This window comes from Papaver somniferum, chromosome 11, assembly GCF_003573695.1.
Source record: "Papaver somniferum cultivar HN1 chromosome 11, ASM357369v1, whole genome shotgun sequence".
Taxonomy (NCBI): Eukaryota; Viridiplantae; Streptophyta; class Magnoliopsida; order Ranunculales; family Papaveraceae; genus Papaver; species Papaver somniferum.
Genome location: NC_039368.1, coordinates 11,206,842 through 11,278,930, shown reverse-complemented (window position 1 = coordinate 11,278,930; position 72,089 = coordinate 11,206,842). Strand labels below are relative to the sequence as shown.

At 37.5% G+C, this 72,089-nt stretch overlaps 2 protein-coding genes and 1 pseudogene across 2 annotated transcripts; 1 reads left to right on the top strand and 2 right to left on the bottom strand.

Annotated features, from left to right (window-relative positions):
- Positions 1-36,370: 36,370 nt before the first annotated feature.
- On the top strand, positions 36,371-36,994 carry LOC113324084 (receptor-like protein 14). Its single transcript, XM_026572424.1, has one exon. The coding sequence runs from the start codon at positions 36,371-36,373 to the stop codon at positions 36,992-36,994; it is 624 nt and encodes a 207-aa protein (XP_026428209.1).
- Positions 36,995-43,420: 6,426 nt separating this feature from the next.
- Positions 43,421-45,672, bottom strand: LOC113324083 (annotated as a pseudogene).
- A 19,321-nt stretch (positions 45,673-64,993) lies between these two features.
- LOC113324082 (transcriptional regulator SUPERMAN-like) lies at positions 64,994-65,710 on the bottom strand. The gene has a single exon (XM_026572423.1). It carries the CDS (start codon positions 65,708-65,710, stop codon positions 64,994-64,996), a length of 717 nt encoding a protein of 238 aa, XP_026428208.1.
- Positions 65,711-72,089: the final 6,379 nt, after the last annotated feature.

Sequence of the window (72,089 nt, the reverse complement as noted above, 5' to 3'; positions counted from 1 at the left end):
GAAACAAGTATGGAATGGCCATTTCTTGGTTTAGGCCGGATTTGTACAGATTGATATCTCGAATCTGAAGTACTCCCTTCCAGTACATTGTTTAGGGTTTAAACTCATTTCTCACCCACACACCCGAAATTACCAAAATCAGCAGAAATCGTTTTCACCCTCAAACAATTGGCGACCACAGTGGGAGATTGATCTTTCGGTTAAAATGTCAACTTTCAATCCTCGATCTCATATTTCGACCCAAACGTTAGGACGGTAGAGTCCAAACGACCCACCCAGGGATCGACGACTCGTTTACCACACGACCGGGTTACCAGTCATGACACGACAAGGGATGACTGGGAACTTTCCACAGTCACGGCGGTGCTTCCCACAGAACTCGGTCTTACACACGGGAGATTCCTTTTCATCAGGAGATCCGAAAAACCGATTAAGTCTTGATAGACAAAATACATGGTCTATGATGTAGTTTTATAGTGGTAAATAAAGTCCGTTTAAAGACTTGTAAAGATTTGATTTCAGACTTAATTTTGGTTTCACTTAATGTTACGAGAGACTGGGACTCAGGATTCCACCAATAAATCTATTCATGCGATTCATATAGTTATTCTAGACAATTATAACTCAAATAGAATATTGACTTTGTTTCTTTGCCAAGGTAAATTTTTGAAAAGCAACGACTGTAAATCTAAAGCATGGGATATCAAAAGACTTAACCTAAGTATAACCCATCAATTGAAATCACAACCGTTCAATATAAACCATGAAACAATTAATAATCCATGCAAAAAGTCATGAAAGAATTAAATATAATTACCACACGCATGAAATATGGCTCATCCCAGTGTTGGGGTTTAGCTCCTCATATTCTTCACGTGCTCAAAATAGTTGTTCATAGCTCAAATAGGTGAAAAACAAGAGAAGACTAATAAAGCAGACAGTTTGCAACGCTGCAACGGTGTTACAAACAACTCTTACTACGGGTTGAACTGTTACAGAGAAAAGATGACAAGCGTAGGATATATGTTATCTATTATTGTTGAATGATACTTCTGTTATGCTGTTTGAAAAAGACTGCCTCTGCGACTGTCCTCGTCTGTCCAATGTTCTTCAGCTTCGTATTCTTCCTCCTTCTTCAGCAGCAGCAGAGAGCTTCTCTGCAAGTCTTCTTTCTTGGATTCTCTGGCCTCTGACCAGACCCCTAACTCTCTGTTACCCTGTTATGACTCCTTCTCAACCTATATATAGGAAACATGACCAAAAATACTCGATAAAATCTCCCCTTCCTTTCACCAAAAGTTACGGAGTTATCTTTTTTTATTTTCTGCCAAGTAACGATAATAACTCTGCCACCTCAGTTAACGCGTCTTTTGATGGTTATGAACTTCCCAAATCTGGAAGATATGAATCCATGAAGATTATACCTTCTCCCATTGCACGTAACTGCCAAAGATAAATCAGAAAAATGCCGAGAATATCTTTCCTGACTTGTCGACAACTCCTATTTTCTCTCAATTCTAGCACGCGTAGAAAGCATGTTGTGTTGTTACAACTAGTACCAAATCCCACAGTTAAGAAAATCCAAAAAAACATCGACCAAATCTTTCCATGTTTCCGTAAATAGTTTTCTCCCATGTTTTGTTTCAGATCGATACCTAGCCCAATTTAGTCGGAGGAAAGGGATATATCAGACCTTTTTAGCATTAACAGGCCTAAATAAATCGTAATCGATGGTTGAATCTCTCCGCAAAAGCTTCAAAACTCGAATCCAAACTGCCAGTAGCGTGTAATACTTTTCCGCCAAAACTTACGTTTCAAATGTTGAAGAATGGTTACCCCCTAACCAGAGTAGGGATGCGATTAGCGGCTACCTGAAAATGGGATGCCCCTTAGTAATTAGGTTACCGCTTATCCAAAGTGAGAGTCCGAATAGCAAATGTCCTCATACGAACGCAAAAACCACTTTTTGAGCCAATTTCTCCGCAAAATCGTATTTCTCCAAAAACACCTACAAAGATATAAAATAACCAAATAAGTACCAAATCGACCACTAAAAATATATAGAATTGAGATCAAAATAGACACATAAATGCGTCTATCAAACACCCCCAAACTTATTATTTGCTAGTCCCGAGCAAATCAAATCTGCAAAATAAAATCCTAACTCACTGTCGCAGGCATCGTCAGTTGCATTTAGCGTATGCAACAAGCCTTTAAACCCCTAGGTGTCCCTAGTGGCGGAGTGTTGTCTCCGGAGGGATTATAAGAGATATACCCACGAAATCTTTACTCCAGAACTTATCCATTTACGCAGAACCTTGGAAGGCACTAAAGAATCTCCTTGGTTGGCATACTTATTGACTACAGGAAGAAGTACCCTGATGCGAAATTCCAATTTTTGTACACGAGTTTGAAACTAAAATTCATATAAAGTGACAAATCTCTACTCAGATAGTCGCACTATGGACATCAATATCCGGAGTCAAAACTAATCACATGGATAGATCAAGAAGATGGATATAGAGAAAAACATAGATGGTTTTGATGTTTACTAGGTGAACGGTGTTTCTCATATTTGTATGAAGGCCTCCGCCAAAATGAACCTATCCTAATGGACTGAGATACTAGTCTGACTAATATAAACACATTGGCATATACAAGGGAACCAGTGAATTACAATCCTAACTCTAGGTCAACACACTAGCATATACAAGGGTACCAGTGGTCGACTTTATTGAATTTATTCCGGTTAGTTTGATGGTCTGGTCTCATAATCTTTTTTTTTCTTTTTTTTTTATAGTATCTCAATCACTCTAATTCACCCTAGCATTGGTAACAACTTGAATCGTGAGCCAAACCCAATCACTTAGAGAAACATAGTTTAAAAACAAAACAAAGTAAAAACAGAAGTGAAAAGGACTCAACGAGATATGGTGAAACTATCATGTTATTTCTAACACCTGAGATCCGTGCTTTTATGAATAGACTCTTTAGATGTTGCCATCTAGTCAGATTGGTTCCTCAACTCCTACAACCAAAATGCTTCCATCCACTTAGATTGGTTAGTTCCATCCTTAATAGGCATAAATTTCTAGGCTCTGGAGTTTAATTATACAACTAAAAAGTTTCTCCTATACCCCCAAACTTAAATCTAACATTGTCCTTAATGTTCTAAAGATCAAATTAAAAGCATGAACAAGGAGAAACGGTTACCATTTGAAGCAAAAGAGATAAGGAAAGATATTACCGTGTTGCATGAGAATGGGTTACCTCCCAAGAAGTGCTAAGTTTAACGTCTTCATCCAGAATAAGAAAGGATTAGTTACCTTATAAAATCATAAAGTAATAGATGAAATATTTGTGGGTCATCAAAACCAAATAGATCTATCACAAGTAAAAGGAATCCGCAACATGCCAAGAAAATGAACAAATAAAGCACACCCTTGTCTAGTTTCCGGTTTAAGACAACTACATCTAGTTGTGGTTCAGGTTCAGGATTTATAACTGGGTCCGAATAAAATATTTTCATGGGTTGCATTTCCTCATAGGTTAGATCCAAATGTTCAGGTTCTAGAGTCTGGAAAAACTCAATAAAAACTTAGAGGCACATAATAATAACATGAATAATTGAGGATCTTCTAAGTCAATCGGATTTGACTTACACAGCTGACCACAATGAGAGTGGTGATCTTCCTTAAAAAAGTATGTCGACCCTAATCTCCTAAATTAATTAGGTTTAGTCTCAAAACTTAATATTCGACACATTTGAAAATCAAACATTGCCACATTTGGAAGAAAAATATTTGGTGGGAAAACAAAGTCAATCTGGGTATCATAGCTTGGGTAAACCACATCAACCAGAGGATGGGTTTCTAATAACTGAAATTTCTTGTGGACATCACTAGGTTCAGGAAAACGTGTATGAAGATAATCTTGTAAAATGGTTGAGGAGCATATGTCAAGTCCCAAGTGAGGGACCTTTCTAAGAGTTAAATCACATGGAGAATGATAATCACCCCCAAACTTAGAGTTTTCAGTGTCTCTAGAAAGACTAGTCACAACTTCCCTAATTTCAAGGTCATCTAATTCATGAAAATGGTCAATTGATTCTTCTAAGTCAGGTACATCCTCACTCATCTCGACGAGTTCATTTTCTTTTTCTAAGTCTATTGTTTCTAAATCGCTAGACTCAAAATATACTCGTTCCTCTAAACCATTATTATCTTCGTAATCAAAAGAAAATACTACATCGTCTAAGACGGGGGTATCTCTAGTCAAATCCTCATCCTTTTAAATAGTTGAATAATTATTAAAATTATTTAGATTTGAACTAGAAATAATATTATTATTAAGCTCGGTTGGAGTAGCAAATTCCTGATCACTATGCCTATTTATTTCAAATTCTTCATTCACACTATCCTCATCATAATCATTATAATAACATGAAAATGGTTGAACCTCATCTAAACAACAAGTAGTGTTACCAATTATATCCTCGTCATCTTGATTATGCAAATAACTATACTCATTTCCAACGGTACTATTGGAAACACTATATTGGAAATTAAGACTATCTTGAGCAGTTCTTTCCTGGGCCTCTAACAACATTTTCTGAGTCGACTCACATGACTTCCTGATTTTATCTAGGAAAGAAGGTTCACACGTTGCATTGCTTTTATTCATAACTAAGTTATTCATCTCAGCTGAACTATGTGTCCACTCAAGTAACTTTTGTGTCGACTCAGCTAACTTACATGCGGACTCTAGTAGAGAAGAATCGTATGACCCGTGGGCGTATGGATAGTTATTGGGCTCACCATGGTATGGATCATAACCTTCAAAAGGCTGATGTTCCCAAACAATATTCACATTATGGTCAAAGTAGTAACGTCCATTTTGAAACTCAGTCGGATATTCGTTGTATTGGCTATTGTAATACCAGTTCGGCATTCTATTGCAGGGGTGTGAGTTGTCACACTAAATAAAACCCACTGACAGGGGATTCGTGGGTGGATAAAGTCTTACCTCCCGTACCAGACGGGCGATGAACCGTTGAAGTCGACTCAGGCCACCGACTCCGATGTCAGTGTACGAACCCGAGGGGCCGAGACAGTATCATAACTGTCGTCCTTCCCTGCAAATTTTTTTTTTTTAATTTTAAACCCTTCCTTAGGGTTTTAAAAATAATGATAATGTCCGGTCCAAAAATAAAGTCCAAAAATAAAAATGTCCAAAAAGGAAAAGAAAAATTACAAAAATAAAATCCTATTTACAGTTTCTAAAAATAAACAAAATAACTATATACAAAATCTTCTTCTTCACTCCTTTCAGATTCCTCTTTTCTTTCCTTCTTTGGCGATGCTTTCCTTTTATAGAAATTTTTCTTTCCTTGTAGCTTCGCTCCAAATCTGAAAAGAATCGAAAAATACCAAAACACGTAAAAAAGAACAAAAAATAATAAAAACAAAAATAAACCTAAAACAAATCTAAATACAAATCCGCGTCGGCGGCACCAAAAATTGATGTAGTTTTATAGTGGTAAATAAAGTTCGTTCAAAGACATGTAAAGATTCGATTTCAGACTTAATTTTGGTTTCACTTAATGTTACAAGAGACTGGGACTCAGGATTCCACCAATAAATCTATTCATGTGATTCATATAGTTATTCTAGACAATTATAGATCAAATAGAATATTGACTCTGTTTCTTTGCCAAGGTAAATTTTTGAAAAGCAACGACTGTAAATCTAAAGCATGGGATATCAAAAGACTTAATCTAAGTATAACCCATCAATTGAAATCACAACCGTCCAATAAAAACCATGAAACAATTAATAATCCATGCAAAAAGTCATGAAAGAATTAAATATAATTACCACACGCATGAAATATGGCTCATCCCAGTGTTGGGGTTTAGCTCCTCATATTATTCACGTGCTCAAAATAGTTGTTCAGAGCTCAAATAGGTGAAAAACAAGAGAAAACTAATAAAGCAGACAGTTTGCAACGCTGCAACGGTGTTACAAACAGCTGTTACAACGGATTGAACTGTTACAAATAAAAGATGACAAGCTTATGACATATGTTATCTATTATTGTTGAACATCGATACTTCTGTTATGTTGTTTGAAAAAGACTGCCTCTGGGACTGTCCTCGTCTGTCCAATGTTCTTCAGCTTCGTCTTCTTCCTCCTGCTTCAGCAGCAGCAGAGAGCTTCTCTGCAAGTCTTCTTTCTTGGATTCTCTGGCCTCTGACCAGACCCCTAACTCCCGATTACCCTGTTATGACTCCTTCTCAACCTATATATAGGAAACATGACCAAAAATACTCGATAAAATCTCCCCTTCCTTTCACCAAAAGTTACGGAGTTATTTTGTTTTATTTTCTGCCATGTAACGATAATAACTCTGCCACCTCAGTTAAGGCGTCTTTTGATGGTTATGAACTTCCCAAATCTGGAAGATACGAATCCATGAAGATTATACCTTCTCCCGTTGCATGTAACTGCCAAAGATAGATCAAACAATGCCGAGAATATCTTTCCTGACTTGTCGACAACTCCTATTTTCTCTCAATTCTAGCACGCGTAGAAATCCTTTTGTGTTGTTACAACTAGTACCAAATCCAACAGTTGAGAAAATCCAACAAAACATCGACCAAATCTTTCCATGTTTCCGTAAATAGTTTCTCCCCTGTTTTGTTTCTGATCGATACCTAGCCCAATTTAGTCGGAGTAAAGGGCTATACCAGACCTGTTTAGCATTAACATGCCTAAATAAATCGTAATCGATGGTTGAATCTCTCCGCAAAAGCTTCAAAAATCGAATCCAAACTGCCAGTAGCGTGTAATACTTTCCCGCCAAAACTTACGTTTCAAATGTTGAAGAATGGTTACCCCCTAACAAGAGTTGGGATGCGATTAACGGCTGCCTGGAAATGGATTACCCGTTATCCAAAGTGAGAGTCCGAATAGCAAATTTCCTCCTACGAACGCAAAAACTACTTTTCGAGCCAATTTCGCCGCAAAATCGTATTTCTCCAAAAATACCTACAAAGATATAAAATAACCAAATAAGTACCAAATCGAGCACTAACAATATATACAATTGAGATCAAAATAGACACATAAATGCGTCTATCAAACACCCCCAAAATTATTATTTGCTAGTCCCGAGCAAATCAAATCTGCAAAATAAAATCCTAACTCACTGTCGCAGGCATCGTCCGTTGCATTTAGCGTATGCAACAATCCTTTAAACCTCTAGCGTATGCATCGTCCGTTGCATTTAGCGTATGCAACAATCCTGCAAAATAAAATCCAAACTGCAAAATAAATTCCAATTGTTGTACACGATTTTGCACTCAAGCATACTAAAATTCATATAAAGTGACAAAGCTCTACTCAGATAGTCGCACTATGGACATCAATATCCGGAGTAAAAACTAATCACATGGATAAATCAAGAAGATGGATATATAGAAAAACATAGATGGTTTTGATGTTTACTAGGTGAACGGTGTTTCTTATATCTGTATGAAGGCCTCCGCCAAAATGAACCTATCCTAATGGACTGAGATACTAGTCTGACTAATATCTTCACACTGGCATATACAAGGGAACCAGTGAATTATAATCCTAACTCTAGGTCAACACACTAGCATATACAAGGTACCAGTGGTCGACTTTATTGAATTTATTCCGGTTGGTCTGATGGTCTGGTCTCAGATTTTTTTTTTTTCTCAATCACTCTAATTCACCTTAGCATTGGTAACAACTTGAATCGTGAGCCCAACCCAATCACTTAGAGAAACATAGTTTAAAAACAAAATAAAATAAAAACAAAAGCGAAAAGGACTCAACGAGATACGGTGAAACTATCATGTTATTTCTAACACCTGAGCTATGTGCTTTTATGAATAGACTCTTTAGATGTTGCCATCTAGTCAGATTGGTTCCTCAACTCCTACAATCAAAATGCTTCCATCCACTTAGATTGGTTAGTGCCATCCTTAATAGGCATAAATTTCTAGGCTCTGAAGTTTAATTATGCAACTAAAAAGTTTCTCCTACACCCCCAAACTTAAATCTAACATTGTCCTCAATGTTCTAAAGATCAAATTAAAAGCATGGATAAGGAGAAACTGTTACCATTTGAGGCAAAAGAGATAAGGAAAGATATTACCCTGTTGCATGAGAATGGGTTACCTCCCAAGAAGTGCTAAGTTTAACGTCTTTATCCAGACTAAGAAAGGATTAGTCACCTTATAAAATCATAAAGTAATAGCCAAAATATATGTGGGTCATCAAAACCAAATAGATCTATCACAAGTAAAAGGAATCCGCAACATGCCAAGAAAATGAACAAATAAAGCACACCCTTGTCTAGTTTCCTGTTTAAGACAACTACATCTAGTTGTGGTTCAGGTTCAAGATTTATAACTGGGTCCAAATAAAATATTTTCATGGGTTACATTTCCTCATAGGTAGATCCAAATGTTCAAGTTCTAGAGTCTGGAAAAACATTCACAACATTTAATTCCAAATTTTCATGGGTTGCATTTCCCGTGTTTCATGATTTTTACTATCGCAGAACATTCACAATTCCATGACTTCCCTGGGGTACTCATGCCAGTTATATTCATAACCAAAAACATCAATATTCTAAAACAGTTCATTCCAAATAATAATCCAAAACCCTTAGGGGTAATACTTGTCTATCAACCCTAAATTCCAGAAAATCAAAACCATAAACCAAGCGCTTTGTTTGCCTGTCAAAAAAAAAAACTGTCACCTACCCGTACGTGCCTACTTTGCATAATAATGATTGCCCGTCACTATTCATGAGGTAACAGACGTTACTACGGTGATATTCGAAGAGGAATTGTTTATGACGAAGTGTTTCTACAAGTTTATGATAGGCATACCCACGGCTAGGGTTTACACCAGTTCAGAAGAACAATATTTCTACATATTTATGGAAGGTATACCTATGGCTAGGGTTTGCACCAACAAAAGAAAACAAGAAAACAAATTGAAAGAGAAACGCTGGAGTACATAGCTGGAATATGCTTGCCCACTTTATTGCTACTGCGCTATCGCTAACACCAGGACGTGAGAACAAAGATACGAGATAAAAAGGAGAGCCAACCCCTTTCACATGCATAACAATTTTGGAATTTGAATAAAGAAATTATTTCCTATTTTAGATACGTATGGAAAGAGGCAACTGGACCCGCAAGAACAAGTCCGCGCCATGCCTAGCCAGCACCGTGCCAAGCCAACAGTCTGCGCTATGCCCAGCCGACAGTCCGCGCCATACCAAATCCAAGCCAGTGTCCATGCCAAGCCAGCGTCCTCGCCAAGACAGCGCCCAATCCAAGCCGATCCAGCGCTAACAACTTGCATCTTTCCAGCGCCAGCAGCTTGCATCCTTCCAGCGCTAACAACTTGCATCTTTACAGCATCTTGCATCTTTCCAGCGCCAGCAGCTTGCATCCTTTCCAGCGCTAACAACTTGCATCTTCCCTACGCCAGCATCTTGCATCCTTCCAGCGTTTCTCTTGAACGCTCAGTAGAAGGGAATCAGCAATCTAATTTCATTACACGAAAAGATCAGGAACGACTTCACCAAAATCGAAGCAAAGAAAAATCAGCAACCCCCCTGAGTTCACAAAGACTCTTTTCACTGTCAGGAGATGCATGATTTCTGGGGACTTCACACGCAAAATCGTGCATCCTATGATGAAACATTTATGTGAGATTCTATATTTTCAAAAGGCGCAATGTCAAGGAATATTTGCAGCCCTCAGCCGCACTACATCAGGGAAGCAGCTGTTTCCAACTAGAGAAGCCGTTCCCAAACCCCAACCTCTCCTGGAAAGCACGATTGATAGATGGAACTGGGGAATCCTAACCATTGTTCGCTTGAAGGGTGTCCAGTTTGACATCACACTGATTAACGCAGCCGCTCCGCTTCAACATCCTCCAGCAGCGACTCCGCTTCAACGATCACTCCGACAGCCGCTCCGCTTCAACGCTCGCTCCAGCAGCCGCTCCGTTTCAGTGTTCTCTCCATAAGCTTCTCCAACATCCGAAGACGAGGCTTCAGCATTCGGATTCTTAAGTTTCAACATCTTCTCCAAGAGACGAAGTTGCTTCAACGACGCTTATTCCTGCAAAGGGTCGTACCACCACGCACCCCATGTCAAGGATCATGATCACAGCCAACCAATCTTCGTAGTCATAAACAATTTGCTCGCTTACGCATCCAGCCAATCCTTTTACTTCCACGGATGCCCGTACAACTCCAGCCAATCCTTTTACTTCCACTGATGCCCATACAATTCCAGCCAATCCTTTTACCACGACAATGTAGTCTCTTCTGATTACATCTGCTACCAAGAATTGTTGTCGCTCATTTGTTGATACCAGCCAGGGCTTCACCACAGCAGCAATCACTACAAAGATGGAAACATGTAAACCATACTTGAGGACTGAGGATATACACGGAATCCCTTCACTGTCAAAGCTCAGAATACACAGTCAAACAAAAGGCCATAGCCGCAACAAGGTCATATACTCTTCAAGGGTGCAGCGCAAGAATATCATCACCTCTCTGTATAGAAGATGCCTTCAACACTTTACGAGGCCGCGGAGGATCCCAAGCCTGCTCAGAGGAAAACAACTTCAGAAACTGAAGAAAAATACGACTGGGGACTTCAATTCGCAGTCCTCGACGACCATCAAAGACTCATGAGATAACTCCAGAGACGCGGCTAAAACATTTTCTTGAAGAAACAGAGGGAGCCATGTTAAACAACATAACTCTCTTATTCCTACATCTTCGCTATCCAGAATATTTCGTCCATGCGATATCCTGAGCATGCCACATCCATAAGAGTACGATAAGCTTGTATCAAATCACATGGACGTGGATTCAAGGCGATGCAATGAAAATAGGATACACATGGGGCCTGCCAGCATGAGACGCTTTTACTCCCCTCAACCATGTTATTTCTGATTTCAACATCATCACTGTCGAAGTTTCACGAGCCGCAAGAATTTCTCAACACGAAGCCGTACATGTACACCGAAGACTTCAAGAGCACGCCACAAAGATACATTCACATATTCATCCATGCCATCGGATCAAACCGAAGTGTAACAGGGGACTTCTTACCACATCTTATTCCATACGATAGTCCAAGATTCAAAAGATGGTTCGAAGGATCTCGCTTGGAACAAAGTCCTGGAAGAATTGATAGCATCACATCGGCAACGGAACGTCTCCCTATTTCATCCGGGGGCGCCATAAGTTTTCGACCATACAAGCATTTACAGCACATCATCATCACGATCAGAAGGTCCAGGCACTGAACAACCTAAAGTCGAGGATGGACCGACACCGCAACCACAATCTCCAAGATTAACCCTGACATGATCGTTGCCGAGCATATATTCCATCCATCCGTCCCAAGAATGCAATGAAGTTTGGTAAATTTTGGAATCCACTGGAGAGACACTGCAGACGAAAGCGCGGATACAAACGAGCAACAAAAAACAGAAGAAGGTCAATACCTCTTTTCATACAGAAGAAGTTTCTAGAGTTTTGCACAGAATAAAGTTCCCTTCTTACTCCATGAACGGGAACAGATGACTCGGCGCGACTATGCTACCCTGGGCCCGCAACATCTCTCTTGAATTCTTCTTGAGTTTCACTGTCGGTCCGTTTACACCTCCTAAACGAGCTCAAAAACTAAATATTCCCGCGAAAGGAGATATGCAATTCTTTTCTGGTCATATGGAGGGGCGGACCGTAAAAATCCGAGTTCGTACGAGAATTCTACAACGATTTTAATAAGGAGCGCTAATTAGGGTTTCGGCATCCCAAACCCAGATTTCGACAAAGTTTTCGGGCGCCATCACTACCATTTGATAACCGAAGTTCCAGCGTCATCACCATCGTTTGGTAGCCGAAGTTCTGAAACCAGTTTACACCATTCGGCGGACTGAAGACAGTTTCCACCATTCCGCTGACCGAAGCCAGTTTCCTCCATTCCAAGCCGACCAACGCCTGCCGCTCCCATTCCAAGCCGACCAACGCCTGCGGATTCCATTCCAAGCCGACAATCAACATCTCACCACCTCACGGTCTAGCCAACAACACCACAAGTAGAATCTATGCGAGGCCGCCAACACGAGAATCATGAACTCTCCTTACCTCTCGAAAAAGGTTAGTCAGGTCTTCTTGACAATCTTTTCACGACTTGTCATTTTGATTTTATCCTCGCCTGTCACCATCTTATGCTTACCTCGTAACAGTGCTGCTGTTCCGAGCTAAGCAGGGGACTTAATATTGATGGTGTTTTTTAGCTTAGGGTCAAAATCGTAAAACCGAACATCTGACATGACGACACTATGAACATTAGCATATTTATTGAATCAATCAGCATGCCTACTTAAGAATTACCGGGGTACCCTTTTTTTTTACATGGGTCATGTTCCATGGCAGAACCCTTAACACTGACTGACATCATCTATGCCAAACCCTAATTCTCATGCTACCGCGCCAAGTTATGCCAACCATGCCATCCGCACCACTGTGCCAATGGCATACAATGACATCCACGTCACCGCTCCAAGGCATGCCAACCATGCCAGACACACCACTATGCCAATGGTATACCATGCCAGCCACATTTCCGCGCCAAGGCATGGAAACCATGCCAGCCACACCACTGCGCCAATGGCATGCCATGCCAGACGCACCTGCGCGCCAAGGCATGCCAACCATGCCATCCGCACCACTGCGCCAATGGAATGCCATGATAGATGCATCTCCGTGCAAAGGCATGTCAATCATGCCAGCCTCACCACATGTGCCAATGGAATGCCAACCACCTTGCTGCGTCATACCATGCCGGACTTCCCTATGCGGCTACCAAAACAAAGGCATGAGATGATCAACAGCCACCCTTTCATCTTAAATGCAAATCTTAGCCGTCCAAGGTCGCCAAAAAACGCATGGTAACCTTTGGCCCAAACCCTAGTTTTGGCCACGCCAAACCGCGCCAAGGCATGCCATGCCACATGTGCCAATGGCATGCCAACCACCTTGCCGCGCCATACCATGCCGTCCTTACCTATGCGTCTACCAAAACGAAGGCATGCTATGATCAACGGCCACCCTTTCATCTTAGATGCAAATCTTAGCCATCCAAGGTCGCCAAACAACACATGGTAACCTTTGGCCCAACGCCAAAACCCTAGTTTGGCCGCGTCTAAACCACGCCAAGTCATGCCGACCATGCCACATATGCCAATGGCATGTCGCGTCATCCACCTTGCCTCTCCTAAGCCATGCCATGCCGGCCTTCCCTTCAAAACTGCCAAAACGAAGGCGTGCGACAATCAACGGCCACCCTTCCATCTTAGATGCAAATCTCAGCCGTCCAAGGTCACCAACCAACGCATGGTAACATTTGGCCCAACGCCAAAACCCTAGTTTGTCCGCTCCTAAACCCCGCCAAGGCATGCCGACCATGCCACATGTGCCAATGGCATGTTGTGCCATCCACCTTGCCACACCTAAGCCACGCCATGTCGTCCTTCCCTTCACAGCTTCCAAAACGAAGGCGTGCGACAATCAATGACCACCCTTCCATTTTAAATGCAAATCTCAGCCGTCCAAGGTCACCAACCAACATATGGTAACCTTTGTCCCAACGCCAAAACCCTAGTTTTGGTTGCGTCAAGGCATACCGTCCATGCCACATGTTCCAGTGGCATACCATCCACCTTGCCGCGCCATACCATGCCGGCCTTCCCTATGCGGTTACCAAAACAAAGGTATGCGACAATCAACGACCACCCTTCCATCTTAGATACAAATCTCAGCCGTCCAAGGTCACCAACCAACACATGGTAACCTTTGGCCCAACGCCAAAACCCTAGTTTTGGTCACGCCCAAACCGCGCCAAGGCATGCCGTCCATGCCACATGTGTCAATGTCATGCAAGCCACCTTGTCGCGCCATACCATGTCGGCCTTCCCTATGCGGTTACCAAAACAAAGGCTGACGACGATCAACGACCATCCTTCCATCTAAGATGCAAATCTTAGCCGTCCAAGGTCGCAAACCGTAGCATGGTAACCTTTGACCCAACGCAAAAACCTTTGTTTTGGCCACACCCAAACCGCGCCAAGGCATTCCAGCCTTGCCACATGTGCCAATGGCATGCCAACCACCTTGTCGCGCCATACCATGCCGGCCTTCCTTATGTGATTACCAAAAAAAAGGCTTGCGAAGATTAACGGACACTTTTCCATCTAAGATGCAGATCTTAGCCGTACAATGTTACCAGCTAATGCATGACACCCTTTGGCCCGACGCCAAGCCCTAGTTTGGTCGCGCCCAAACAAAGCCAAAACCCTGACTTTTGGCCGTGGCTAAACTAGGCCATATTAAAGTTGTACGGGCCATGCTTTCATGCCACTGGATACCAAACGAAGGGTTGCAATAATCAACGACTACCCTTCCTCTCAAGATGTAAAATCCCGACCGTCGAAGGTCACCACCGAGACGGCAAGTCTCCCAAATTCAACTTGCCGAACAACAACATGCTACATGTTTTCCACGAAAACACTCGAGACATCAACACATGTCACAAACTGGGGGATGCCCATTGGGTATTGGTTTGGCGGTTTACAGCGTGGGGCATACACTATGCCCGTTATAAGAAAGTGTCATAAGGATGAGGCGGTTAGTAAATTCAGGGACTAATGGTGAAACGCTTTCTTTTATGGAACATCAATTCCAGGCATTACCGGTTACCACCTTCTCCCATTTACTCATCCGTTTTCCATTTCTTACGAGATCATAGTACGTTTCACTTCGACTTGTATAAATAGGTCTTACCTATTTCCACCGAACAACAAGTTCAGGTCAGGAGGATACAACACTCAGAAAATATTTGCTAGCTTTCCATCTGTTAGCTTCCCCCTTTCTGATACAAGTCGTGAAACAACTACCCTTCCAGAATCAACTATTCCGGTCTCAACATTCTCTTCGCTTCCCTCCCCAAAACCAACCCTTCTCCTTCACTTTGTCACCGAAGCAAGTCTGGAACAACCATTTCTTGGTTTAGGCCGGATTTGTACAGATTGATCTCTTGAATCTAAAGTACTCCCTTGCAGTACATTGTTTAGGGTTTAAACTCATTTCTTACCCACACACCTGAAATTACCAAAATCAACAGAAATTGTTTTTGCCCGCAAACAACCGCCAATATCAAAAATATTTGCCATCCATTTGATTGTAAGGTATATACTCATCTATCGCAGTAAGCATCGATTATTACAACTTTAAATAAGAGCATCTCCAATACTAAGGGTGGAAGTCATCTTATGTGGGGGTCTTATTAATATTTTTTTATTAGAGGTGATTCCTATGTGGCTAAAACAAATGAAAATTTTATATTTTACCTCAAGTTCATCTCCAATGCTAAAGTCTTCCTAACCTTAAAATCAATTTTGGAAAGGGTTCATAATAATGGGAAAAAACATCTTTAAAGTTATCACCCAATAACAATATTTTCTAATTAAAAGGAATCAATTTTAGAATAAAATATTGGTGATATGTCAATAGACCCAAGGTCATGAAGAAGGTGAAGATATGACCTTCTCCTTTACCCCGTCTTATGAGATGGCATCCTTGTCATGATTTTCATTAACCTTGATCTTAGCATTGGAGATTAATTTTTGGTTAAAAAACTGTTAAATCCTAGGTGTCATGTCTTTTTAAGACCTTCAACCCTAGCATTGGTGATGCTCTAATAATATTTAGAAATTCCGAAGCAAGAACTAGGTAATGTCATTATGTCAAAAGACTCAAAACACTCCGGCCATAGTGGTGGGTTTTGAAAGAAACCTACAAACTGACCTGCAAGTGCACAGGGTCAGTTGTAGCTAGTGATGGGAAGAAAGGGTTTGTCCACAGGGACTTGGAGGGGGCTATTGTTGTTTTCTAAGCTAAAGTTATCTAAGCAAGTAACTAAATGGCAGTGAGATAGTGACAATTACAATGGCAATGAGCCAAAGGCAGTGAAGTAAAGAATGAAGGTACTAGGGTTTTTGAATCTACTTCTTGATCCTAAACTAAGGCAGATCCTAATCAATCATGTTCTTGTTTCATCTCAGGGAAGATTGTAATGGATGATTTATCAACTAATTTTACTAGCATACCCCTAGCATCAGCTGTCTTTCTACAGCACAGCTGATCACAGGTTTACTTGCACAACCACTTAATCTATCAACTCTAAGGCATTTGGGCTCAATCCTTCTAATGTACTGAATTTTTAACCATTATCACTTACTTACCCCTAGCATCAGCTGTCTTTCTACAGCACAGCTGATCACAGGCTTGCTTGCTCAAATGGCTACTAGCAGTCCTAACTCATTTGTAGCACTCCAAGAACAATGACAAATTACTAACTATCTTAACATAAAATCAAGAGTTTCATCTAAACCCTAGCACATGAAATTAAAACATGATAAACATAATTAACATTTAAAATTGAATTTAACTGACTTCAAAACATGAACTGGAAAGAACTTGGAAGCACTGGCTATTCCAGGCCCCTTGGGTGAAGCTCTGGCTAATCCAGGCATGTCTTTAACACAACCCAACAATACATATTTATACCCACAGACCCAATTTCCCAAAACTACAAAATTAGGGTTCTTCCCCAAAAATCAGTTGAATTAGGGTTACCTAATTTTTTGAAATTGATCCTTGAAATCGTCGACCCATGCTTTGTAATTGCTCCCTGACCTCTTCTCATGCGCCAATTGCAACTCTAGGTTACCTAATTCATCAGTTTTTCACGCCTAGGGATTCAGGCAAAGAAGCGTGAAAAAGTGAGAAAATAGGGAACTAGAGGGCTAGGGGGGAGATGGGTTTTGGTTGTTGGTCGATAGGGTGATGATGGTGGCGGAACTAGGGTGGCTGTGGCAGGGAGAAGGTGGTGGCGACAGTTGCAGGGAGAGGTGGTTTTGCAGCAGGGTAAGGTGGAGAAGAAAGAGGTCGACTGAGTTTGGGGTAGGGGGAGTTTGGTAGAGGTGTAGGGTGTTTGGTACTGTAGTGTTGAGCGGTTTCAGCGAGGGATGACGTTTCGCGATCTGGTCTGTGGGATGTGACGATGGTAGGTGGATCCAACGGTGAGATGGGAGGCTGTGGGTAGCGATCGTCGGATGGAGGAATGCAACGAAAAGGACGGCCCAAGATGGAGATGGGCGTTGCGATGTAAAGCGGGAGCTTCGGAGTTTGATGTGCGATGATGGAGCGACCGTAGGATGCTGAAATGCTTCGATCTGACGGCTGAAATCCGAGACGGGCTTGGATAGTGGAAATGGGTTTGAGAAAGGGCTTTGGGCCTTGGGTATGCCAATCCCATATCTTCTTTAAGGACAATTCTTCTTCTTCAAGCCCATTCCTAGCCTCTTGGTCTTATGCACAACGTTCTTCGCGGCTTCCTTGCGTAACTCCTCCCGGCTTTTCACTACTTTTCTGCTCTATTCCGCTCCGCAATTCATCCATACTTTATTTATTACCTAAAAATGCAAAATTAAGTAAGAAAAATATTTATTCTTGAAAACAATGAAAATACAGAATATGGGATAAAATGTAGAATTAATGCACAAAAGATGAGTTAAATGCCAAGAAAAATATATAGAAATATGCACTTTTTAGGACTCATCAAATACCCCCAAACCTGAATTTTACTTGTCCTCAAGTAAAACAAAACTAAGGAAATCCTACCTATACCACTGTCGCTGGTCTCTCAAATGCATTTAGCGTATGCACTAAGCCTTTTAAACCACTAAGTGTCCCTAGTGGACGAGTTGAAGTCTCGTGAAGGTTTGCTTAGAACGTACCTACAAAGTTCTAGGTCAAAATATAAGCTCAGATTCCATCAAATGTGACATGTGCAAAACAGTTAAGCTCACAGCAAAATGGAGATGTCAATCTAGCTATCGAAGGCACAATCCTAGCACTGATAACAAATAAGGACATGTGATAAGAGTGTAAAGTGTATCTACACATGTGTAAAGAAAGATCTGAAGTCATGACTACTAATCACCAAGAGATAGTTTCTCAGGCTAAGAACTGAGGTCGAAATCTAGCTAGCTGTCCGGACTTTACGAGAATTGTGAATGAGTTGGAGGTATTTCACAATTACTCGCGTTGTACATCAATGGCATACACCCTCCTTGCTTATTACAAAAACAACAAAATAACTCTTTACATGACTCTTATTTACATTGACTATTCTCTTTTTATTTTTGGAACAAGAGATGATGGAATTGATAAATACTTGATTTTTTTGTATTTTTCTGATATTTTTTTCTGATATATACATCGTTTTTTTTTTTTTTTTGAAGAAGGAAACACATTTGATACATAACAACAAGAAACAAAAGATTACATGACACTTTGCAAGAGGTAGCCCTTTTTGATGCACCCAGTTAAATTCGATGGTTGTTTTTCTTAATGTAACCTCCACCTTCTATCCCAACCAACCAAAGAACAAGCTAGTCAAGTTTCGTTCAGTATTCTAAAGTGATTGGCAATCGTAACTTCCTATCAAACACCTTGAAGATCGAGGCCATACATGTATTGGTAGATCGTGCGCGTGCAAATTTCTTATCACTATGTGAATTGTGCTAGAATCAGGGTGCCTAAATATCTAGACTAAGACTCCTAATAAAAATACATATTTGCACAAGAGTCAACATTTCAAGGTAAATGAGCTCCATTTTTTATGTTTTTTTTTCATTTTTTAATTTTTTTTTTTTTTGAATTTTTCAATTTTTTTTCAAAAAGAAGAAGGAGTTCGTTTTCAATTATAGCATATTATCGTGGCATCTACTCTATACCCCCAAACCTAAACTAAACATTGTCCTCAATGTTTCAAAATATGGAAAGAATTAAAATGCAACATATGGAAAGGGACATGCTGAGTAGAGTAAAAGGAGAGAGAATACCCGATTTCGGCGAAAGCAGAATTAAAACTCCGTTATTCAAGGCAAAAATCCAACATATTTCAGCCGAGATCATATTGGATTAGCAAAATATATACAAATGGAAAAAAGGTTTTTTAAGAAATTTTATCTACTGGATTATATACAAAAATTTCACCATACACCAAAAGTCTAAAGAGTTGAGGATCAACCCAAAAGACAAAGTGTAAAGGTTTCAACAGCTTCACACAATAAAAATATGGTAGGCATGCAAGTGAAGCTGTGAAACAAAATGAGCTACCCCCAAACCTGGATTTTTCAACGGATAAAATTTTGGAAACAAAATCTCGCAGTTTTGGGGGTTCATCATGTACAAGGTCTAGCTCAAAGTGAACTGTGCTAGGGACGGGCAAACATGCTAATTCCAACTGTGGTTCCTCAAATGTATTATACTTAGAAGCAAAATAGTCCAAGAGGACTTGGGAGGCACACAGTTCCAATCCTAGATTAGGAATTTTCAGAAAAGTTGGTTTAAAATTTTTGTTACAAACCAAATCTAGGTTGGGTGGAAGGCCAACAGATTGTGACTCATGTAGGAGAATAGGTGCGTCATTATTAATCAAATCAAAATCTCCTAAATCATCTACACATGTCACATCATGCTCACAATCATCAATCAGTTTAGAAAGTTCACACTCAGAATCATCAACATCATCAACAAATTCATTCTCATGCATCGGCAAATCAGGAGAAATATCACAATGTGACCTAGGTAGAGAATCAGACACATCACTTATATTTTCATGCATAATAACATTAGTGTCTACAGAAGATTCAACTATTCCTATGTCATGTTCATCTTCACAGAATAATTGGACGAATCCCATGTCAATATCAAAATCATATGAATTACAATGAGTATTAGAAAAAACAACATTCATGAAGGTCGAGGGCGAGAAGCCATATGTTATTGAACTAACAGGTTCCACAATATTTTCATGTTCTTCTAACACATCATCATAATCATCATAATCATCATCATGGTAGCATGCATATTGGTCCTCATTAAAAGTGGTGGTGTCGTTAGTCGATTCATGTTCCTCTAAATTAGGTTCATATTCAACATCATTTACATGAATGGGACTAGACACTTCATTAGGGACAACATACATTTCCTCATGAATTTCCTCCTTTTGTAGGTGAAGCAAAATCTGATCTAAATATGCCTGAATTCGTGATGTAGATCTATCGAAGTTTTGCTCACTGAGTTTGAAAGCTTCTGTGGTGGAGTCTAAATTCATGGGAGTACAAATTCTTTATGTTCAAATTGTGGTGATTGGTACATGTGTGCATGGTCATTAGGGTTTATAAAAGATTGATCGCAACCCTCAAAGGATTGATTATGGTCCCAATGACTACCATTCTCACAATTTATGGGCATTTCATACCTTGGATTTTCTCTAGATTGCCTAAAATTATGCAAAATATGACAATTCTCAACAGGGTGGTCTAAACTACCACATGCGGGACATGCATAGATTTTAGGTTGCCTAAGAAAATTAGATGTGACAGATTCCTCATGTGATTGCATTTCTAAAGCTGCGATCCGAGCTTCTAATTGATCCACAAGAGATGATTGTGTGAGTGAGGCACTAGCAAAATGTTCATTTTCACGTTGTGGCAAACGATGCATGTGCGAATAGTCATTAGGGTCCATGTATTGAGGCTCGGGACTTTGAAAATGTCCATAATAATTCCTATAACTATTGACATCATGGTCTGTGGGAGGTTCATAACGTGAAGTTTGTCCATACGCAAGTTCTCTAAGGGATTCGTTGTATTCCCCAACTGTAGAAAAAGATCTAGACATGATTGGGCTCAAAGGCTAAGTAAAGAGTTTATAAAGCTCAAAATTTGGTTTTTAAGGGATTGGACTTTTTGGAAAAATTTGGTTTTGTTGGGAAAAATTTGGTTTTGGCGGGAGACATTTGGTTTTGATGGGAAAAAAAAAAATTTTGGTTTTTAATGTGGGAGCAGAATAAAATTTGGTTTTTTGAATTTGGGAGCAAGTAAATTTTTTTTTTTTTTTTTTTTAAAAATTATCCTATCATAAATTAGCACAACCAATAAAAACAACAATAATAATTACAAACCCATAAAAGAAAGAAAAAGAAGAAAAAGAAAAATTATTACAAGCCCAAATAAATAAAAAAAATAAAGAAAAACAAAAATTATTACAAGCCCACAAATTAAAAATGGAAGCCCACAGGTTGGGTTCTCTTAATGGGTTTAGGCTTACTTGCTTAAGCACAGCCCAGCTGCTCAGTTAGGTTGCAAAAGCCCAGTTGGGCTTTGGATCATCCTAAGCTTTGGCTTCAACACTCAAGGCCCAGTTGGGCTTGGTTCAATTTCCTCTCCTTCTGCAGCTTACAGCCCAGTTGGGCTTTTGTTTCTTTATTGCACAGCCCAGCAACAGAAATAGGCGAGCCCAGTTGACAGCTTCAGTTGGCAGCCCAGTTGGCAGCTTCAGTTGGCAGCCCAGTTGGCTAAGCACCAGCAGCAGCAACAGCAACAGCAGGTGGTTCAGTTCAGGGCTTGCAGGCAGGGCAGCAGCAACAAGGGTTAAGTTCTTACAACCCAGCAGCTAGGCAAAAGCAAGAGCAATAACAAGAGAAAGAAGCAAGACAATGCACTAAAGAGGTAAGACAATGCCTAACAGGAAGTGCAAGAACAGGGACTATGCTTACACTAAGTGCACAGAAGCAAGTGAGACTAAGATGCAGTTACACAGTGATGCTTATGCAAATGGATGCAGTGCAAGAAGATATGCAAGAATATAAGATGACAAGTATGCCAAGATGTTGTAAGATGCAATGCAGATGGCACAAGCTTCAGATGACAAATAAGAAAGTTACAGGACAATGGCTTCACTAAAATCTACAGCATGAGATGCAAGATGAGTTGATAACTGAATATGCAGGACAAAACTAGATGCAAGCTAAAGGTGATGATGCATCCATAAAGGCTAGATGGTGCAGTAAATGAAAGAATGCAAGAATGCAGTTGATCAGTAAATGCATTGAAGATGCAACAGGATGCACTAAGGATGCAACAACAAGGTTAGCAAAGGCTAGCCAGCAACAAGACCTGCAACAGCAAACAAATGCAGAGCAAAAAAACAACAACAGCGCCGCTAACCGAGTCCCCGGCAGCGGCGCCAAAAACTTGGTGGGTTTTGAAAGAAACCTACAAACTGACCTGCAAGTGCACAGGGTCAGTTGTAGCTAGTGATGGGAAGAAAGGGTTTGTCCACAGGGACTTGGAGGGGGCTATTGTTGTTTTCTAAGCTAAAGTTATCTAAGCAAGTAACTAAATGGCAGTGAGATAGTGACAGTTACAATGGCAATGAGCCAAAGGCAGTGAAGTAAAGAATGAAGGTACTAGGGTTTTTGAATCTACTTCTTGATCCTAAACTAAGGCAGATCCTAATCAATCATGTTCTTGTTTCATCTCAGGGAAGATTGTAATGGATGATTTATCAACTAATTTTACTAGCATACCCCTAGCATCAGCTGTCTTTCTACAGCACAGCTGATCACAGGTTTACTTGCACAACCACTTAATCTATCAACTCTAAGGCATTTGGGCTCAATCCTTCTAATGTACTGAATTTTTAACCATTATCACTTACTTACCCCTAGCATCAGCTGTCTTTCTACAGCACAGCTGATCACAGGCTTGCTTGCTCAAATGGCTACTAGCAGTCCTAACTCATTTGTAGCACTACAAGAACAATGACAAATTACTAACTATCTTAACATAAAATCAAGAGTTTCATCTAAACCCTAGCACATGAAATTAAAACATGATAAACATAATTAACATTTAAAATTGAATTAACTGACTTCAAAACATGAACTGAAAAGAACTTGGAAGCACTGGCTATTCCAGGCCCCTTGGGTGAAGCTCTGGCTAATCCAGGCATGTCTTTAACACAACCCAACAATACATATTTATACCCACAGACCCAATTTCCCAAAACTACAAAATTAGGGTTCTTCCCCAAAAATCAGTTGAATTAGGGTTACCTAATTTTTTGAAATTGATCCTTGAAATCGTCGACCCATGCTTTGTAATTGCTCCCTGACCTCTTCTCATGCGCCAATTGCAACTCTAGGTTACCTAATTCATCAGTTTTTCACGCCTAGGGATTCAGGCAAAGAAGCGTGAAAAAGTGAGAAAATAGGGAACTAGAGGGCTAGGGGGGAGATGGGTTTTGGTTGTTGGTCGATAGGGTGATGATGGTGGCGGAACTAGGGTGGCTGTGGCAGGGAGAAGGTGGTGGCGACAGTTGCAGGGAGAGGTGGTTTTGCAGCAGGGTAAGGTGGAAGAAAGAGGTCGACTGAGTTTGGGGTAGGGGGCGTTTGGTAGAGGTGTAGGGTGTTTGGTACTGTAGTGTTGAGCGGTTTCAGCGAGGGATGACGTTTCGCGATCTGGTCTGTGGGATGTGACGATGGTAGGTGGATCCAACGGTGAGATGGGAGGCTGTGGGTGGGTAGCGACCGTCGGATGGAGGAATGCAACGAAAAGGACGGCCCAAGATGGAGATGGGCGTTGCGATGTAAAGCGGGAGCTTCGGAGTTTGATGTGCGATGATGGAGCGACCGTAGGATGCTGAAATGCTTCGATCTGACGGCTGAAATCCGAGACGGGCTTGGATAGTGGAAATGGGTTTGAGAAAGGGCTTTGGGCCTTGGGTATGCCAATCCCATATCTTCTTTAAGGACAATTCTTCTTCTTCAAGCCCATTCCTAGCCTCTTGGTCTTATGCACAACGTTCTTCGCGGCTTCCTTGCGTAACTCCTCCCGGCTTTTCACTACTTTTCTGCTCTATTCCGCTCCGCAATTCATCCACTTTATTTATTACCTAAAAATGCAAAATTAAGTAAGAAAAATATTTATTCTTGAAAACAATGAAAATACAGAATATGGGATAAAATGTAGAATTAATGCACAAAAGATGAGTTAAATGCCAAGAAAAATATATAGAAATATGCACTTTTTAGGACTCATCAAATACCCCCAAACCTGAATTTTACTTGTCCTCAAGTAAAACAAAACTAAGGAAATCCTACTATACCACTGTCGCTGGTCTCTCGAATGCATTTAGCGTATGCACTAAGCCTTTTAAACCACTAAGTGTCCCTAGTGGACGAGTTGAAGTCTCGTGAAGGTTGCTTAGACGTACCTACAAAGTTCTAGGTCAAAATATAAGCTCAGATTCCATCAAATGTGACATGTGCAAAACAGTTTAAGCTCACATCAAAATGGAGATGTCAATCTAGCTATCGAAGGCACAATCCTAGCACTGATAACAAAAAAAGACATGTGATAAGAGTGTAAAGTGTATCTACACATGTGTAAAGAAAGATCTGAAGTTATGACTACTAATCACCAAGAGATAGTTTCTCAGGCTAAGAACTGAGGTCGAAATCTAGCTAGCTGTCCGGACTTTACGAGAATTGTGAATGAGTTGGAGGTATTTCACAATTACTCGCGTTGTACATCAATGGCATACACCCTCCTTGCTTATTACAAAAACAACAAAATAACTCTTTACATGACTCTTATTTACATTGACTATTCTTTTTATTTTTGGAACAAGAGATGATGGAATTGATAAATACTTGTTTTTTTTGTATTTTTCTGATATTTTTTTCTGAAATATACATCGTTTTTTTTTTTTTTTTTTTTTTTTTTGAAGAAACACTTTGATACATAACAACAAGAAACAAAAGATTACATGACACTTTGCAAGAGGTAGCCCTTTTTGATGCACCCAGTTAAATTCGATGGTTGTTTTCTTAATGTAACCTCCACCTTCTATCCCAACCAACCAAAGAACAAGCTAGTCAAGTTTCGTTCAGTATTCTAAAGTGATTGGCAATCGTAACTTCCTATCAAACACCTTGAAGATCGAGGCCATACATGTATTGGTAGATCGTGCGCGTGCAAATTTCTTATCACTATGTGAATTGTGCTAGAATCAGGGTGCCTAAATATCTAGACTAAGACTCCTAATAAAAATACATATTTGCACAAGAGTCAACATTTCAAGGTAAATGAGCTCCATTTTTATGTTTTTTTTTTTCATTTTTTAATTTTTTTTTTTTGAATTTTTCAATTTTTTTCAAAAAGAAGAAGGAGTTCGTTTTCAATTATAGCATATTATCGTGGCATCTACTCTATACCCCCAAACCTAAACTAAACATTGTCCTCAATGTTTCAAAATATGGAAAGAATTAAAATGCAACATATGGAAAGGGACATGCTGAGTAGAGTAAAAGGAGAGAGAATACCCGATTTCGGCGAAAGCAGAATTAAAACTCCGTTATTCAAGGCAAAAATCCAACATATTTCAGCCGAGATCATATTGGATTAGCAAAATATATACAAAGGAAAAAAGGTTTTTAAGAAATTTTATCTACTGGATTATATACAAAAATTCACCATACACCAAAAGTCTAAAGAGTTGAGGATCAACCCAAAAGACAAAGTGTAAGGTTTCAACAGCTTCACACAATAAAAATATGGTAGGCATGCAAGTGAAGCTGTGAAACAAAATGAGCTACCCCCAAACCTGGATTTTACGGATAAATTTTGAAACAAAATCTCGCAGTTTGGGGGTTCATCATGCAAGGTCTAGCTCAAAGTGAACTGTGCTAGGGACGGGCAAACATGCTAATTCCAACTGTGGTTCCTCAATGTATTATACTTAGAAGCAAAATAGTCCAAGAGGACTTGGGAGGCACACAGTTCCAACCTAGATTAGGCATTTCAGAAAATTGGTTTTAAATTTTACAAACCAAATCTAGGTTGGGTGGAAGGCCAACAGATTGTGACTCATGTAGGAATAGGCGTCATTAATCACATCAACATCTCCTAAGTCTTCTACAGGTGTCACAACATGCTCACAATCATCAAACAAATTGGCAAGATCACAATCAGAGTCATCAACATCATCAACAAATTCATTCTCATGCATCGGCAAATCAGGAGAAATATCACAATGTGACCTAGGTAGAGAATCAGACACATCAAATATATTTTCATGCATATTAGTGTCTACAGAAGATTCAACTATTCCTATGTCATGTTCATCTTCACAGAATAATTGTACGAATCCCATGTCAATATCAAAATCATATGAATTACAATGAGTATTAGAAAGAACAACATGCATGAAGGTCGAGGGCGAGAAGCCATATGTTATTGAACTAACAGGTTCCACAATATTTTCATGTTCTTCTAACACATCATCATAATCATCATAATCATCATCATGGTAGCATGCATATTGGTCCTCATTAAAAGTGGTGGTGTCGTTAGTCGATTCATGTTCCTCTAAATTAGGTTCATATTCAACATCATTTACATGAATGGGACTAGACACTTCATTAGGGACAACATACATTTCCTCATGAATTTCCTCCTTTTGTAGGTGAAGCAAAATCTGATCTAAATATGCCTGAATTCGTGATGTAGATCTATCGAAGTTTTGCTCACTGAGTCTGAAAGCTTCTGTGGTGGAGTCTAAATTCATGGGAGTACAAAATTCTTTATGTTCAAATTGTGGTGATTGGTACATGTGTGCATGGTCATTAGGGTTTATAAAAGATTGATCGCAACCCTCAAAGGATTGATTATGGTCCCAATGACTACCATTCTCACAATTTATGGGCATTTCATACCTTGGATTTTCTCTAGATTGCCTAAAATTATGCAAAATATGAAAATTCTCAACAGGGTGGTCTAAACTACCACATGCGGGACATGCATAGATTTTAGGTTGCCTAAGAAAATTAGATGTGACAGATTCCTCATGTGATTGCATTTCTAAAGCTGCGATCCGAGCTTCTAATTGATCCACAAGAGATGATTGTGTGAGTGAGGCACTAGCAAAATGTTCATTTTCACGTTGTGGCAAACGATGCATGTGCGAATAGTCATTAGGGTTCATGTATTGAGGCTCGGGACTTTGAAAATGTCCATAATAATTCCTATAACTATTGACATCATGGTCTGTGGGAGGTTCATAACGTGAAGTTTGTCCATACGCAAGTTCTCTAAGGGATTCGTTGTATTCCCCAACTGTAGAAAAAGATCTAGACATGATTGGGCTCAAAGGCTAAGTAAAGAGTTTACAAAGCTCAAAATTTGGTTTTTAAGGGATTGGACTTTTTGGAAAAATTTGGTTTTGTTGGGAAAAAATTTGGTTTTGGCGGGAGACATTTGGTTTTAATGGGAAAAAATTTTGGTTTTTAATGTGGGAGCAGAATAAAATTTGGTTTTTTGAATTTGGGAGCAAGTAATTTTTTTTTTTTTTTAAATTATCCTATCATAAATTAGCACAACCCATAAAAGAAAATAAAAACAACAATAATAATTACAAACCCATAAAAGAAAGAAAAAGAAGAAAAAGAAAAATTATTACAAGCCCAAATAAAAAAAATAAAGAAAAACAAAAATTATTACAAGCCCACAAATTAAAAATGGAAGCCCACAGGTTGGGTTCTCTTAATGGGTTTAGGCTTACCTTTGAAGCACAGCCCAGCTGTTCAGTTAGGTTGCAAAAGCCCAGTTGGGCTTTGGATCATCCTAAGCTTTGGCTTCAACACTCAAGGCCCAGTTGGGCTTGGTTCAATTTCCTCTCCTTCTGCAGCTTACAGCCCAGTTGGGCTTTTGTTTCTTTATTGCACAGCCCAGCAACAGAAATAGGCGAGCCCAGTTGACAGCTTCAGTTGGCAGCCCAGTTGGCAGCTTCAGTTGGCAGCCCAGTTGGCTAAGCACCAGCAGCAGCAACAGCAACAGCAGGTGGTTCAGTTCAGGGCTTGCAGGCAGGGCAGCAGCAACAAGGGTTAAGTTCTTACAACCCAGCAGCTAGGCAAAAGCAAGAGCAATAACAAGAGAAAGAAGCAAGACAATGCACTAAAGAGGTAAGACAATGCCTAACAGGAAGTGCAAGAACAGGGACTATGCTTACACTAAGTGCACAGAAGCAAGTGAGACTAAGATGCAGTTACACAGTGATGCTTATGCAAATGGATGCAGTGCAAGAAGATATGCAAGAATATAAGATGACAAGTATGCCAAGATGTTGTAAGATGCAATGCAGATGGCACAAGCTTCAGATGACAAATAAGAAAGTTACAGGACAATGGCTTCACTAAAATCTACAGCATGAGATGCAAGATGAGTTGATAACTGAATATGCAGGACAAAACTAGATGCAAGCTAAAGGTGATGATGCATCCATAAAGGCTAGATGGTGCAGTAAATGAAAGAATGCAAGAATGCAGTTGATCAGTAAATGCATTGAAGATGCAACAGGATGCAACAACAAGGTTAGCAAAGGCTAGCCAGCAACAAGACCTGCAACAGCAAACAAATGCAGAGCAAAAAAAACAACAACAGCGCCGCTAACCGAGTCCCCGGCAGCGGCGCCAAAAACTTGGTGGGTTTTGAAAGAAACCTACAAACTGACCTGCAAGTGCACAGGGTCAGTTGTATCTAGTGATGGGAAGAAAGGGTTTGTCCACAGGGACTTGGAGGGGGCTATTGTTGTTTTCTAAGCTAAAGTTATCTAAGCAAGTAACTAAATGGCAGTGAGATAGTGACAGTTACAATGGCAATGAGCCAAAGGCAGTGAAGTAAAGAATGAAGGTACTAGGGTTTTTGAATCTACTTCTTGATCCTAAACTAAGGCAGATCCTAATCAATCATGTTCTTGTTTCATCTCAGGGAAGATTGTAATGGATGATTTATCAACTAATTTTACTAGCATACCCCTAGCATCAGCTGTCTTTCTACAGCACAGCTGATCACAGGTTTACTTGCACAACCACTTAATCTATCAACTCTAAGGCATTTGGGCTCAATCCTTCTAATGTACTGAATTTTTAACCATTATCACTTACTTACCCCTAGCATCAGCTGTCTTTCTACAGCACAGCTGATCACAGGCTTGCTTGCTCAAATGGCTACTAGCAGTCCTAACTCATTTGTAGCACTCCAAGAACAATGACAAATTACTAACTATCTTAACATAAAATCAAGAGTTTCATCTAAACCCTAGCACATGAAATTAAAACATGATAAACATAATTAACATTTAAAATTGAATTTAACTGACTTCAAAACATGAACTGGAAAGAACTTGGAAGCACTGGCTATTCCAGGCCCCTTGGGTGAAGCTCTGGCTAATCCAGGCATGTCTTTAACACAACCCAACAATACATATTTATACCCACAGACCCAATTTCCCAAAACTACAAAATTAGGGTTCTTCCCCAAAAATCAGTTGAATTAGGGTTACCTAATTTTTTGAAATTGATCCTTGAAATCGTCGACCCATGCTTTGTAATTGCTCCCTGACCTCTTCTCATGCGCCAATTGCAACTCTAGGTTACCTAATTCATCAGTTTTTCACGCCTAGGGATTCAGGCAAAGAAGCGTGAAAAAGTGAGAAAATAGGGAACTAGAGGGCTAGGGGGGAGATGGGTTTTGGTTGTTGGTCGATAGGGTGATGATGGTGGCGGAACTAGGGTGGCTGTGGCAGGGAGAAGGTGGTGGCGACAGTTGCAGGGAGAGGTGGTTTTGCAGCAGGGTAAGGTGGAGAAGAAAGAGGTCGACTGAGTTTGGGGTAGGGGGCGTTTGGTAGAGGTGTAGGGTGTTTGGTACTGTAGTGTTGAGCGGTTTCAGCGAGGGATGACGTTTCACGATCTGGTCTGTGGGATGTGACGATGGTAGGTGGATCCAACGGTGAGATGGGAGGCTGTGGGTAGCGACCGTCGGATGGAGGAATGCAACGAAAAGGACGGCCCAAGATGGAGATGGGCGTTGCGATGTAAAGCGGGAGCTTCGGAGTTTGATGTGCGATGATGGAGCGACCGTAGGATGCTGAAATGCTTCGATCTGACGGCTGAAATCCGAGACGGGCTTGGATAGTGGAAATGGGTTTGAGAAAGGGCTTTGGGCCTTGGGTATGCCAATCCCATATCTTCTTTAAGGACAATTCTTCTTCTTCAAGCCCATTCCTAGCCTCTTGGTCTTATGCACAACGTTCTTCGCGGCTTCCTTACGTAACTCCTCCCGGCTTTTCACTACTTTTCTGCTCTATTCCGCTCCGCAATTCATCCATACTTTATTTATTACCTAAAAATGCAAAATTAAGTAAGAAAAATATTTATTCTTGAAAACAATGAAAATACAGAATATGGGATAAAATGTAGAATTAATGCACAAAAGATGAGTTAAATGCCAAGAAAAATATATAGAAATATGCACTTTTTAGGACTCATCACATAGCCTAGCTCACCAATCTCCCTTACGTGGATAACCCATCAGGTAAATGAGGATATATTTACCAAGGGCCCTTACTAAAGCAGAATATAACACGCCACCACCACTTTCATGGTGCATGCGAACTTGAGTATTGTTGGAACAATTGCCGAATTATGCCTGCACAATAAATAAAATCAAACATGAAACAAATAACGTTATGGCTGAGTCGCGGACTAGGTCGCTTTGTTTAACACGTTTCGCGGATCTACCCAAGATTGTGCAAGCAGTTCTTCAATTGCGCGTTGTCCAAAGGATAAAACAGCCGAGATCAATCTCTTACACAATCTCTCTTGCACGGTAAGAGGATGTGTAACTTCTACACTTTCATTCTTGCTTAGAATCACTCTTGTAGAAAATAAAAAGATGCTCACACTTTTGTTTTCTTTCCAAAAATTCATTTTTATTTTCCTAACTAAAAAATGTAAAGAGAAAAAACTCTCTCAACAGAAAAAAGGTTTCTACATCTCTCTTAATTATTTTCATCAAAAAACTTATTTATAATTGCCAAAGAATTAAATGAAATGCATTAATAAGATGTTAATTAGCATCATTAACCAATTCAACAAAAACGGTTTTTTGACATTAAAAATGAAATAAATTTATTCTTTAAAGGAAGAATATATGTCATAATAAAACCATTTAAATGAGATACTAATTTATTGAAAATAAATAATGTTTAAAAACATATAATCCCAACAATCCCCCACTTATATTTTTCAAAACATTGAGCAAGAACGTACAGAGTTGTGCATAAGGAAAGGTGTCTCGCGACTTGAACATTTACGTAGTGCTAATAGACTCTTAAAATCTGACCATAGAGTGAACATAAGTCTTGAATTCTATGAGATAAAAATATTCCTTAGCACACACGACTAAACTAGTGTAAAGTATAAAGCCAGCACATTACGGCCCTGTGCTTGTATCCCAGTTTTAATGAATGATCTAGAGAACTGCCCATATTCTCATAGAAAGCGGCCACACTTTCACATTCATATAGGTGAGTTTATAAAGAGTACTCCTGAAAGTACCCCACTCCAAATAGAGATATAAACATCATTAAGAGTTTAAAAATTAAAAATTAAAATTAAACTCAACCTCTACTCGATTCAGGATATCATGTTGTGGGATGAATTGTTCAAAAGCATGATTCTCGCATCTCCATATTATCTATGACTTTTTGTCCTATTTGAACCTATATTTTGGGATCTCACTCCAAAGGTAACGGTTACCCTTTTGAACCTACTTTTGATATCATGATTTATAGGTTGGTAACCGCATCATAAATAACTCAATCTCAATGATGCTGTCATCTATGACTTCGTCTAGTCCCTTTGAACCTATTTCTAGGTTGGATATCCATCACAAATGAATCAATATCGATGGACATCAACCTCATACCTAAGATGTATTCACATTTTTTTTATCAATCCTTTCGTCAAAGGACTGATGAAAACTGTTTTCAAACACTATGTAATCCATTCTCATAATATCAACTGTTATAGTTGTCGTTAGATTCTCAATTCTTGCAATAGCCGCGGTACTATCACATTGGATTAATAGATTTTTTCCTCTATCTTTTAGAGGATCGAATCACTCTATGCTTAAAGGATTGCGGTAACCATTTAGATAGTGTATTTCTAGGCGTAAGATGTGATTGAAACATCTCATAACCTTCTCAATATTTTACCAATTTTCCATTATAGGATTGGTAAATCTGAATATAAAACCCCCACTACAAAAACTATATATATAGTCAATCACGTAGCATAGAAACATACTAAGCTGCCATACTCATATCTAGTGCAATCACACTTATTCTCAAAAACATTGGCACTACATCAATTGAGTGAAAACTACTTTACAGTCAGAATATATATACTTCTATTTCTTTTAGAAATCTGTTTTCGTTGTAATGAAGTATATCTAAAGAATAAAAAATTCATTTCAAAAGCATACACCATCTTCACTCAACTCTTTCATGTCAAATAGTAAACTAAGCATGTTTTCAGTTTCATTTTCATCATATAAATTAGAAAACTTCAACATATCACTTATGCATACAAAACAAAGAGTATTGTGCATTTCACTGTCATCAATTCTGAAATAATTCTAATGAATCAATTAAACAATTTTTTTTAATTGTTTTAAAGTTGTTTTCAGAATATAAATGATAACTTATCTAACTTATATGTTTCCTTTTATTGTAGAAATTACATAGTTTTCCATGCTTGGTTTACATAGATTCTCATTTTAACTTACACAAAAATATATATTATACTTATGACTATAACAAATCATACATCGCAGAACCAGCATCAACAAAACAAGGTAAATTATCGTCAAGATGTACCACCACCCAATACGGTTTTCGTCAAGATGAATATATATTTATACTTATTTTCGTCAACATGTACCACCACCCAATACAACACTAGGAGTTAAATTATCTCCTTCTCTTTTCAAACTTACTCATCTGGAGTATCTTGATCTCGGTTTCAATGATTTCAGTGAATCCGATATCTCAAATGAGTTTTCTTACCTTACAGAACTAGCTCATCTTGATCTCTCCAACTCAAACTTTTCAGCATCCATTTCGACGCAATTTAGTAACCTGTCGCATTTACAGTATCTTGATTTTTCTTGCAACTTTTTATCGGAAAATAAAGTATTTTTTTCTGCTACCACTTGCGTAAGGTCATCGTCTACAAAAGGCATTAAAGGATTGGTGAATCTGAAGGTATTATGGTTGAGTGGTTTTGATCTATACGAAGTCGCTTATAAAGAGAATCTTGCGGAGCCAATTTTGTATTTTTCCAACCTTATACATCTTGATTTCTCTAATACCAATATCCCATTTTTTTCAGTCCACGAGTTTTACAATCTTTCGCATTTATTCTCCATTAAAATGAACTACAACTTTCACAACTCCAATCTTCTGATACCGGCACAACTTGCTAATTTAACTTCACTCTCTATTCTTGAATTATCTGGCTGTGGACTACAAGGTTCAGTTCCTTACATTCCACAACTCCAAACACTTGATGTCAGTAATAATTATGATCTTCATTTAGATCTACCTAACTTGTTCGAAAATCATTGGCCTAAACTGCGAATACTTGATATATCATTTAATAAGGTAACCGGATCATTTGCGAGTTCAATTTCAAATGCGCCAATGTTGGTCAGTCTTTCTGCGCCAGCGTGTTCCATTCAAGGATCTTTACCTCCTTCAATCTACAACCTCTCCCGGTTGCAGTATCTAGACCTCTCTGACAACAACATCACAAGTCCCATCCATTCTTCGATCTCCAATCTAAAAAATCTAAACTTTCTCGACTTGTCTGGGAATAATTTCCATGGGTCCATACGAAGTTCAATCTGCGAGATTGTTTCTCTTCGGCAACTTGTTTTAGAAAGTAATAATATTACAGGAAAGCTTCCAAGTTGCATTACAATGCTCACTAACCTTGTTGATTTTCGTATTTCTAAGAATTCTATTGAGGTCAATGTTTCATTGATCTCTTTGATCAACAAATTTCACTTATCCACCTTAGATCTTACCTCAAATAGGCTAACCTTCGATACAAATGAACACTTACATTTGGACTCGAAGTTTAAACTAGATATTTTATTGTTGGGATCATGCCATTTGAAAGTTTCTCCTACTTTTATTTGTAATTTGACTCAACTTAAGGTATTGAATTTGTCTCATAATAACCTCACAGGAGTTATTCCATCTTGCATCATCAAGCTTGAAAATCTCATTTACTTAGATTTGTCTAACGATAAACTTCGTAGTCCTCTGCCTCTTCCACCTCAAGGTGTGGATCATTTTGATTTATCACATAATAAACTCGGAGAAAAACTATCTAGTTCTACTATCATTATTTTAAATGACAATTAACTTTCAGGTTCAGTTCCTTCTTTAATAAATTATGGGTATCGAGGGTTCATAGATCGGAAAACAGAAATCAAAGAAGACAATGTTTAAAGTGGTTCGGCACTAACGCCTACGTCCACTGATAGAACCCCGATGGGTGAATTTGATTGATCTCCAGAGTTTGGTAATTCTGGGATAACTTTACATTTACATTCACGCTCTTAGTTATAGTGTGATATGACTAAACCTTAGAAGATAATACCTTAACTAAAAAATCTTGACTAGGTAAATATTTAGGAAAATATAAAGATTACATTTAATAATTTTGATCTTGTAATCTGTAATTATCTTCTAATATCTTCTCTTCATGGACATTGCACGGACACCTCAGTATCTTCTCTTCACGTACGGTTACCTTGATATCTTGTATATGGGGAATATATTTCAACACCCCCCCCCCCCTCAAGTTAAACACGGAAATGTTTTGAAGTGTTTAACTTGAACCATCTCAATAAAATGTCTTGTAGCTTGAACTTTGATTGTTGACCATGGTATTTGATCTTCGATGACAGACCACGATAGTTGAATAAAGGAAAGCTGCGGTAGCAGAAGCAGCAAAATGATAACTGCAGAGTATATATGTAGGTCTTTTACGGAGAATTGGCTTGATTGGCCAATGGACTTGATTGTTAGTTACTAACCATACGAGAAATTCATGTTGAGTCCATGTTGAGAAACATTAATGGACTTCGAAGATACTCCTATAAAGTGAACACAAAATGGTAAAACAACCCATTTGGAAAGATTCGGAATCTAAGATGAACCGATCTTGATTGGAGACGCATAATAATTTTGGAAACATCCCACCACAATAATTTTGGAGAGTAAATGAGTTTCTAAAAGACCAAAAAGAAAAAAAAAAAGGTCTCGACAGTGAAACAGAAAGATAATTGATTTCGATCTGCAAATAAAATCAATTGCCGAATATGCGACTTAATTGATTTGACAACAAGATAATTAACTTATCCACAGGGATATCCAACAGTGGAATTTGAATATCATTGGTTCTGAAAAAGTGTAAAGATGAACACAGTGATTGATATTTTGTTGATGTTAAAATAAGATCTTGGATAAAGATCTAAAAGAGATATATTATATCATCGACCAGACGATAGCGATTTCGATCTTGGTGTTAGATCCATATAGTGATTAATGGATTCTAAATTGTGACAAATATATCCCAAACGATATTGGTGAATATTTTCATAAGAAATAAGATATTCTCGAAAATGGAATGATATTTCGGAATCGGATGAATATTTCTCAGAAAATATGGAAAGAGTTGAGACGTGATACATACATCTTTTATTTAAGGAATATTGGCTCATAAACTCAGAGCAAGAAGCGAATTGTAAGATCTTGGAGATCCTGGATAATGATCAAAATGTAGATACATTAGATGAGTTTTCGTGACTGAAAACTGATTACGAAAGATTTTAAAGAAACCCATGATAAAGGATCGTGAGTTAATGAATCAACCCTTAATATATCCCAAAAAAATATGGGACAAGAGCATGAGTACCAGCCTCTATTGACATCTCCGACAACAAATTATCCGGGATCATACCTTCTAGTACTGCACTAATCTTTTTGATCTAAACCTCGGAAACAACAATGTCACTGGAAATGTTCCAGATGAGCTTGGACGAACAAAAAATATGATATATCTCCAGTTAAATGACAACAATTTCGATGGCGCTTTTCCTAAATTCATCTTAAAACTCAGGGATTTGACGGTTCTCAACTTAAGAAATAACAGCTTTGAAGGTGTTATACCCACTGGTCTTGGTTCACTCCATTGGCTTAATATTCTTTCTTTAAAGTCAAACAAGTTCAAAGGGTCCATTCCTGAAGATATTTCCCATTCCTATGATTTGCAAATACTAGACTTGTCGATTAACAATCTCTCGGGTCCAATTCCATCAAATATCGGAAAGCTGAGAAAGTTAGCAAGTAGACCTAGTCCTGGAAACTCACCGGGGAACTCTACTGCTGTGCAATTTCAATGCGGCAATTTGAGAAATTGTACGACTACAGTTCAGGAGTCGATCTATCATGTAACATTCTTGACGGAAACATTCCAAAAGAGATAGGTTTATTAAATGGACTTGTTATGCTTAATTTGTCGCATAATCATTTATCCAGTAATATCCCAGTGAGCGTTGGAAACATGTCTAGTCTAGATTCTTTGGATTTAAGTTCCAACAGACTGTGTGGACATATCCCACAATCTCTGACATCAATCGACTCCCTTGGATTTCTAGACTTATCTTACAATGATTTGAGCGACAAAGTTCCGAGAGGAGTTCACTTTGATACATTGGGTTTGGATGGTTCTGCTTTCTCTGGGAATGATTTATTGTGTGGATATCCTATGGGAAAAGATTGTGAAGGTGACCATGACATTAATAACAGCCATGGCAATGACCCTTCAAAAGAATTTGAAGAAAAAGACCAAGATGATGTAAAAGAAAAATTGTTGTTATATGCTATTGTCTCCTTGGGGTTTGCAGTTGGATTTTGGGGTTTGTTCATTGTTTTGCTTGTAAGGAAACAAAGATGGTGGTTTCCGTATTGGAAGTTTATTAACACTGTTGCCGTTGGAATAATAGAATTTATTCAAAACTAGTGATAGTAATAAGAGCCGTAAAGTACTTCTTTAAGTTGAGTATTTGCTAGTGTTTGATTAGTCGAATGTATTCAAAACAAAAAGAAGAAGAAGCAACTGATTGACAACATATACAGGAAAAATGTTGTGTACGTCAAGTCTCATTTTGTGTCCAATTAATTTCAGAGTTTCATTTATTGGACAAAGTAATCTTCATCAAGTGCACTGAAATCGTGAAATGTAAATAGCATGTGGAGCATGATTTACCTATTATTGATAACGAAGGTTATTCAGAACTTTTAAATCTTCGCACATAGCGTTGCTGCTACCTACAGAGCCCAGGTATCTAGGCAGAACAACAAAGAAAATCCCAATGCACGTCTAATTGGTTACAGCAGCTGAAATTTGCATTTTATTCTTATTGCTTTTGAGGGAAAAATGTGCACTTTGTTAACTAAGTGCCACTAGACTCTCTACATAAGTATGCATACGGGTCCATGCTCCTATGTGGTGATGCGTCTTGATAATTTTAATTTTCTGGTGCACAGAATCGTACACAACAAAATAAACGCTGTCGTATCCCGTTTTTCCTATGAATATAACCTCTCCCTTCTTCGATCCCCATAATAACTTCATGTAGAACAAGGGTCTTTCAAATGGGAGTTGCGTAATAAACAATTTAGTCAATGACTCCCCCGCGTCATAATCTTTCATTTTCCAAACTTGAACATGATAATCACCATATTGCACTAGGAAAAGCCCCCCTCCTAATTCAGCCAAACTACTCCTGTTATTTGTGTCGTGAACTAGCTCATCAACTTCTGGAGTCACCGGAACTTTCCTAAATTTCTTGTCACGTACATCAAAAGAAACAACTTCATCATGTCCCTAGGAATCCATCCGGCAAGGAGTTTGTTGTGCTATCCAGTGAAGAAATATTCCACCATTAGTACGTACTGCAGATTTAGGAGACACAATTTTGTAAGGAATCATGTCAGGTGATGTTCTCCATGAATCCGATCTTAATGCATACACTATAGAACCAACACAAAGTTCATAGCCAAGAGTCTCATTATGAAACAAGTGAAGACAATAATGTTAAAGACTTTTGCAACAAGGAATCCATCCAAGAAAAGAAGCTGCTTACGAACTATTGTCCGTCCCAATTCTTTTGGAAACATATCTTGAATGCTTTGTTTCTCCCGACCATACTATCTCAACTTCTCTGCTTAGAATATGTCTTCCACGTTTCTTGGTTTGGTTAAATCAAGAAAAGTATCTACTTCATTTTTCTACACCATCTCAAACATGAAGAATAATTTATGTAATGGATTCTAGAATGCATATAACAAATTGCTGTTGATGGCCAAGTAAAACAATAACGAATGCATTGTTCACTTGTATAAATAGCAGCATTTTGGATTTTTAGGGAAACATTAGGAGATGATATATATATATATATATATATATAAGGAGCACATCATAAGGAACATGGCATTAACAAGTGCTTCTTGTTTTCGAAACAAAAATAACATGAATGACTTCGAAGATGTGAGGTTATCAAGGAAAAATAAACATGCAAGGTGAATTCGAAAAATATGACTTCAAAAATTTGCATGAAAAACCTCTATTGCCAAATGCATTAGATGTTTGTATACAGTTAGGATTATATTAAAGTACTTCTGGTTTAATAATTATCCATGTGTATGTAATTAGTTTTTCAAGGAAAAAATAAACATTAATGCTATATCCCGTGAGAAAATTTCGGGACTTCCACCGTAACACACAGCTCGCAGGATCCACTTCCGCCAACTTATAATCCCAATGTTACAGAGCATTACCCTCGTTCGTCTGATCCCTTTGAAGGATTTTACCGGGTTCTTTTTATGCGCCAACCTAGCATCACTCAAAAGTAAATTAACCTGGATAATTTGCAATCATTAATAGGTTTTTGTTAACTTGTATACTCGTATACATGTTAAGGTTTAATAAAGAATTATTTTATTTCTTTGGAAATTGTGTTTTTTTATCTTATTCTAGAAATTGGTTTTTCTTGCACTAAAAACAACATTTTTTGTTCCCAATGCAAAGAATTACTGTTTTCAATGTAATAAAACAAACAAATCTTTTTTCCAATGCAAGAAATTGTTGTTTTAATGAACCTTAACATGTATACGAGTATACAAGTTAACAAGACCCTCATTAATATTATGTTAATTTAAATTTGACGGTTGTTGAGTAGCTCTAGCTTGAGATAAATTGTCACGGACACTTTCTGACATTATCTGAAGACATAATTCAATGCAGTATAGCAAATTAGCAATTAAGAAGGAATAAAGGTGTGAGACTTTTGAACATTGGAGTAGTCCTAATCTCCGACCTCCAGCTAACCTGGTAAAATCATCTTAACTCAAATTGTTCATGGTACCTTAGGAAATCATCAAATGTTTCTTTTTCGTATGGCGAAAAGGATTATTTATAGGATTGATTCTATAAGGAGATTTTGGTGAAACAAAAAAGATAAAATAAGAAAAGGAAAAAAAAAGGTTTATTCCCGATCAGTTGGGATATTTTCGCTGCTCCAAAACACAAAGGAGGTCTTAATGTTAGGAAATTTGGAATTTTTAATCTAGCTTTGCTAGCCAAATTAGCTTGGAGAATGTTCCAAGAAGCTATTTGTCTTGGAGAATGTTCCAGGAAGCTAATGCTCTTTGGGTACAGGTTTTAAAACATAATTAAATATTTTCTCACGTGTAATTAAGCCTTTGTGTGGTGAGATAATTTCCTAAGGATCTGGGTTTGGCGAGGGGTTCTAGAGGTTGTGGAAATAGTGAGAAACATCACTGAACAAAGTCCATACCCGGACTGATATTTGGGTACCATAAATTGGTACAACTCTTCCTAGGATTTGTATATCCACTTATATTAAGTCTGCTAGCCATTTAATTGATGAGGATACTAGATATTGGAACATTAATACTCTTAATGTTCTTTTTCCAAAGGAGGTAGTAAATATAAGATTTGTAAAATTAGGTTAGTATTACTAGGAATGACCAAATTAAATGGACCGGAACAGAAAATGGTATATTTATAGTTAAGTATGCTCAAGTATCTTGTTGGAAGAGTCTCAACTAAGAAATTTGACAGGAACAGAAAATGGTATATTCAACTTCCACCTAAAATTCATTATTTTCGCATAATTATGTTCCCACTAGAGATAAATTACCAAGTACTTGCATGTGGCAATAATGTTGAAACTATGCATCATCTTTGTACAAAGTGCCATTTTTCCTTTAGCATATGGAGTACTATAAATAGTAGTCTTACTGTCTCTTGTATAGATGGTAATTTACTGAATGGCTTCAAAATATTTTCAATTTTAATCTGTTATTTGTTACAGATAAGATGAAACAAATAAGATTGCTAAGCTTCATTCTTTGGCATATTGGGAAATTGAAATTCTCATTGGTCTTTGATAACTTTAAATAGTACTTATTATTATTAAATTGTTTATCTCTGATGGGGAAAGTTCTCCGAATGATACGCATAATTCTAACCAAGTGATGCAGAAACCCAAATGGACTCCTCCAAAGAAAAATGATTTAAAAGTGAATTTTGATGTATATATCCTTTATAAATGAAAGTTCTGCAATTAGCATAGGACAGATAATTCGTAATTCTGTAGGAAACTTCATGGGATTCAAAGGAGAAATCTGACAGCAATAAATGAAGAACAAGGTAAAGCAGTAGCATCACTTGAAGCTATTAAATTGGCAATTGTTAAAAGGAGTTCTTAGCTTATTTCATTCGAAAATTTGTATGGACTAAACTCCAATATAATTCCGAGAGCACCAACTTAAAAGTGAGACTCAATCGAGAAAGATATCAAAGAGCTTTATCTCTTTCTCAATAAAATAAGTAATCGTCAGGATAGACATCCGCGAACCTGATTGTTATGAGAATAACTTGGATGGTACAAAGAACCAATATCCAAGCGCCAATCAAGTCACTATCCAACAAGCAAGGTTGGACTTTACAACTGTGGTTGATCTTACGCACAACCTACGATATTCCAATTATATAAACAAAATATAATGCAGAATAGAAATAACATAGACAACATAAATTTTGTTAACAAGGAAACCGCAAATGCAGAAAAAACCCGGGACCTAGTCCATACTTGAACACCACACTGTATTAAAACGTTACAATCTGTTGCATACTACAAGTTAACTTCGTACTGGAATGTATTTGATCCTAACCTGGTCTCACACCGATTAAGGTATGGTCGCGTTCTGTACTTCTCTCGAATCTCGCAAGACCCTGCGCACTTGATTCCCCTAGCTGATCTCACCCACAACCAAGAGTTTCTCCGACCCAAAGTCGAAGACTTTATAAACAAATTTGTCTCCCACAAATAAGTCTATTGGTAATCAAATTTGTGTCCCATAGATAAGTTTATCATTTATTATTTTTGATTATAGATCAAGGTGAACAGGAACCAACTAATAATCCGGTCTTACAACACCGAGTGAAGCCTAGAATATTAGCCACCTTACAATAACTTAACTATATGGTGGAAGAACAAGTTATTGCGGAGCCACGAAGTCTAAGACAAAGAACTTTGTGATTTGTTGTATCTTCCCTATCAGAGATAAATCTCGAGAAAACCTTTGAGAAGATTAAACTCAAACACGATAGAAAAGTAAGATCAGGATACGCAATTACAGAGTAAAATAGTTGGACATGGCTTCACAAATCCCAAGCAAAGTCTTCAAGTCATTAACCCTACACTGGTTTATCAAGAAGATGAAAAACCTAGATTAATGGAGAATCGACTTTAATATACAATTAGTATACAAAAAAGTGAGGGGATTAGGTTTCCTAGTTTTTAAAGTTCTCCCTTATATAATCTTTCAAATCAGGGTTACTTAAAATCAAAGATAAGGTAGCTTAGTAACAAAGGAATTGATATTCACCATTAGATGAACTTCTAATTTAAGATTCAAGCTAAGTATGCTTATGAATTAATAAATCAATCTCCAACTTTAGATGTTCTTATAGATATCAGTAACCGTTCCTATACATGTATACCAAATTGGATCAATAATAGTCAACCGAAGTTAGCCATTTGAACAATTTTCAACTTAGCCATATTCATCTAACATTTCTAGATCAAACATGATGATCAATCAATCATGATAGACAATCAAATTAATCTAATTGCGTTTCAATAGAGTTGTTCGATTGTTCTAATCATGAACAAATTGAAACAAAATCTGTTTGATTCGTAATCGAACAAAATACTTATACAAGAACCAATTCATGAACGTTAAGCCACGATTTTCAAAGTTAATTCTCATCCCTTATATAATTAATGTTTTAGTTCATGAGTATGAGAATCATACATAACCGATTTCAGAACTTAACCATTGTGTTCGCAAACAGGGTGCGCGAACAACAGTTTTGGATTGTGGCCTTGACCAGCCGTTCGAAAACCCGGTTCGCGAACAACCGTTTTGTACCAAGCTCAGGTAAACTCGTTCGCATAATAGAGGTATGCATACAAGAGTTTCAGACCTTTCTAGGTGAATTCGTTCGCATACTAGGTAGACAAACAAGAGTTCCGGACCTGAACCTACACAATACAGTTAGCATGTTGGATGTGCATATCGTGTTGTATTTAGTCATGGTTAATAGTTCTAAACTCTCATTTCAATCGTTGAAACATCCCTAGAATAAGACAATGGTAATCTTACACATACCACTATCTTCAAGTAATTTTCAAATGATCGAGTGATCAATACGAAACTTTCCAAATTAACATCAAATGATTGTCTCACACAAATCATATGAGATGTTCAAGGTAATTTTCACATGATCATCCTGACTCAATATTTAGTTTTTAACAAATAATTTTTTTATCACTAATCTTGTCAAGTAGATGATGAACTTAAGCTACGCTATAAAAACTTCCAACTTGTATTTCGAGAAATAGATATACGAGTGAAACTCAAAATCCGTCCAATTTTATCCCAGTTATTTTTCAAATAATTTTTATTATCTTAATTTAAATTAGGATGCCACTAGTTTCATCCTTACTAATTTTTTATCAATTTTCTTTTTTGAATTTATTATCAACAATGGATCTTGTTTTATAGATCTTATTAAAATCACATATATTTTGAAAAGGATATAAGAAAAAATATGAGAGAGAAAATAATAAAAGGATGTAAGGGTATAATTGACTTTTCCATGTCCATTTTAACCAACCTTGATTTTTACTTGTCCATTACAACCATTTTAAGATTTTATGTCCATGTGACCCATTTTTTCAAAAGCAGTCGACCATAATAATAATAGTAACAAGAACTATCGAAGCAGGAACCCAGATAAAAGATAAATCGTAAACAAAAGTCGTAATTGTGAGCCTAAATATACTCGAGTCTACTTGTAGAGTTCTTTAAACCTTTTGGTGGCTTCTAAAACATTATCCCTGTGACTAAAGGAGCTAACCCTGACAAATCCTTGACCACCAGGTCCGAACCCACTTCCAGGAGTTGTAACGATATGGGTCTTGTCGAGAATCTCGGTAAAGACATCCCACGAACTCCGACCAGGGAAGTGAACCCAGACATACAGACTGGGTTGCACCAATACGCCCATTGGGTCGCCGTATCGTGTGTCCGGCCGTATGGACACAGCCACATACGGCAATACTCCAAAAATACGGCAGGATCTATTTGTTGTAACGATCACCTACTTTCAAGGGAGGTAAAACTTGGTAAAACGTGTATGTTAGCCCATATTACAGCTGTGTGGTTGTCATCGTCGGCACATATTAGCAATCGATGGTTCCAAAGATAATAAATATCTTTGACTGAGATGAAATCTGAAAAACCAGATCTATTTGTTGTGTTCCATAAAAAATCAATCTCTATTCTTCTTCTTCTTCTTCTTCACCATATTCCATCACTCATGAATCTGTACTAGCACCGGTAAACAAGCTAAGCTACTTAGTCTTTTGTTGTTGTAGTAATGTCAGAAAACTTAGATGCACCATTATGGAAGTATGTTAACAAACTCTGTAGGAGTAAAAGTGGGGGCGGAAATTGGGATATGGAATGCAAGTTTTGTTCAAAACCTTTTAAGGGATCTTATTCAAGGGTTAAGGGTCATCTGTTGCTAATTAAAAAGCAAGGGGTTTTTTTGTATGACTTTTTTGTAAGTACCACTGCCACTGGTATACATGATCACTTCATGCTTTTTTTATAAGCTTTTTGCAAGTATAAAATCAAAACTGAAAATCTAATTGAACTTTTGTTATATATTTTGAATCGACATTGAAATTATGCCCTGTTTATATGTTTACATATCTTTAAAAATTAACAATATTTATGCCTACCGGTGTGGCGCCGTATCATGGTTTTTTAAATTTGCCGTATTGGACACACGGAAACACGGGTGTGGCGGACACCCGTGGCGGTATTGGTGCAACCCAGCATACAGAGCATTCTTCCCTCCATATACATTAAATCCAAGTGAGTTAAATGTGTCCGACAATATCTCAGTGTTAGTCTTGTAATAACCGATTACATCACGCATTGCCTTGAAGCCATTAGGGGAAAGACAAGCCAACCCACCGGCTTGAGAAATGTTGGATGCACCATTGAAACAAGTACAGACAATACGGTTGAAATCTTTTGCAACAGGGAATCCATCTGAGAAAACAAGCTCCTTGGGAACTACTGTCCATCCAAGACGAACTCCAGTGAACCCAGCATACTTGGAAAAGGATGATATCTCAATGGCAACCTCTTTTGCACCAGGAATCTCGTAGATAAATCTTGGGCTGTCATCTGTTATATACATGGCGTATGCTGAATCATAAACAATAATTGACCCATTCTTTTTTGCAAATCGTACCAGCTGCGATAGTTGTTCCCTTGACGCGGTGGCCCCCGTGGGATTGTTTGGTGAACAGAAAAAGATGACATCTGTTTTGAGGTGGATAACAAATCAGGAAAGAACCCATTCTCTGGGTTGCATCTCATGTATTCGATGTTTTTATATTTCTCAACCTCTTTGTCAAATTGTCCAGTTTGACCTACAATTACACCTGAATCCACATACGCCGGGTACGATGGATCTTGCACAGCAATGGACACGTTTGCCCCAAAAAGAAGTTGAAGACGAGAAATATCACACTTTGCTCCGTCTGACACAGTCACTGCCATCTATCCCGAGATCACCATAATATGTTGATGCAATTGCAGACCTCAAAAAAAATTCTCCTTGTTCAGCTCCGTAACCGCTATACCCCTCCAAGGTCGACAACAGTTTTGATCTTTCAGCCATTGCAGATGTTATAACTTCTGGAATAGGTTCTGTTGTGTCTCCAATCCCAAGGCTTATCACTTGTGCATCAGGATATTTTTCCAAGTGCGCAAGCTTCCTTCTGTTAATCTCTGGAAACAAATAACCAGCTTGAAGTTTTGCTATGTTTGCATTGCGAGAGACCTTGGTTGTGTAAGCAGTTTTCTCCATCGGTGGGGATGATATTGCAACACCTTTGCATATCATTTGCTTCTCATTGAAACTGAAAACATAGAAGTTCTGGAATTTGTAGAAGATTGTTGACCTGAAACTGATGACAGTAATGGAGAAGGAATTGAAGCTGGGAGATGCGTGAGAGACATATTTTCTGATAACACTGTATGGGGAAAACACAATGTTTATATATAGGCTACAGCCGGCCAATACAGAACCAAATCGGAACAGGAATGGAAATCAGAATCGGAGTAGGAATATATGGATATGAGGTCAACGATTCGGTGTTAGGGCTGGACTATTAATAACAAAACTGATTCTTCCCATGTATAAAATAAAAATTCCAATGGCTTTGGCTACTATGACCTTCCCAACCACGATTTTCTGAGGCTTCACCTCGAAACAAGAAATTGATGGAGGTAAAACATATCCACATGTATGTGGACCCTCAGCAAAAAGTTGAGGTGAAACTTACTATGGACCGTTACCATAATCTGCAACACTTATATCTGTGCCTGACCAGATGAGAAAAAAAGTTGAAATAAAAAATATATACATCCGGTCACTAAATGTCCGGATGGGGTATCCATCTCCATACATTTGAGGGGTTCCCTCTGGATTTCACAAATAAATGGATATTAAATTGATCCATGTATAGTAGCACTTTTTGGTCCATAAAATGTGGATCATCACAAAGATATGGATGATTTTTGGTTTCGTAAGAGTTGCCGTTAGTTCACCAGTTCATAGGGAGTAACTTATGAGCCGAGACCCAACTGGAATATAAAAACCCGATGTGACGATGTCAAACTTCAAAAACACCAAAAAAAAAAAAACTGAGGCTATCATTGTCCCTCCAAATTCCCGATCTGGATTTCCCCTCCAAACTTCATCTAATCATATGTATTTTCGAGAGAGAAAATTCGTAGATCCTTCATCTTTAATTATATAGTTTCAGAATCAGAGGTGATATAATCGATATATAGGACCCCAAGACTATAACTCATGTTCGCATTTAAGGTTATCTAAAAAGATTTAATTAAGTATGTTGCGCTATAGATTTGAATGTGGAGAAATTTCTTGTAAAACTTCAGGAAAGAACGGTATTTCGATCAAAAGAAACGACAACAAGATACCAACGGATTAGATGACGATGTTGAAGGAACTCAGGGGTCTACCGAATACCATCAAACACCTAAATTGTTGGATATACTTGTTGTATTTATTTTTGCATTCTTTGTCTGAAGTAGTTGGGACTATGTTGGATGAATCATCAATAGTACTTTCTGGTTGTTGCTCACAGACCCCCTTTGCATTTTTCCTTCCTGTTACGATGCTGATGAAAGCAACTGGTAGCTCTCAGAGTTTCCCAGTAAATTATCAACTTCCAGAAGACATACATAAAGCAACGGAAATCCCAGTTCTGAGATTTTCACCTTTGAACTAACAGCTTACGAAGGACCCAAGTGAGTTTCTTAATTTCATTCCGTTCTAAATGCTAAACTATTTCTAGGCTTCTAAATTTTAAGTTGTAATTAGTCTCTTTCTTAGTTTCAATATCTGATGTGCTTAAATGCCCATCTTAAAGCTTCTCCAATGACATGTGTGTGGAGATAAATGTTAAAATCCACCTAGGACGCATATCCATTTTCTCTAAAAGCATTCTCCAACCCATATGTCATAAATCAATGTACGCATGACTTTAAGTAGAAAATGTCAAGGGGAATGTCTAGTTTCCCACATTCTCTTTGTCATTGTCTGTCATCTTAGTCAGCTTTTTAAATTAAAAATATATTTTATTTATTAAAATTAATTCTAATACAATAAATAATCATTATTAGATCTAATAAAATCTTAAAATTACTAAACATAAAATTTAGAAAATGATCACAAACAACACCATTGGAGATGAATAACTTTTTTCGCCAAAACTTAAGAAAAAATTGGAATAAAGATGTCTTGTTTATGTTGCCACATAGGAAATACATACAACAATCATTGGAGTTGGGATAACTGTTAGGATGTTATAGTTTCTTATTATGTTTATCTTGTTTAGGAAAGTTCCAGCCTCTATGGGTTTTTTTTGCAGGCTATAAATAGCCTTTTCTATTGTCATTTCAATTCAGCTTGCAAGCTCGTTTAATGAAAATATCATATGGGTTAAAACCAGTTTATTCTCTTTGAGAGATTGATCATTGTCTTGATCGTCTATCGTCGCTTTGCTCCTGAATTGGAGTTGTTTATCATATTTGGGTCCTATTTACTGGAGCGGATTCTCCGCGTGTCTATTGTTTTTAAATCGTTTCCGTTGTGTCGTATCAGGTGGCATCAGAGCAGGTTTTCCTGCGTTGTTCGTCTGTCAGGCCGCCTGGAAGAATCAGACGAGGATTCCTGTGATCTCTAAGTTTTCTATCAAAAAAAACAGAAAACAAAAAAATCAGTCGAAGATTTGTGTTCGTGTTCATCTTCAAAATCGTTCCAGTTCGGGTAAGATTTCCTCTAACTCCTCCATTTCTTCATTATTTGGGATTTTGGAAAATCATGATTTTACTATCCCAATCTCATATTCTTCCATGTTACTATCGGATCCTTTTAAAGCTTCCTAAATAAATTAGTCACCCAAGCTTCCAGACTTCAGAACGATGGGGGAACTTCATGTTCAGTTGCCCAAGTTTGTTGGAGTTGTTAATGGTAGGGGATATTATTTTCTAATCGATGGTAGTTGCCAAGAAAATCTGGTATCGAGAAGAATGGCGGAGTTATTTGGTGTCGATATAGATTGGTATTCTTATGTTGATCTGATTGAGTGGTTTAACAACCGAGGAACAATCACCCGGATTGGTGGTTGCAGATTTTCATTGTCTTTTGGTGGGTGTTATTCTATCTCAAATTTTCATGAAGTTGTTGACATGGATATGTGGTACATCGTATTGGGAAGGCCACGGTTATTAGATATCGGTGCAGTTCATAATAGGCGGGATAACTCGTATGAATTTATGTGGGGAACGACAAGGATTCGTCTTATGCCACAACCTAAGCCAAAGGAAGAAACAACCCACATGGAGTCCAGCAGGTTTGAGACCGTAGACAACCAAAAATCACATGAGGTTATTGTTAATCACCAAGGTGGCTTACTAGTTTCAAATGAGAAGACACTAGCAATGCATCATCCTTGCCCATATGAAGATCCTCTTGCCAAATTTTTTGAAGTGCGACCTAAATTTTATGGATGCTCTCGTGATTACATTCATCTGCCTGAGTTGGGATTTAAAATCTCTTTTTGTTGGATTGTATAAAAACACCAGTTCAAATCCAGTATACAAGAATGGAAAGGCTTGCATCATTTATTGGGTTTTAGTCGTTTTGTTATGCCCATGCATAATTCAACAGCAAGCTACGCTACTGAAGCGCCAATGCAAGGACAGTCAAGCGCTTTGTATCTGACTTGCGTCATTCGTTGTAAACGAGTTTCTTCGTAGTAGGGGAGCCTGATACAGGATGTATTTGGGGTTGGGATAACTGTTTCCAAGATTTGCTGATATCTTGGATATCTACTCCCTCCGTTTCTAAAAAATAGGCAGGTTTGCTTTTTTGGGTATGTTTAAAAAATAGGCTTGTTTCCGTAAGTGGAAAGTCAAATGTTATGATTTTACTACTATACCCATTGAGGGACCAGTTCTCTCTCTCCATTTTCTCTCCTAATACAAAAAAGGGACCACTTCTCTCTCCTCTTTCTTTAATAACAAATTAGTGGGGACCAAAGGATAGATTAGGAAAGAACATGGAAAAGTGGCTCCAATGATTAGTTTTCATAATTTTTTTGAAAACCAAACAAGCATATTTTTTAGAAACGGAGGGAGTATTACTTTTGGTATCTTGTTGCTAGAATTTTATAGTTTCTTATTATGTTTATCTTGTTTAGCAAAGTTCTAGAATCTAGGGTTTTTGTTTGCAGGCTATAAATATCATTTTCTATTGTCATTTCCATTTAGCTTGCAAGCTCATTTAATGAAAATACCATATGTGTTAAAACCAGTTTATTCTCTTTGAGAGATTGATCATCATCTTGATCGTTATCGTCGCTTTGCTCTTGGATTGGAGTTGTTTATCATATTTGGGTCCTATTTACCTGATTGGATTCTCCTCGTGTCGATTTTTTTTAAATCGTTTCCGCTGTGCCGTATCATTCTTCTTCAGAGGTAACTAACTCTCGCTTACTTTCGAAATCAATTAAAATATTTGCCAATTAAGAGATAACAATATGTCTTCATTGTCTGATTGTTCTGCAGAAGAATCATAAACAGAAACACACATGCATGCAAAAGAAATTAGGGTTCCAAAATTACGAACTCTCTCCTGGTCAATCTCATTCAGTTTTAGGAGTTGTTGTTTATGAATATCAATAACAGCATTCATCGTTTTTTGATGTGATGATTCCGGACGATCGATCTAGGGTTTCATCTCCTTCTTTCTTCGTGTTGTTCTCTTTTCTTTGGAGGCTTGCCTAGGTTTCTTTGCACCAGCTCCTTGGGTCTTATTCCCACCCTAAGGTAATATTACCGCGAAAAAGAAAGCCAGTTATCAGTCCGAAACGTTACGTATGTCCATAGATGCTTATAGGGGTATCAATTTACCCGTGGTGTATTCCGCAGCCCTAAATAAACGGTCCGCGAGTTATAACCCCAAAGGTGTTATTATTCATCCACAAAAAACTCATCGAAACAAAAGTAACACAAAAACCCAAAAAAAAAAAAGTAACACAAAAATCCCAAAGAATTTGATGAAACCACATAGAATTTGATGAAACCAATTTTGAAATTTGGAGTTTTTGTATCTATTTTTAAAATTTTGGAGTTTTTGTATCTATTTATTTTTTTAAGATGAAATTTTAATGGATCCCAATATTTGAACAGGTTTATATACAACAAGTTTGGAAATCTTGGATTTTTTATGACTAGTTATGCTAATAAATTGGTACCCCTTGCAGGGATCTTGAATTGCACCCCTAAAAGCGTTTTGACTTATATATATTTGGTGCACCCCTAATTAATCAGTCATCGACTTTGTCTTGTGCTTCAACCACCCCATTTAGAGCCAAACCACCACCATCTTAAGATTTTGCAAATGTGTTTTGCTTAGGCTCAATCGGTCATTTCTTGCCATTTTGTGTGATTTGGATCTTTAAGGTTTTCATAATATCCCAAAACAAATAATTTTCATGATATGCTAAAACATATAGTTTGTGAGGATGAAACAAAACTTAATGACGTAAGAGCACATAAATAGTGTTATTTTGAGACTATTCTACATTGCTCTATGGGGATCATTTGAATTTTGGAGGAGGAAATCATGCCTACTATTACCAACCGGTCTCTTTGTGCCTGCCTACAAAATTCAAGACCTTATATTTTACATCTCAGGTAGAAGATTATAGATGTATTTCTGAACAAACAAAAACAAGACAAAAACAAGACAAAAACAAGAAAGGTTTACGGACAAAAACAAGAAAGTGTTACATGAACAAACAAAAACGGAAAATAGATCATTTGTCCAAATATTTTTAAATCACGGTTCAAATATACGAGTAAAAAATAATTTGGGTGAAACGGCCAAAAAAAATAGTAAGGATGAAACTGGTTTCATCCTAGCTTAAATTTAGAAAATAGCAAGGATGAAACCGGATACATCCTGTGTAAATTAAAAATAAGAAAAAATATTTGAAAATGGGCACGATGAAACTGGTTACATCCTGCCTATTTTTACATTTTTGTCCATTTAAACAGTATCAAAATCTAACTGTCCATTTTACCCAGGAATTGTTGATTTTGGTCTTTTTAACCAATTTTATGAAACAAAAAATGGTAATTAAATATTGTCTAAGCTCAAGTACCACAAAGTTTGTTCGTCCATCTTGCTGGGTAATCAATTTGCAGCTGGAAACCATGAGTTTCAAGGTGGTTTTGAAAGTCACACTAATAAGTTACGGGATGTTGGAGTAAATTAAAAACCAGAGATAAAAATACGAGCTGATTGATTTTGGGAAAGAAGGATTGTTTAGGGTGGTTTGAGGACTGCCGGATCCATTAATTATATTTTCAAATCAATGTTTTTAATATAAAAATGTTTATAAATTCATTAGATCTTTTTGATAGTTTTGAGAATTTTGTAGAAGAAACATAAATCTATTTGAGTATTATAATTTGAGAAAATCATTGAGAACTTATACTTTTCTCGGTAGATTTTTGGAGTTAAACGTATGTCTCAAACTAGTAATAGATAAAACTAAATTTTGTGCGCGTGCTACGCACCGGACAGACCCGAAAACCATCCATCATATTTTTTAATCATATTTCTGGCTTCGTCTCGACCCGTCGTGCATTCTTTATTAGGTGTCGCGGGGCTTCGCCCCGCCGCGTCGCGATGTAATTTTGATTTGCTGTGGCTCAGCTTTTCCTCGTCCTCGCGCAATGCATTTTTGGTGAGGCTTGGCTTCACCTCGCTCCCGTCACGATACATTGTTGGTTTGGTGTCGCCAAGTTTTTGCATAAAATTGGGTCGTCCCAAAATCGCCTAAATATTCGGCGCCCTTCGTTTTCTTTTAACAAAATTGGCAGCATTTACCCTGTGATGCGCACTGAGCAGATTTAACTTTTCATGATAGTTATAATTTTCGGTCAAAATTGGTATGAAACACGTGAATTGCACCAGGTTCGATAAGATGGCTATTTATTGGTGGTAAGAATATGTACTGTACATGGTAAACCAATGCAAAAAAAAAAAAGTGATATCACCGAATAGAAAGTACGTCCAGGCACAATTAAAGGGAAGAGACACCTTTTATAAATAGAATACATCGATGATTTACTCCCACATCATGTAATTTGTTTGACATAAGGCACCTCTGTAAGTTTGTGATGCTCGATCCAAATTTTAACATACACGGACAGTGTCTGAGAAACAAAGAATGCTCATTTATGAAACAATTTGCCGCACATCATCCATTGTCAGCTTGGATCATCGTTCGTGTTTTTATGCCTATCATCACACTCAGAACCTGGACACGTGTGTGTAGCAAAAATAAAACAGTCAGTTAGGTATTATTTTTCTGGAGGACAATATATTATGGCACACAGTATGGAACACAACAATTACGTAGTATGTGGAATCCCATTCTATCATCAACCCCCATTTGCCCCAAGATTGAGAGATTTTTCGAATGTTTCTGGTCCATCTACTTTTTGGTACACTTGGTCCTTTTTATCTCTACATAAACAACAGGAATCAGAAAAGTTAGAAATAAGATACAGCATGAGAAGCAATAAGAGAAACTTTACAGTAGCATTTCTTTATTTCTTACTCAAAGATGAGGATTACCTTCTCCCTCATTTGCTTGATTGAAGACATTTTGCAATCTGAGGAATTACTCCAGCATCTGTTTTTGAAAACCATTATACGATTATTTTTGAAACCAAACCTCATAATTCCTAGGAGCACGCTCCTTATGAGTTTCCCATGTTGTGTAACCTGTTGGAAAAAGTAGACCATGAAGATGCAGTAGGAGGCTAGGAGCAGCTTCAGAATCAGAAAAATTCTACATAATTACTATTACTATGGTTTTCCTTCATCGAACTTCAACCTATAAAACACCAGTTAAATACTAATTCAGTACTTTATACAGTAAATGGACATACGGAACAATATTGCATCATCAAATACTTCCAAGTTCGCAGGGGTAATAGTACAGAAGTGTGGTGTAAGCTTAAGAAAAAACAAATTTCTTTCAAAGCTTACAACGGTATATACTTGATAGTATAATCTAGCTACAGAAGATCCTAGGGACCAACCTGGAGATCCTACCTTGTACCTGTAGGATACTTAACTTCCGAAAGTAGACAAATTTAACAATTACTAAATGTCATAAAACACCAGTTAAATACTAATTCAGTAATTTATACAGTAAATGGACATACGGAACAGTATTGCATCATCAAATACTTCCAAGTTCCTAGGGGTAATAGTACAGAAGTGTGGTGTGAGCTTTAGAAAAAACAAATTTCTTTGAAAGCTTACAACGGTATATACTTGATAGGTGAAACACTCACAGAGATTACCTTCACATTACAAATCATCATTATCGCACAATAAAAACAGACACAAATTGAATCACAAAATTAAATAACCTCTGGATGCATATAAGCTTGCCGAACATGGATTCCAAATTATAGCTTCACTTGGCCACTCTATCACTTCTTTAAAAAATCATCCCCAAAAAATAATAATTTGTATAGTTTTTCTAAGCTACTTCCATCTTTACTTCAAATTTTATATAAAGTACCTTCAAAATACATAGATTTGAATAAAATATAATTAATTCCATCCTAATTAAGAAAACTCAAAAGGCATCAGAGGAAAATGTTACTGTTAAGTAGCGAAGCCACGAAAATCTAAGGGTCGTGACTCCCACCACTAATTTCCCTGTAATAACTCAAGAATTAAGTCACGTCCTTTTCATGGTTCTCCTCTTTTAGTCACGATAAAAGAGGAGGGGGGAAGTCACCTTATCTACTGTTTTCAATTCTACTTCCTTCCAAAAACATCCATGTCGTTACAAATGATTTAAAAAACCATAAATAAAATATTATCTAATTTCCAATTGAGACAACCTTTTTCCACCCGTGTTCATTCATGACGACTATGTTGAAGTCCTCAATACATGAAATCTTATCTAGATGCCCATAGATTGCAGAGGATGAGAAACCATCTACATTTTGACCAAACAAACAACTTATTAACTGCTAATCACCAGATATGGACATCGATCCAATAGTATAGATACCATTGGGAAAACATAAAAAACTTGCATTTTCTCATCCATCTTCGGCCATACCCTCATTCAGATGAATAGTTTCTCCCAAGTTATTATCAAAATAACAACTCAGATTAGCTACATTGTCTCCAACAACCTAAGTCTAGAAAAATGAATCACAACCTGTCACATTTTTTAACACACCCATTTCGTCAACATACTCACAGTTCCGTTATTGTGATTAATAATGCGGGAAGACATTTAGAATAAACGGGAAAATCCGTAATCACGATATGAGAAAAAGCAGATAATCAATTCACAAATACACAATTCAGCACCTTTACCATGTTTTATGCATCACGAAATTACAAACTCACAAACACATGGATAATAGGTGGCAAAGAGGTCGGTTCAGTGAAGGAGAGGCTAAACTGATCATTCATCCAGGCCTTTTTACAAACAGATGGGAAAGTAGTAATCAATGGAAACCATTGTTAAAGAGATTAAGACCCAAGATAACTACAACTACTTAATATATCAGTCAGAGAAGAAAAAAAAAATTCAAAATCGCAAATAGAAGACAGAATCGAAATTCAGAAGATAAAAAATATTGAAAAAAAAAAAAAAAAAAAAAAAAAAAAAAAAAGAAAGAAAGATAGCGGTCGGCCAGTACCTGAAGTTTACCTTCTTATACCATAAATCTCCTCTGAACCCTTTACTAATTAGAAAAAAAAATCAGGAAACCCTAAGAAGAATAATTGATAAATTGGCATCTAAATTCCATTTGATTCAACGAAAATCATTCTAATCTCAGACTTGATTATACTGGATATATGAGAACTGAGATTCTCAGTTGAGATTGACAGGCCTAAGATTATGTGAAAGACTTTTTTTAATAAACGCTAAATTTCTTGATCTCAAAAAAAAAAAAAAAAAGAACTCTCCATTCCAACAGCAACACCCGCTTCAGTTCAGGTCCATAATTCTATTCTCCTCAGTTCATTTGGTTCTAGCGAAGCCCTCAGCTTCTTCCGGCAACTCTACTCTCACACTTCATTCTTGTAACTGCAATTTCAGACTCAATCAAATCTGAAGTTTGCAATCTTGAAAAAAGTAAATTGGTTGCATCATAAATGGTTGATGAAAAGTTGGATTTGATTCTAGTTTTCGGGGAGGAGAGAAGCAAGCAACAGAAGATGTAAATGGACGAAATGGAGGCTCCGTTCTTTTTAGGTTTAGGTTTTATTAGTTAGGTGTAGAGTTTGACGAAAGTATTGTCCACGCCAACGGTGTAACTTAACGTCCATTTAAATATCCGGTGTAAACAAAGTGTAACAAATTATTTAGGCGCAAAATTAGATAAAAGTATTGTGTACCCTTTTTTTTGTATGACGTCGTTATTAACGGCAGGTTAAATACTGAGTGTAAACAGAGTGTTATTTCAATTTTAATGTAAAATTTTTCGCCAAATGACCTAGGTTTAGTAATACCCAAAACTTTTATCTTATTTAATTTGAGGGAGCATTTTAAAGGAGTGGAGATATGAATAACTCTCCGCTACAAATACTGCTTACATTAATATCTGTTTTGCAGACCTATGCCAAAAATGCTTTAAGCTGTGCATATATAATCAAGAGTATAACCGCCGAAGTATATATGCATGACTGCACCGTGTTCTACTCAATCAAAGGTTCAAGGAAAAGGGTGAGTATAATGAGATGATGGATGATAGTGATGTACGCGGACTGTTAATGCTTGTTGTTATCTAATTCTCCATTCCCATCCTCTTTCACTAAAACGTTTGTACTGACAGTCTCTACTCTTTCTTAATTGTCCCTTCTTCATCTTCTCTACTTTCACCTTCCACTGGTGGGGGACCTTCCCCATATACCAGCCCTACCTACACACACGCTGTTTCACTATTGGCACACTCATTTAGCTTTTACAATATTCTTGTGCCCATTGAGTTGCTAACCATCAAACATATGGCATCAAAATGCATGAGTGATTGATACAAAATGCTTTTTTTTTTAATCAGCAAAAGTATGAATTTTCATTAAGAAAACTTAAAAATAAGCATAAAAAACAAGGAGAAAAATTGTCCCAATGCTAAGCCAAACAACCAAAAGATTTAGCAAAACCCAAAGCCAGAAGGCTCCGAGGCTAATAAGCCAAAGAAAACAAGAACTACAACACAAAGAAACTGTTCCAGTTAGCCTTAACTTGATCTAGATAAACTCCTTGCATTGAGTCAGAATTCTTGCATATTTGGTCAATTGAAGGAGTAATCGATGACACAAAGTGCATCATAAAGCTATATCCAGGATGTATCCATGACGTGATCAAATCAGAATAATCAAAGTTAAGTGATGTCGTTCCTGTTTCAGTCAAAGTTTTTTTGGTACGTACTCACTACAAGAAAATCTACTTGTTGCTATATTATATATTGTCACACCTTCAATATAGGTGTTGCAAAAGAAAAAAATTCGTCACTGTATTTTTCAAGTGTAGCTAAAAGCTATAATTTACTGTTGCAAAATGAAATTTTTGCCACACAACTGTAACAACAATATGAAAACAGTGTGATAAAAAAGTATAGTCTCTTGCTGCAGCAATAAAGAGTGGGTATAGCAATAGACTTCTTTCTATATAGGTTATCGCGGTACTAAACTACAAATAGGGATTTATGCCATAACCATTGGGTGCTACAATAGGTTAAGTTTCTTGTATTAATTGTTTAGTTGACGTTGGACTTAATTGTTGGAGGAAATGAGTTTTAATAAAAGGTTTTATGGTCTTGGTGTGGTTTGATCTAATGCCCTAAGGGTCTAAAGATACTTACTCATTTTTTGAGTGAATGAAATGGAACCTTTAGTCCCACATTGTGGAAAACTAAAGAGGAACTCCACTATATAATCATACTCTTATGTATGTATTGTAAAACGTGGGTGGTGGGTGTGGGCAAAAATACGTGTTTTGACCCATGCGATATGCGCGTATGCCATGCACCAAGTCCCTTTTCTGCACGGATTTATTTTTAGCGAGTTTTTCTTTAGAAAATTAATTCCAAAATTATTTCTTAAGAGTTTTATTTATGGGTAAATTCCTTTTACTTGTTTTTGAAGAAAACCAAAACCTAGCTTGATTTGCAAGTATTTCATCCTATAAATATAACTCGAAATTTTGTTTTAAAAACATATAAGAAGAAATTATTTTTATCATCTTCTTCCTTTGTTTGTGTCGCGTTTTACTTCCATCCACGTTGCTGAGTTCAAGAGTGGGTAACTTGCGTTGTGCTAACTCAAGTTATATCGGGCAGTCTTATCCTGGACACATCTTTGCTGTGAGGGGTTTAGCATTACTCAACTCTAGTATACCCTCGAACTAATGTGTTAAGGACAACTTGTTGAACCTGTGATTCTGCAGCCGTCAAGTTTATTCGGTAGAGTTGTTTCAGATTATTTCTTTACATATTAGTTTTTGATACATCTAACGTGATGTTTATTGTTGCAAGATCCTAACAATCTTAACACATTAGTATTCCTTGCAACAATGTCAACAAGGGAAACAATTATCAACTTTGAAAGACTACAGAAGTTTAACGGAAAGGATTTCAAGAGATGGCAATCCAAGATGTTGTTTTTCCTGAGCAATCATGATTTGGACGTAGTACTGCAGGATCCTCTTGATGTTTTGATGAATAAAAAAGATAATACTGATGATGATAAAGCGTATGACAAGGGGTGACTATATGGTTAAAAATATTATCATGAATGGTTTGGAAGATGCGATGTATGACTTTTACAATGCTAAAGATAACTTGACTTCTTATGATTTGTGGACTTCGTTAGAAGCAAAGTACCAAGCTGAGACTGCAGGAAGCAAGAAATTTCTGGTAGCAAAGTTTATGGATTTCAAGATGACGAATGATAAGCCTGTTGTTGATCAATTCCTCTAATTTCAAAAGATCATTAACGAGATTCTTGCTGAAGGTATGGTCATTGATGAGACGTTTCAAGTATCTGCGGTAATTGAGAAGTTACCATCTTTTTGGTCGGAATACAAGAAAAAGCTAAGACATGAAACTGGCGACATCAACATGGTTGAATTTGTAAAGAAGATTCAAGTGGAAGAGATGATGTGCACCAAAGACAAGAACGTGTCATCTTCAAGGGACATGACTAACAAGGCTCATATGTCCGAGCACAAGCCTTCCAAAGCTGGAAAAGGTGACAACAATTATCGCAACTCGAAGCATGGTCCTAACAAGAAAGATACGTTTCGTAAACCATAATCTAGCATTACCAAAATTAAAGGTCCTTGTTGGGTCTGTGGAATTTCTTTCCATATGGCAGTTCACTGTAGACAACATAAGGATAAGAAAAATAATGCTAACTTGGTTGAGAAAAGCAAAGACGAGTTTTATGTTGTAGTTTCTGAAGTTAATTTGATGACCAATGTGATGGACTGGTGGGTAGACTCTGGAGATACCAAGCATGTTTGTGGGAGCAGAGACCTGTTCACCTCCTACCAGAGAGTAGGGGAAGGAGAGAAACTCTATATGGGTAACTCATCTGCATCATAGGTTGCAGGAAAATGAAAGGTCGGTCTGAAGCTCACATCTGGAAAGACTCTCACATTGAATGAAGTTCTTCATGTTCCAGACATCTTCAAAAATCTTGTTTATTGTTCTGTTTTAGATGATAAGGGTTTTAAAGTTACAATCAAGTCTGGAAAACTTATAGTAACTAAGGGCAATGATTATGTGGATAAGGGTTATAAGACGGGGGGTCTATATAAACTTAATGTAACCTGTCCTGAATTGAAATTGAATGATTCTTATGCTTATATGTGTGTGTCATTGAATGTTTGGCATGGTAGACTTGGTCATGTAAACTATAAATCAATGCATAAATTGGCTAGCGTAGGATGCATACCCAAATTCACTTTAGATAAAAATCATAAGTGTGAGATTTGCGTAGAATCTAAGCATGCTAAGAAATCATTCAATAAGGATGTCCAGAGAAACTCTAAACCCTTAGATTTAATCCACTCAGACCTAGTTGATATGAAGTCAGTTCAAACAAGAGGTTGTAAGAAATGGTTTATTACTTTTATAGATGATTGTATGAGGTACTGCCATGTTTACTTACTTAGAGGGAAGGACGATACCTTAGAAGCCTTTAAGATATATAAACGTGAAGTCGAAAACCAATTGAATACTACCATTAAAACTATTAGGTCTGACCGTGGTGGTGAGTATGAAATTCCTGTAAGAGATTTTTGCGAAGAACATGGCATAATACATGAGACTACAACCCATTATTCACCTCAATCCAATGGTGTAGCTGAATGTAAGAACCGTACCCTTAAGGATATGATGTATGCCATGTTGATTAGTTCAGGATTACCTTCTAATTTGTGGGGGGAGGTTATTTTCTCAGGCAATTACATCTTGAACAGAGTACCTTTTAAAGGATCAGATAAAACTCCATATGAGTTATGGAAAGGTAGACAACCATCTTATGATTACTTCAAAGTGTGGGGGTTCTTGGAAAAGGTGAGCATCCCTCCTCCTAAGAAAAATAAGATTGGACCCAAAACCGTTGATTGTGTTTTTATAGGGTATCCTGAGCATAGTAGTGCTTATAGGTTTATAGTTGTGAGTTCTGAATTTTCTGACATAGGGTTGAATACTATTATGGATTCTAGGGATGCTGAGTTTTTTTAGAATGTTTTTTCTTTAAAACGCGACTCTAGTAAGAGAGGTATTGATGAGATCATCCCCTAGATGTGCCTTCAACTAGTTAGTCATTACTTTTAGAGGAAGATGAACCAGAAGTAGAACCTAGAAGAGGTAAAAGGTCTAAAACTAAGAAACCTATCCTGGTTGCATTACATACCTAGCCGAGTCTGATCCTCAGAATTATAGAGAAGCCATGACTGGTCCTGAAGCTCCATGGTGGAAAGAAGCTTCCATTAGTGAAATGGATTCCATTCGAGAAAACGATACTTTTGAACTTGTAGATTTACCTCCAGGGTCTAAGGCCATAGGTTGTAAATGGATTTTCAAGAGAAAACGTAATATAATGGAACTATTGAAAAATACAAGGCTAGGTTGGTAGCGAAAGGTATAAACAGATAGAAGGTATAGACTTCTTGACATATTCACCAGTAAGTAGAATTAGCTCCATTAGGATTAATTGCTATAGCTTCTGTCCATAACCTAGATACATCAAATGGATGTAAAGACAGCGTTTTTGAATGGTGAATTAGATGAAGAAATTTATATGGAACAACCCGAAGGATTTGTAGTTAAAGGTTGTGAGAAGAAGTTTGTAAACTGAAGAAATCTTTGTATGGATTGAAACAAGCACCTAAACAGTGGCATGAGAAATTTGATCATGTGATGATTTCTAGTGGTTTTAGAATTAATGAATCTGATAAGTGTGTTTATACTAAACTTGTCAAGGATGCCTGTGTGATTGTATGCTTGTATGTTGATGATATGCTTATACTAGGTACAAACATGGATGTTATTAATACCACTAAGAAATGTTGAATGAGAACTTTGACATGAAAGACTTAGGCCCCGCTGATGTCATATTAGGGATGAAGATTAGAAAAACTTCTAATGGCTATAGTCTGAGTCAGTCTCATTATGTTGAATCCATACTTAAGAAATATAATCAGTTTGACTGTAAACCTGTTTGCACTCCATATGATTCTTCTTCTCATGAAGAATAAGGGTGTAGGTGTTAACCAACTTGAATACTCAAGAGTCATAGGAAGTCTGATGTATTTGATGAATTGTACGAGACCAGACATTGCTTATGCTGTGAGTAGGTTAAGCAGGTATACTTGTAATCCAGGGCAGAAACATTGGGATGCACTTAATAGAGTGCTAAAGTACTTGAAGTACACAATGACCTTTTGTTTGAATTACGAAGGGTATCCGGCCGTCCTTGAGGGATTTTGCGATGCGAACTGGATAGCAGACTCAGAGGAGTCTAAGTCTACGAGTGGATATGTATTCACTCTAGCAAGTGCGTCTGTATCATGGAAGAGTTCCAAACAGGCATGTATAGCTCGTTCCACTATGTAGTCGGAGTTTATTGCGTTAGATAAAGCGGGAGAGGAGGCCGAATGGGTAAGAAACTTTTTAGAAGATATTTCTCTCTAGCATAGGCCTGTGCCAGGTATATCTATACATTGTGACAGCAAATCTGCAACAGGTAGAGCTAAGAATAGCTTCTACAATGGAAGTCTATACATATGCGTAGAAGACATGATTCTTTGAAAATACTAATCTCAACTGGCATTATTTCCATAGATTGGACAAGGTCCAAGGAAAATATCGCGGACCCTTTGACGAAAGGTTTGTCCAAAGAGATAGTTAGTAAAGCATCGAAGGAGATGGGGCTTAGGCTCAACAATTAAACTTTCCATGAAGGATACTCAACCTTGCTGATTGGAGATTCCAAGATCAAGGTTTCGAATGAGACAACTAATTTGTGGTAGGTAAAGGTAAACACTATCAGAGAATTTCATTCTCTGTCCCTTCCCTATAATGTTGATGTGATAGTGTGACTGCATGTGGAGGATGACTTTTAATAAATCGTAATGAGTTCCATAGTTTCAATTTAAAATTATAGTGGGGTGTAGCAATAAACACTCTTGATGGAACTTACCTATATGAATGTGGAAGTGGGGCCGCTTCCTATGAGAATTGAGCCGATTCTCTAGAGCGTTCTGAGAAACAGGATATGTCCGGGGCCAAATTGGACAAAACGACACGAACATAGCAACGCCAGGAGGATATCATGCATGGTTGTTGTCGCGAATTACACCAAACGCTATCAGTTCAAGACTAGGTTCACTGTTTAGCAAGTAGTTCTGATAACATCTCACTAAGTAAGGGTTCAAGACCTCATGGACACCTTTGCCTAAATGGTATTTTTTTCCTTACTATGATTTTTTCGTTTTCCTAGATTTCATTCATGTGGGGGATTGTTGGAGAAAATGAGTTTTAATAAAAGGTTTTATGGTCTTGGTGTGGTTTGATCTAATGACCTAAGGGTCTAAGGATACTTACTCATTTTTTGGGTGAATAAAATGGAACCTTTAGTCCACATTGTGGAAAACTAAAGAGGAGCTCCACTATATAATCATACTCTTATGTATGTATTGTAAAACGTGGGTGGAGCGTGTGGGCAAAAATACGTGTTTTGACCCATGTGATATCCGCGTATGCCATGCACCAAGTCCTTTTTTTACACGGATTTATTTTTAGCGAGTTTTTCTTTAGAAAATTAATTCCAAAATTATTTCTTAAGAGTTTTATTTATGGGTAAATTCCTTTTACGTGTTTTACTTGTTTTTGAAGAAAACCAAAACCTAACTTAATTTGCAAGTATTTCATCCTATAAATACAACTCGAAATTCTGTTTTAAAAACATATAAGAAGCAATTCTTTTTATCATCTTCTTCCTTTGTTTGTGCGGCGTTTTACTTCCATCTCCGTTTCGGAGTTCAAGATTGGATAAATTGCGTTGTGCTAACTCAAGTTATATCGGGCAGTCTTATCATGGACACATCTTCGCTGTGAGGGGTTTAGCATTACTCAACTCGATTATACCCGCGAACTAATGTGTTAAGGACAACTTGTTGAACTTATGGTTCTGTCCTCATCAAATTCGTTCGGTAGAGTTGTTTCGGATTATTTCTTTATATATTAGTTTTGATACATCTAACTTGTTGTTTATTGTTGCAGGATCCCAACATCAATTACCTTGGAAAGATGCTGTGTTAATTAATTGTCGATATGTACGTACGTATGACCAGGAGTAGTCGAACAAAATGACGAGGAGTATGAGTACGGAGTACGTATTACAATTGTGGAGACGTGCTTTAAATGTTCTTTGTAATTAAACTCATCATAACAATACAGTCCTAGTAGTTCCTCATGTGTTCAGTGGTACTCATGATTTTTACTGAGATCGAGAATCTCTTTAATAAGTTCGTTGTGGAGAGAGAGAGGGAGGGAGAGAAAGTGATCATCATGCATTTTCGAAGCTGAAATAATATATGCAGTGTTTATTATGTGTGTTTGTTTTCAGGTTTCCTTTCAAGGAAATGTAATCATAACCTGACGTACTCTATACTGTACAATGTCGGGAACATGCACAACCAAGTCTTAATATTAAAGAAAATGGGTCATTTGTCAAAATATTTTTAAAACATGGTTCAAATGGACGAGTAAAAATTAGTATGAGTGAAATGGACACTAAAAAAATAGCAAGGATAAAACTGGATTCATCCTGACTTAAACTTAAAAAATAGTAAGAATGAAACTGGATGCATCCTGATGTAAATTAAAAATAAGAAAAAATATTTGAAAATTGGTAGGATGAAACTGTTTACATCCTGATTATTTTTACATTTTTGTCCATTTAAAAATTATCAAAATCTAAATGTCCTTTTCACCCAGAAATTATTAATTTTGGTCTTTTAAACCAATTTTGTGTAATATTATCGCATAATTTAAACTGTTTATAGATCTACAAGGGATAAAGAATGAACATATATTATGTATGTTGAGGAGAGTAATTTTTTTAATGTGATTGCAAGTTACGTCTTATTAGCTAGTTAGGCGTCGAAATAATGGAGATACGGAGAAGTTCTGAATTTCTCGGACACCACAAGTGCAAAACAAAGAGTGGTTTTAGGTAAATTTATGGGCAAATAAAAATGAAAATTTTCCGAATGAAGGGGAAAATGTGTGTGTGGACACAAGTAGGATTGGAAAATTTTCCCCTTATTAGAATGTTTATACACATCATTAAAAAAAAATTGTTGGACCATAGGGCATATCTTGTTTCTACCTAGGCTATCTTGTTCATTTCGCATAACTAGAGTGTGGAGAGGAAAAATATAGTGTCTCCTTATAAGATACAAGATCTCGATTGGCAGATAAATCAATCACTACTTGGCGGGATTATAACCTTTCTACACTCCAAGCTAGCTACATGCACTTTGCTTTTTATCCAAGACAAACTCATTGGCTACTATTTCTGCTACTACATTTAGGCAGCTAGGGCCATCATTCAGTCTTATCTCAAGTGTGAGTGACATTTATCAGCTTGGTTGCCGTATCCTATACTTTGTCTTCCTCATATAGTGTATTTATGGCATATCTTATTTTCTAACTCAACTTATAAATGTATGTACACTTTCATAAATAATCTGTACTTAAATTTAAAGGGTCAAGTTGTCTAAAAAGGACATTTTCATCATAATCAATAATCTAATCAATAAATTATTGCTAACTTAGACATTATTATTATTGTTAACCTACCAAGATCTAGCTAGCCACACGACCAACATGTAATTACATGAGCAAGAAACAATATCACATGTCATATTATTATGGTTACTAATTAGTCATAATTGAGCAATTCATAATTAATTAATCATGAGCAGTTCATAATTAATTAATCATTTTTCCAACAAGTATTAAGAGGTAAAAATATTAAACATAAGATTGATGATACATGCATGCAAAAGTTTGATCGTCAAGACAAGTCTAATTAAGATAAAGCTAGACAAACACTAGAAATCTGATCTAAAACACTATTTAGATAGTAAATTGATGATGAGAGTACTTATGAAGAAAACCCAAGCCTCAGCTCCAAATCCAAGTCATCTTCAGAGCACATGCCAATCTCCAAATCTAGCCTAAGATTTTCACCATCAATCTTCATGTTATTGTTGCTACCACAGTACTGGTGGTGATTGTAATTCTCATTCATGAGATCCTCAAGCTGATGTTGGTCTCCGATTTCCAACGACATTTCCATCATAGGAAATGTAGTAGAGCCTTTCGTGCTGGATGACTGACGGAAAGAAGATGAACTTATAAATATAGTTGATGATGATTTTATCCTAATATTTTCATCAGTAGAAGGTGGTGGTGTTGATGACGAACAAGCAGTGATAGATGGAGGAGTAGTACTACTAGGCAAGAAATAAGCAATTGTAGGAGGATAGGCTGGTGGGAAATGGTGATTAGTGAAAGCAGTAGTTGAGGATGATGGGGGAAAACTAGGGTTAGGGATAATGAAGTTAGCGTGCTGATATTGGTTCATGTCGACCCAAGGAATTGATTGGTTCAACCTAGCTCGATCTCTCCTATGCACATTCATATGACCTCCAAGAGCTTGAGCAGATCTAAATTCCCTTCTACAGAAACTGCATGTGTAAGGTCTTGGTGGCCATGAAAACTTACTACCTAAAGTTTCTTTCCCGCAACTATAACTTCTGTTGTAGCCCCATGTTTCCTTAATCTTGTTGCTGTTGATGTTATTGCTGATGAAGGCCATTTTTTCTTTTGATGATTCAACCTTACATCAGTATCAAAAACAAAGTACCAAATCAGATCAGAATGAAGAAGAGAAGCAATATTTGGAAAACCCTCAAAATTCAGTTAGCTTTACAGAAATCTAAAGATCAAAGCAAAGCATACACGAGATTAAGGAGACGAAACTAACTTACCATAACTTATACTAACTTCAAACAAGAATAGATTAGACGTAATGATGAACTATAGGGAGATCAGTAAATGAGAGAAGCCAGTGTTTTCAAGTGTGGTTGAAAGAACAATATGAAATGAGTATAATATGAAGTAACTGAGAAAAAAAGTTATGAGATGAGACCCATCTCTCGAAACAATGAAAGTGAAAGAAAGAAAAAAAAGAAGGGAAGTGAATGAGTACGTATGACCCTGTGAAACATACGATAATGATGCTGACGAGATAGAGTTATGGTTTGGTGGTCAAGGAGAGACTACATGTACTATCTAGATACTAATAGTGAGAGTTTGTTCAGAAAGAAACACAACAAAACGCATGAAAATTTTAGCACTTAAAACTGAAAAATCCCAATGGAGGTACCAATCTAGTGAAAGTGTATTTATTTCTATATTTGGATCTTACTTGGTGAACGTTGAACATTTGGGTTTTGCCAGGTTATACCCTCTTCCCGGCTGATTCATTTTCCCCTACCAAGTACATATGCATATAATCACCTCATATTTACCCTTGAATATGTATGCTATCACATACCTGTCAAAAATTTCTACCATCCAGTATGTGGGCTGGGAAGTTGGTTTGAACTAATTGACACAGTTAATGACATACTGGATAGTAATAGTGAGTTCAGATAAGAACATTTTGAGGGTGTTGATAAATATATGCCATGCACTTCACTTGAGAATAATACAGTCAAATCAATTAATATTGACTACAATCGAGTATTTAATTTTGAGTGAGAAATGAACCCTTTTTCATATAAGTTATTAAGTCAAGGAACTAGAGATTGTTTTGCTATTCTTGGAATGAGATGGACTTATATACGCTCCTTTGAGCTTTAGAAATTGAAGATATTGATTTTTTTAGTTATACAAGTCAAATTTTGCGCCCGCTATCCCTTGCATAGCAAAGTACCGCACACGATGCACTCTTATCCTAAATTGGACCTTGAGGTGGAGCGCTAGTTTAATTGCTAGAGACATAGAGTGCTAGTTTAGTTATACCCATGTATGGATACCATGCAATCACTAAAAGATTAAGTCAATATTCAGTGGTTAAAGAGTCATTAAGTATCATGTATGGGTGATGAGTAAGTTTCTAACCAAAAGAAGTACTTTGATGTGAGGTTTAGAGAAAACCATTGACTAATTACTACCAATTAACAGAAGCTAACTTCACATGCTTAAGAGAGATAAAGAGAGAGAGCATTGACAAGACCAGAAGTGACAAAAGATTATCTAAGAAGAAAAGAAATTTAGGGTGATTTGAAGGGATGAGACTGATGCCCAATTAGATGAAACTATTTAGTTTCCAAATATAGTTGAGGTGAGACATGCTTGTATATCCGGAATAACAGTCATTACCCGCGGTATAACATGTTACCTTTTCTTTTACTCTACTTAACTTGATTTGTTTGGCTTTTTAGACCTTTTCTTAAACCGATCCCTGCATGTCTCTGGTACATTTCACATCAAAAAACTGTATTTCGTATTTTGATGTGTGTAATTGTGTTTGTTTCTTATCTTTACCTTAGACAGAGGCAAACCAACACAAACATTTCGTTAATCTCTTGTCTATTAATCATCTTCATGATTACAAGTTATTTCACTGAGTCTCTCACAAGATCTGTTGTGAAGGAAACCAAATTAATTTTGTGCTGGCAGCCAAATGACTCAAATCCAATGCTGATTCTGTAGCCGGCAAGTCGTTCACCTTCAAATGCTAATTTGGACTCAAATTCTAGCGCCAAAATCTCTGGTTCCAAATTCGTGTACAGCTAACTCCCGTGCTAAGGGAGATAACTGTGATAGCTGAACTTATTAGAAGCATTCGTAACCATACCAGTATGTGGTCTTTCGATCCTTGTGGGTAGTTATGCATTTATTGCTGAGGAAGAGCGGAATTCTTTTCAAGTGTGCCAGTTAAACAGTTACTGTGTTAATTCTAATTATATTCCTGGAATTTGTTGCACACCCAGGAAGGTTACGAAGAGAATCCTTATCTTAGTCTAGGATGCTAGGGGAAACAACAACTCATTACTTCATGAGCATTGGCAGAAATGAAGGGATGTGCAGATCAAATCAAATATGGGCGTGATTGATTTTCAAAGAAACAAGAATTTCCATTCTTAAAAGCCACTCTTGGAAATTATAGTACAATTTCCCTTTTAACTTCCGTTTTTATTTATTTTTTGAAGCAAAATAATTTTCCCAAACAACTTAACAGTAACACCATACAAATTTAAAAATTGTAACATATAATTTGGATGATTATTAAGGTAAGGGCTCTTGACTTTTTACCTGGCACGGAGAATACTTCTTCACCAAAAAATAAGAAATGAGTATAAGATGAAGTAACATGAGACAAAAATGCTTCAAAAAAGAAAAAAAATGAAACAAAAAGATGAGAGACATGAGACCCATCTCTCAAAACCATGAAAGAAAAAGAAGGGAAGTGAGTGAGTACGTATGACTCTGTGAGATGATGATGCTGATGAAATAAGAGTTATGGTTTGGTGGTCAAGGAGAGAATACATGTAGTACTAGCTAGCTGGGTATAATGAATGGAAAATCCTAGTATATAGAACTGAAGAATCCCAATGGAGGTACCAATCTAGTAAAAGTGTATTATCTCTATATTTGGATCTTACTTGGTGAATGTTGAACCTTTAGCTTTGCCAGATTATACCCTTCCCTCTTTTGGCTGTTTCACTTTCGCCTATCTCTATAAATTGAAAAAAATCAAAAATCAGTACTAAGTAAGTACATATGTATTCATACTTCATATTTATATGTTGTATAGCCTTGAATTAATAATTCTGATCAAAGATCAAAAAGGAAAAGAAAAGAAAAAGAAAACCTCCAGTCAATAATGAATTGAAATCCCCTGCCAAAAATTTCCACCATCCAATACGTATACGTATAAGTTGGCTTGAACTAATTGACACAATTTATGACACACTCCTGCACCATGTTTGTTAATGAACCCTATTACTGGGGCTGTAGGCGAGAAATATCGCATAAGGCATGACTTAACTTCGCCCCAGATAAGATAGTCCTAAACACGAAGTTACTGCGATAATCAAAGATCAAGGCGAAGAACATAAGCGTGACGGTAAAGAAAGAATACGAAGGAGAAATCGTGCGAGGGGGACAAAGTGAAGATGGATTCAAAAGTAGTCATACGAAAGACGTAGCAAATAGCGCTAAAGACAGCAACATGTCCCAAAAGCCTGGCAAATAGGACAAACTGAGACATAATCCGTCAACTAAGATCTTGCATGTGAACCTTTGTTGTCTTCTAATGATATATTGTTCCTGTATAAGGGTTCAAAAATGTTAGAGAGAGAGAGGCATGTTGAGAGAGAATTCAGTTGAGTTAGATAAAATATCAAGAGAGAAATAAGCATTATCACTTAGCTTTCATCTTGTATTCCTCCATGGTTGTATAAAAACCCATCTTGAATCTCTTGTAAGAATATCATATACTCAATACAAGGTATTTGTGAAGATCATATTAGTGCCAAAGTGGTAAATAATATCATTAATGTTTGGATAAATTCCTATAACTTAAGCTTTGTGTTATTATCATTACAATGGTGTCGTTGTGGGATTTTCGGCAACTAAATTTTGGCGCTAGAAACAGGGAGGATTTATCCTCACCTGCTAGTTATCATCTAGAAGTCATCATCTCTCAAAGTTCGTTTGTTATTTTCATTACTATCACATCTTACTTGAAGAAGATTTCCTAGAAAATATTTTACTTCCAGGAGGAAAAAGTTCCTCAAACACCTTCTCAGTTCTCTAAAACAACAGCATCAGGAAAATCCCTTCCCGCCGATTAGATGGTGAGAATTGCGTCGCAAAGTAACTATATGAAGGAAAACAGGGAAGTAACGTTTGCAAGGGAAAAGAAACGGAGAAACCAGAGAGAACATTTGCTGAAAGAAACAGGCGATGGACCAGAAGAGCAGACAAAGGGAGATCCGAACGACTCAACCACATGAACCAAGATGGAGAAACCATGATCCCCATGCGAGAATATGAGAAGAAGCTCGCGCAATGGAAAAAGAAAGAGAAAATGTTTACCACGGAACGAGTAGAGCTCGCAGTCAAGCATGGACGACTTTGGATAGAAAATCACAATCTAAAAAGGAAAGTGGGAGAGTATGAGTTGGAGATAAAATATGGAGAAATTTACAAAAGATCTCGCAGGGAAAGAGAAATTGCTGAAGGAGAATAAATGGCAGCACGATTAAATGAACAACTTTGGAATGATGTACAAAGGCGTGAGAAATGAAAGAGGAGGTATATAAACACAAGAAGGACAATGCGAAATAATCATCAAGACAGAAAATGGTGAAGAACAACTTGGTACGAGAACCAAAGTCGGACACAAATGAGAAGAGATACAGGGCATCAACTGTGCAATGCTATTATACCAACCGCGAAAGACATCAAAGAGTTTCATGACAAAGTCTTAAAGAGAGTATACAAGAGCGATTTCAATGGCGATGAAATATACCCTAAAGAAAAAGACACCCCTGGAAGACTGGCAGAAACAACCCGTCACATTCATCGCTGAAGACGCCCCTGGAAATGGCAGGCCGCACGAAGAAAGCCTAATCATAACCATGATAATGTTGGAGAAAAATGGGTTTTAATAAATTATTTTGGTCTTGGTGTGGTTTGATCTTAGGACCCAAGGGTTCTATGGATGCTCAATCATTTATTTGAGTGAATGAATCTCTCTTTAGTCCCACATTGGGTATAATAGAGAAGGAGCTCCATTATATACATGTTTCGACCCATACATGTGCGCATAACCATGCAGCAAGTCTCGTATTTAATGAAATTTATTTATGCAAGTTTTTCTTAAGGAATTAATTCTAAAAATATTTTCTTAAGAGTTTTATTTATGGAAAAATTCTTTTTATGTGTTTAACTTGTTTTTGAAGAAAACAAATACCTAACTTGATTTGCAAGTATCTTCTCCTTTAAATACAACTCGAAAATTTGTTTTCAAACAAGCGAAAATTCTTCTTTCATTCTAGGGTTTCTTCATACGTTTTACTTTCATCCCTGTTACTAAGTTCAAGTTTGGGTAGCTTGTGTTGTGCTAACACAAGCTATATCGGGCAATCTTATCCTGGACACATCTTCGTTGTGAGGGGTTTAGCATTACTCATCTCGAGTATACCCGCGAACTAATGTGTTAAGGACAACTTGTTGAACCTGTGATCCTTCCTTCGTCAAGTCCTTTCGGTAGAGTTGTGTTTGATTCAATTTTTCACATATTATTTTGATACATCTAACGTGTTGTTAATTGTTGCAAGATCCCAATAGATAATAGAATCAGATCGCAGAGATAAGGATAGCGCGATACCCCGACTAGCAGTGGACAAAGTTGGTAGATAGTGGAAGTTCGGCGGATGTGTTGTTCTACCATACGTTCAAAGCAGTGGAATACAGTGACTCAAATCTCTCTCCAGCCGACTACAACATCTTTGGATTTAACGGGGTAAAGATAAAGCCTAAGGGCGAAATCACAGTTACAATACCCGTAAATTTATTGGAAACGATTGTGACATTCAATGTCGTGGATGTGGAGAATCCATGTAATGCGATCATCAGAAGACCCTGGATAAATGGAGTCAGAGGAATAGCTCGTACTTTCCATCAATGCATTATCTTTCCTGTTCCCAACGAGATAGAAGAGGTCCAAGGAGATATCGCACAAGCAAAAAATGTCGCGACCTCAACCTACGACACCGGGAAGGGCGAAAACAAAGAAAGAAGGATAGGAAAAATAAGGCGAAAGAGGAAAAGAAAGAGAGAGAATTCTAAATCTATATGATGAGGGCATATGAAGGAATGGAAATCCCAAGCGAAATCCCTAAAAAGGAGGGAGAACCTGTACACCAACTGAAAGAACCAATGCCGCAAAGAGAACCCATACTAAGTTTCACTGCGGAAGATTCCACGAAATACATCAATTTGGGAACGGAGGTCGAACCGAAGATAGTAAAAATAGGAACCACGATGGGAGAATAAGAAGAAAGGAATCTTGTACAATTACTAAAAGATTATCACGATGTTTTCACATGGAGTATGGGCGACATGCCTGGCATAGATCCTTCCCTTGCCTGTCATAGACTGGCCATCATCCCAAC

What these genes read in the sequence shown, in the direction of transcription:
- LOC113324084 (XM_026572424.1), top strand. Translation starts at nt 36,371, where the DNA reads ATGCGGCAATTTGAGAAATTGTACGACTACAGTTCAGGAGTCGATCTA.
- LOC113324082 (XM_026572423.1), bottom strand. Translation starts at nt 65,710, where the DNA reads ATGGCCTTCATCAGCAATAACATCAACAGCAACAAGATTAAGGAAACA.